This window comes from Anomalospiza imberbis, chromosome 21 (genome assembly GCF_031753505.1).
Source record: "Anomalospiza imberbis isolate Cuckoo-Finch-1a 21T00152 chromosome 21, ASM3175350v1, whole genome shotgun sequence".
Taxonomy (NCBI): domain Eukaryota; kingdom Metazoa; phylum Chordata; class Aves; order Passeriformes; family Viduidae; genus Anomalospiza; species Anomalospiza imberbis.
In genome coordinates this window covers 1-52,415 of record NC_089701.1, presented here as the reverse complement: position 1 = coordinate 52,415, position 52,415 = coordinate 1, and the positions used below count along the sequence as shown (strand labels likewise).

The following is a 52,415-nucleotide window of genomic DNA, read 5'->3' as shown; positions in this document are numbered from 1 at the left end:
TTAAGACCATAAAAAATTCACATTATAAACTGTTACATAAATAGAGCAAGCCTCACAGTCTCTTTTTAAGCATCAGGTAAATGTGTGCATGAGTTTTCTTTAGAAATATTTATCTTTTTCATGTAGGAACTTCAATTCTTCAAGTGACTCGTCTTACAGTATTGGTGCAGTACATGATGTTTCTAGCCTAAAAAAATCCCAGTGAAAATGGGTACTTTAAAGAATGGAAAAAACAAAATCAACTATCCAATTGGGACAGAAATTGAACAGTGTTTCAGTTATGAAGCACTTCTGTAGCCATAAACTTAGAGCACTCTCCAACCCCAAAGTCCCCAACAGTGACAGTATTTGTATTTACCTGCTTCAGTGTCATGACCTAGAAGCACTGATTCTTTGCACTACCATTGTTGTAGAGCTATCATTTAAAATTAAATGCTAAGGTGAGCACGGAAAAATTAGCTTCCAAAGAGTTTCATGTTCTGAACACAGCCTCTAAAGCGGGAAATGTGGGGAAGAACTAAATCCTTCTATTGTTTGTAAACTTCAGGAAATTACTCAAGCTTTTTGTTTCCCAATGTACCAAAACAATATATGCACGATATATGGCACATACCTTGATTTCATACTTATCTGCACTTAGGAGAATATAATCCCCAGGACTGTGCATAAGAGATTTGACTTTGCATTTCTGCAAAACGACCTGTAATTGAAGGACAATAATGATTTATGTTGATGCTGTTAAATAAACAAATTTTCATTTACATTTTTCATTTCACTGACCACCTGCATAGTGTACCCCATGAATAAAGGCAGTACAAATACTTTTTAGCAACTAAAGGAAAACTACAGTTTACACTCCTCTTGTTCCTACTAGTGACAATTTACTGTTCTAATAAGCAAAAATACATATTTCACCTGTACAGTTACACCCCTCATCTTTGAATTTCTGAAATAACCAGAGGAAAAATATTGCTTCATGATCAGATTTTTGTTATCAAGATCATTAGATTTTTTACATAACTTTTAAAGCCATCTTCTTTCAGAACCAGGTTTTATTCAGTCTTTGAATCAAAACACTGCTTCCTAGTATTAGCCCAGCTGCTTTGGAATTGAAATATCTTCAGTGGTCTGAAAGGTTTAATTACAGCTTAAATATTTTTTCTGTTGAAATGTTATTCTGTAGTATTTTCCGATGTTCTTCAGATTCTAAACCTACCTGCAGGATTAGGATTATGAAATAAAAACTCAGAACATGCTACAAATTTAGTGCAGATAAGTGTGTGAGATTAATTAAAAATCAATATTCCCACCTTAGTGACCCATTCTGTATGTCCAGTAAGGGTATTCAGGCACGTTCCTGTTGATAAGGCCCACACTTTCACAGTGAAGTCTGCAGAGCCACTGACCAGAATATCAAGTTCATCATTGTAATCCACACTAAAAACTTCAAGCAAAGACGGAACTAAATAAGGAATACCAGTCTCTATGCATGCATTTTTCTGTGAGGCACTAGCAGCATCTATATGAATTTAGCAGCTTCTAAATTCATATGCTACTACATCTTTAATTGTTCTTGAACTGTATAAATGAATTGTTGCTCTGGATGCCTACATTTACACTGCGAAATTACTGGGGTTTTTTGCCCAAATTAAGAGCATTAATATCAGTGGGTCCTTTATAGCTGGATTGTGGCAAAGTGTAACTTAAGCTAGGTCCTATTTCCAGAGTTTTAGTAAGAATTCCACAGGATTAGTATACTTCATAAATACAAGGGAAAACAACTAATAGCTGAGCTGAGGGCATTTCTAAGTACTCGACAAAGAACTTAATTACGAGGGCAATGCAAATATGTATTCCCAGGTCCTATTTTTCTCTTTGCCTTAAACTCATGTCCAACGTGGGAACAGAAAGAATGGCCATGGCCACATATGCTCTGCTACCTAAGATTTGCACCCCTTGGAGACTTGAAGCCACTGAATAACCATGACATTTATTGTTACTTCCATGCAATTGCAAAATGTTACATGGCTAAGCTTTGGCATATTCAAGGACAAGTGTGTATCTGTTCTGGTCACTTTCCCTGTCGAGGGGAACTGAGAGGACTCAGGTGACAGAGAACAAAAGCTGAACAAACCAAAAAAGCTAGTGTGCAAATGCTAACTTAAAGTTTATTTTGTTTGATGATGATGTATGTTACTTCACTGGTGAAATTACAGTTTTAGAACTTAAACATACCTGCACCAGTATGTCCTCTGAAATGTTGTGTCTTTGCCCCAGAGCTCCATTCCCAACAGGCTACTGTGTTATCAAAAGATCCTGTTACAAGCTTTTGTTCATCAAACTTCACTGCAGCACAAGTGTGTGTCTGGATACCATATATGCACTGACCTGTGCTTACATCCCACAGTTTTGCAGACAAGTCATCTGATCCTAGAATATAAAACAGGATACATGCAAGATTGGTAGATTCTGGCACTACCTCTGACTGATAGTGTCTACTGAAACAGATGCATGGAAGTTTCACGTGACACATCACTCAGGTTTGCAGAGCCACTGACTATACTGCAAGCTTTAGTTTCTTTCAGGAAGGAAAGGGTTCCACTAAACCTTGAAATATAGATGAATATCAGGCCTCATATCCTGCCACTTTCTTTTCTCTACCTGAAGCTCCTCTTCTTTCAACTGCTAGCTTTGGAGAGCAATATAAATCCCTGGAGTCTTTACATCTGCTTCTTCTCCCGGGGGTTTCAGTACAAAAGTTGTCGTAAAGTTTTGACAATGTTGTTTTCTGTGTATAACATTCACTGCTGAGTAGGTAAGTGAAACACTGGCTAGCATCTAGTTGTTGGCTTCTGGTAAGCATCCTCATGTACCAACAAATGACCAACTGAAGTCAGTATTCCCAACTTCATTAAAAAAAAAAAAGTGTGTAACATTGTCATTCCAAATTACTGGAAAATCCTTGGAATATGCTCTGACAGCGATTCATTGTAATTCTGTTATTATTCTTTCATACTAAAGCTTCATATACATTCTGTCTGTATTGTAAGGTCAAACTGAAATATTGAAGTCTCTACTCTTCAGGGAGGAAGCTGAAATTATGTGCAAGTCAGACTAGTAGCAAGGTTAAATCCAGTTTTAGAGCACTTCATAAAGCACTTATGTTAAGAACTGAAAGTGCTTACAGCCTTGTTTCAAAGAAGATACGACTTTTTCTTCCACGCTTTGGAAGACTGAAGTTCTCTCACAGCCCTAAGTCCTTTTAATTGAAAGCTATTGTCTAACAGGATAGCTAACGTATCTGTACTTCTCAAATGGGCTTATAGTAACAGTATGATCAAAATCATAGAGCAATCTGGATTGGAAGGGCCCTTAAAAATCATCTAGTTCCAACCACCGTGCCACTGGCAGGGACAATGATGCCTGCTGGTACTATTACTTTATCCAATAAAGACATCCGTCTCCTTGTGTTCTTAGTAAAGTGACTAATGAGTTTTATTAGTACACCAGGTGTTTCAAAAATTGAAAAAAGAAGTAAATTTGAATCATCATCTGTATTCACACTATGAAAATACTTTGGTAAAAGAAAAGCAAATTGTCATTAATCTTATGAGGGGGAAGAGAAAACAAAGAATTTTAAGACTCCCAAGTTGTCTGTCCTTCCTACCTGTACACAGAAGTCCATCTTTATAGTAAAGTGCATATACTCTGGCACTGTGTCCAATTAAAGAGGATGTCTCAAAGGCTTCGTGGTCCTTCAGTTGCTTCATCCTTAAAATAGCTTTTAGGTAAACCTTCTTCCAATGTAGAGGATCCTGAACAGAGTCATCTATCTGCCAACCCAAATTCTTACACGCAGTCTGCCACACCTCTGTACAGGCACTTATAACCTTGTTCCACTGCTTAGAGACGAGGCAACATGTGAGTAAGGTCTGTGGATCAAGCCATTTTAACAGATAAAAACTAAGTTCCAATGGAAGAAGTTTGAGGAAGTCCCTCTTGAGTAGAATCTCTAGATTATTGGAGAGGTGCCTGAGCTGGACTGCTCCACTCAAGCTAATCAGGTGATCCAGAGTTTCATTTTTCTGCAAGTCCGTCAGAGAAAGAAATGCAATAGAAATGTTATCAAGCCATGCTTCAAAGTCCTTTTTCTCCATAAGGTTATGGAAAAATTTACCTGTGATACATCAAAATACTGTATTAGTTCCGTTCAGAAAACAAGGTATGAATCATATCTTTATTACTGGTACATAAGTATTCCAAATGGCATGTTAACACATAGATTAAAGTGACCAAATGCATTTTAAAATATTCTTTAGATTAGGACTAAGCATTTGCATGCACCCTGAACTATCATTTGTCCCACAGCAGACTTACAAGTAAATTGTATGTAGCTAGTGAATGTTATCATTCATTATGAATGTTAACATATTTCTTTTTTTAGATTAACACTTTCAAATTCTGAGTCCAATCAGGTAGGGGTTAGTTTAAGTTTTACACCTATTACAGAAATAAACACTGTCTTAGAGTTTACTCATGGATTATTCTGATAAAAGGAAAAAAACAAAACACATAAGCAGCGTGATAAGCTAGTTACTAACATAATTTACTCATACCTTCATCCTGAACTATTTTAAATACAAAGCAGGTAACTAGTTAGTATTTTAAAAAGTATACAGAGATGTCTGACAAACTGTGTTGGAGGATACGTTAGTCTTTCTAATCTTTCTGTTTGGCCCATGTAAAGATCTGAGCTTGTGCTGGTCTAGCATAAGTTTTGACATGCCTGCACCACTTTGACCTAGACGCATTTTAAAAATCCTGTTGTTGGTTTTTTTTTTTTCCTTTTCTATTTTCTCAGTTTATTTCCACTGAGACTTAACTGTGAAATTGAATACCACCCCCGAACGCACTTATACTATCCTGTGACATCTCAAGTTGCTTCAGTGACCTGGGACCATTGATTAAGAAGATAAACATCAAGTAAACAGTTAAAAAATAACATACATTTATTTTCTCTGGAAGGTCTAATTCATTATTTAACTGTCTGAATTTCACAGCACTCCCAAACTGAAAGGACTGAGGTATCTGAGTAGGACTCAACAGCATGTTTATTTCTATACAGACATTTTACCATTATAGAATAAGATCTTAGAAAACACCTCTTAACAGGGCAAAGGAGAACAGAAAAGTACAGTCGTTACTGTAAAAGGCTGCACATGGCATGCAGTTGTTGGTAAAACACACAAGAAGGTTCTGGATGTCAAATGCACAGAAGCAGCTGCTCCTGTTAAATCACAAGTTCATTACAGTAATTTTACTGCAAACAGCACTTACCAGCTTTCCTCAGCACATATGGCAGTGAATACAGTTGCTGTTGAAACAGGCATGTGTTCTCTTTAAACCAAGTAAAATTTTCTAATAGGCCGGCTACGAATAAAAACTGCGTGAGCCCCGAAGTTTTGCTGTAGTCAATACTGAAGCTATTACTGAACTTAAGGGCTGCTGTGAGGCCGCTGAACCCGGTGCTCGAGCCTCTCTTCCAGGTGTTACGCAGCCAGCCCCATGCGCTCCCCCCGCCCGCTCCCAATATACCTGCACACGCAAAAAGCACGGCGAGGACCGCAGAGTCAGCGCCGCTGCTGCCGATAGCTCCGCGTCGCTCACCTCAGGTAGCAGCCCGGTGCGGGCTGTCCGTCGGCGGGCAGTCGCCACGGCTTGCGCGGACTCCCGGAGCCCAGCACGGCCGGGTGCTTCCCTGCGGCCATCGCTCCCACAGCAGGACCGGCTCTCAGCACTTCCGCAGCCCGCGCCACAATCTGCAGGCACCCACGAGAGGGGTCACCCTCAAGAGGAGACCCAGGGCCTCACGACCGCCCGGCGCTGAAGGGAGGGGAGGGCTGGGCCAAGCTCGCGCTGGGCGAACCGCCGGCACCGGAGAGAAGGCGCTCCCCGACCCGTCGCTCCCACGACCAGGCGGCTTCCGGCGCATCCCGACGTCATCGCTCCCCGCCGCCGCGCTCAGCGCTTCCGCCCGGCTCGCTGCCGCTGTCCGGCGCTGCTCCTGGCGGCGGCCGTCGGGAGGCGACCGGGCCGGGCGCGTCCTCGCTTCCCCACAGGCGAGACGTGGCTGCTGAGGAATCTCGCTGCCTGCTGGGTTCCGCCGCTTCCGACTCCTACCCGAAGTTTTGGCAAGTTCTGTTTCTTAAGAATATTCCTGTAATTATTATGACGAAAAATGCACTAGTGTTTATCCTACTGACTTAAAATCACGTATTCTCTCTCCTTCTGGCAGAGGTGCGGTGTTGGTGGAACCATGCACAAATATAATGTGAAAACTGTATCCCACCTTACTTGATCAATTTGGACATAATTTACTTTCTCCTACTTAACTTGCATTTATTATCTTCACTTTGTAATAGCAGGTTTTGCCTTTCCCTGGGTCCAGCTCCACGGCTGCTGATATCTGAAATCCTCCTACTTAAAGCGAGAGGCATAGCGAGTGCTGATTGTGTGTTAACGAACTGGGTTACGGCCTTCTTAGGAACCCAGAGAATTTCGGGATTTTACAGTAAGCATCGTTAATTACTCTTATTTCTTCAGTTCCTGTGTTCTTTTAACCTGTTGTACTGACTGTAATGGCCATGTGAGAATATTAATTGCATTTGAGCCAGTATCTTTTTTTTAATAAGATGTAAAATAAAATCTAATTTCATACATAAATAAAATTTCCTTGCTTAACTCTACCTTTTCCTTACGGTGCATGTTACAGTGGAGAAGCGCACAACGCAGTCTGAGTAACATTAGTTTCAGACTGCAGTACTTGATGTTTGTGTGGCTGTTATTTCTGTTAATTCTGACCACAGAATTAAGTCTTAAGCCCAAATGGAGATGAATTTTTGGCTTTCATGGGTTTAAGGTTTTTTTCCTATTGTTGTCAAGGTGGCTAGGAATGCATTTAAATCACAAAAAGGGTTGCAGCTCTTAAGAGAATGTCTTTGATACGTCAGAAAAGGTGATTGCTTTTTCAAAAGGAATTGCAAGGTCTTGGACACAGTAAGAATACACACTTAGCCAAAAAGGGAGAAAAACTATTTTGTAGTGTTAGGTTACAGAGTAAAGATCCCCAACTGAAGCAGGTCTCCAAAAGTCTAAAGATGCCTGGAAACATAAACCAAAGCTAGATTATGGCTTTTGTGAAAGATGGGTAAAGCTTAAGACACAAACAGCAATCTCATAGGTATGGTACAGCACCTTAGAAAACTCAAATGGAAAAAGCAGTGCTCTGTGTTACAGCCTGTCTTTTTGGCTTCTTGTCTTTTTACTTTGCAAATTTGGAAGTCATTAGTTCTGTGTGTGTGAAACAGGTGAGAAAAAACAGCTGGGGGTCAAATTTATAGTTTATTACAGATGAAGAAATAAATCATGTTTCTTCTTCACAAAGGTGATAAATAGCACTTAAAACAGTTTCAGATGTGATAGGACTGTTTCTATTTGGATGTCGTATCTAAAATACAAATAATACATGCTATCATATGACATTAAAAACAATGGTAATACATCAGCATTTAAAACCAATGTTAAAGAGTCTTTGATCACAAACGTAGCAACAGTCTTAACAATATACCATTATTAAATTACAAAGCAGTCTGCTACCATTCAAAGACAATTAAACTGACATTCTAGATTGATAACACTCTGCATAAATCTTTACATAATATTTTCCATTTGACCAGGTAAATATTCTGAAAATTATCTCAATTTTCTCTTCAAGTCAGACGCTAGTACCACAATTTCCAGTAGCAAAGAGGAGTCAGTCAGTTACAGGTCAGCAACAAAGTGAAGCAACTAAGCAGTATACAGGCTGGTGAAGTTGCTGTGCTCAAGTAATAAGAGTAAAAATACTTTCTAACCTGCATGCAAGTACAGTTTTTTGCTGCATAATCTCTTGAGCCTTCCCATATTTTTAATATTAGGTTCCCAGGGCATAATATAGTCCTTCACAAAAACAGATTAAGCCTGTCTGAGAAAACAGTGCTTTAACAGAATAAGCAAGCACTGTGCATATGAACCAACACATCGAATTGTTAAGAATGAAAACAGCGTGATACCCATTTTCATACACAGAAGACAACAGAAATTATTCTGAAATACCTTATCACTTGCTGATGGGATTTTCCCTTCCCCTGCCTTTTATGATCCCATTACTTTAAATTCCTATATATATATGTCGGGATTTTTAATCCTTGAAAATTTACAGTAGAAATTACAAATATATATACCTATATATGTATATATATTGAAAAACAAATCCAAATGAAAAGGGTTATCTATTTTAAATGCAGACTAAGCCAACAGCTCTGGAAAAGCCACTGCATCTACAAGGCTGAGTTATAGACCCACACCTTTAGAAAAACATGTTCGAGCTAGCCATTACTGGTCAAATATACTTAGAACAGTAGAAAATATATGTCAGGAGTAGCAACCTTAACCATATATAACTAGTTAGGCAATAATGTTACCCATTCCCTACCCTCTTAAGTACTGTTTAAATATTTATTCAGTTGACTGTCAAGTACTAAAAAAATTCAATTTGAATCTATCAGTTACAAATATGTACACATTTATAGAAATAATCACATGAAGGCAGAGAACAAACCTGCTGTTCATTCCAGGTGCATACTTGCATGTATGTTATGCATTGGAAAACAACAGCAGACCAACAAAAACCAAAAACAACCCAGCCAACCGAACCCCCCCCTCCAAAACATGAAAAAAAAAAATCCCAACCAACAAAAAACCTGCCCACACCACCAGCCTCCAGAAACCACACAAACCAAAACAAACAAGAACCCCCACCACACCCCCAAACTAGTAAAGGACTGTAACTAGAACAGGGCTTGCTTCTTTGCAAACCCGGAAATTGAATGTATGAATTCACTGAACCTAGAGAGCAGTTCTCTTGCTACCGTGAATAGCCACAGCCCTTTCAAATTTCATGTGGGTCTTTGTTTCTCATTAGAAGGAAGCGTTTTGTTACTTTCAAACACATACAAAATATTTATGTGTACTGCATTGACACTAGAATAAGGAACTGGACAAAAATGACTATTTTTACTGGTTTCTAAAGCCCAAACTGGGCTTTAGGGACCTTGCAAGTGGCTCATCAAAGCCTAAAGGGATCCAAAATCTGTGTGGGTGAATTAACTTAGCTCTTGTGTCTGGGGGTTCTTAAGTCTTAGTCACACTTCAAAGTTGTGGTGATGGTTTATATGCATGCTGTAATTCAAAAGCAGGACAAAATGCTGCATATCCATTTTGAACAGATTTTTGAATGGTGGTGCCCAGGTGTGTGTACTGAACTAGATGATAACACAGTGGTCCTTTCTACCCTCAACTATTTTATGATTCCATGCATCATTAACCATGCTGGTGAGAACACACAAGTACATTCTAAATTAACTACCTGTACAATCTAATGCTTGCACCAATGTAAATGACATTCCTACAATTTAGTCAGACTAGGGCACAGGGATGAAATGGTGACCAACACCATTTAGCCAGAAGGAGTTAAGAGCCCTGCTGCTGCCTACAAATCCAGCACATTGGGATCGAAAGTATGTCTTGCCAAAACTTAGCCAAGAGTCCAGAATGGGCCTTCAGTAAACTTAGCCTGACAGCAAGTGATCAAGTGAACAAGTGAATTCTTCCTTCACAGAAACAATTCCTTCCTTCCATCCATCTGTAGCAACATTTTTCAGTTTTCCTGTCAGAACAACACCCATCTTACATAGTTGTAGATTCAAAGGTTATCTTTTCTCCTAACCGTGAGATTGTCAGCCAGCATCAAGAATGCAGCCTACAGGCACCCAATGTGAAAGGAGAAAGGGTTGTGCTTACAGTGGACATGGCTGCAATTTGTGCCTAAGACTACTTTTTAAGTTTTAGAGAGTATATGCATGCACATGCTGGAAAAACAGAGGGCAAACAACATTATAGCCATCCCAGCAGCCTTCCAACAAGCCTTGTGCCAGTCTTAAGAAGGAGAGGTTCTGCAGGTGTGTAAGAGCTTTGCCCTTTATAAATGATGCACAAGAGCTTCTGTATCAATACCGCCAACTGCCTCTAGATTTTAATTAGCAGTCTGAATAGTAAGGATGATGTTTTGAGAGAAACAATGGCTAGAAGCTAGTTCTCCTCACATGAGGAGACAGAAATCATGGTTGTCTGTTCAGACTACTAAAAACTCAAAGAAGCCACATCCTTGTGCAAGGTTGTGTACACCAGCAATTTCACATAATTGTGTTGGTATTTGGTTTTTTTTTTTTTTTTTTGATACAATAAATGTAATAAAGATCTTCACAAAATTTGGTTCCTGTGGCTTGAGTCAAATAAAATTGAAATATTATTTCCATGTTCTTTGCCTTCTACCTACATTCTGGGCTGCTCTCATACACTAACTAGGTAGTAAACTTCATATACATGACTCTAAAGCCTCAGCTACCAACTCTAGGTGTCATATAACCCAAACAAAATGTTGTATCGCTCTCTACTTCTTTTGCCACATTAGGTATTATCCCTCTACGACACTCTAAATACAGAAGCAAAAAACTTAGCAAGGCACTTACTGGATACATTAAGAATGAAGACAATTTTTTTTCCAGGATTCAGCTCCTTCCTGTCCTATATGAGCAATGGTCTGTTAAGATCTAGTAGTTCCTACTGTGACTTGCTTAGCAGCTTGTACCAGACCCATTAAGTCAAGCTATAGCATAAAAGCAGGTGGGAGGCAGGGATGCAGTTGCTGGGCTTCCCTCTTCAAATGATACCAATTTCCTGTTCCAGGTATGTACCATGAAGCCAGTATGATCTGGTTTTGTGCTTCAGTAATCCAGTATCTGTACTCCTTATAGTTCATTTGCTAGATGTCATCAATGCTGTAATTACAGGCAAACCTTCAAAGGGTCTTTCCCTCACACACACAAACACACACACATTCCCAGCCCCCAACACTCTCTTAATTAATGGTAATACTTTACAGCCACTGCTGCACTTCTGGTTCAAGAAAATAACTCTTGCTTTATAGCCCTTTCTTCTATAATCATGTTTAGGATATAATGCAAATGCTGTATCTGTATGCATTCTGATTACCATCACAGCCAGTCATCAAGCTTTCTGTCAAGTTCTTCTCATTCTTCTTGTTCTCCCTAGTGCTCCATCTCTAAGGCAAGTCTTTCAGGATACCCAAGTATGCGTTTGCTCAGGTTCTTCAAAACAAGTTTAAACATCTCCATATATTGTTTCAACTGCTATCACACAATGGTTAATAATTTTAAATTATGCTGTGATAGCACAGGTGAACATCTGCAGTATATTTAAAATCCAGTATCCTAACAGGGTAAAGCAAAATTTCCAGTTAAAATTTTAACTAAAGCCCCAATTTTGGAACACACTGGTACAGTCTTCAAAAACAGCCACAAACCAGAAATCAAATAATACACTGAGAGAGCTGTTCATGGAAAAAGCTGGTTCTTTTCCTTTTTAAAAATATGTAAGTGACAGCAATGACTCCACAAGTGTATTCAGTGGATTCAGAAGTGTTTACAACTTCCAGGAAAATAAGTACCGTGTGGTACTTTCAGATTGATTTTCTTCAAACCTTAACTGTCCAAATAAGTAAGGATAGGGTAAAGTAACAATCTCTGGAAACAACATTCTCAAAAAATAATTACAAGTTTTTGCAAATATTTCAATCTGGTACTTCCTTTTAGATGCTTATGAAGCTTCACCCCACACATCTATGAGTGCAAAATCCACTAAAGTATTAATAAGCCTTCTATTCCTAGGCTAATTACTATTGAAAATATTGCTTATTTTGTTGATTAGCCACCCCAGTTGAGAGTAAGAAATTATGCTTCCAGATAAGACCTTGCATATTTTCTTAAGTGAAGCAATTCAGCCATATTATATAATAAACTGAAAAAAAAAAATCACTTTGCAAAACCAGTTTTACATTCAGACAGATAGCAGCAAAAGGCACGGATCTCCAGATGATCATGCTTGAACAAAAGTGAAATCATGACATACGGGTGGTATTATGAAATAAAATCATGGATACAGACTTATTTCTACATCTAGAACAAGAAACACTTGCTAATAAAGCTAAAAATATCATATATAGAAAGGCTTGCCGGAAAAAAAAAAAACAAAACCAAACAATCCTTGCAAAGGTGTTCTAGAGGAAAGAGTTAAAAAAAAAAAAATCAAACTTTAAATATAAACCCGTCCTTTAACACAGTAAGAGACAAGATCACTGTTTCGTCACAGAAGACTACCTTATTAGCGCTGAAATTTCTATCTGCATCCAGTCAGAAAAATACAACTATCTGAAATAATTACTTATACTGTTGGTGCAAGCACAGACAACAGCTAATGATGATGTCTGCATAAGAAACTTTTTGTAGTCAAAGATAATTTGGGTTGGCTCTTCTGTCTGTAATGGAAAAATCTGCAGATGCACTACAATAGGAGTTTTCCAGTAGACAGACTGGAGTTTTTGTTTTGGCATTTCTTGTTTGTGCGTGGGTTTTTTAGGTTTTTTTAGTTTCCAACTTTCGGGAAATATTCTGAAAGTTTGTGTGTCCTATAGAAAGGTTCTCTGCTCAGGGATTCTTTATGCCTAAAGAGTTTTCAAGTTTCTCTAAACAAGGAGCCAAGGAAACACCATCTTCATATCTCACCTGATTCTTCAAGGAACACACTACAGATGCATGAATTTAGGGACTGACTCCCAGTGTTTGAAATGACCTTGCCTGCAAGCCTTGTTGTTGTTGTTTTGTTTTTTAAAGACCGAAAAACCAAAGGTAGTGATCTGTGTTATAAAATTCCTCTTCCAACCTGACATACATTGTTGTAAAACAACTCTTGATAGTAATTACAGCAATTAACTTTGCTGCATGTCATTTAGGTAAGTCAAATTATAAGAAGCTTAGAACAAGTAATACTTTTGTTTACTTCAGTTTCAGCCTAAATCTCCCATTGATTACCTACTGTTAGAATGCCATGAAAAGTAATGCTTCATTAACTGAGAAAACATACCTATGTCAAAGATATAAGCATTGCCAAATCAGGCTGTGCTAACCAGAACATGGGTTCCATAAGGATTTATCACCAGAACTTCCAGCCACATTTTACTACCAGAAGCAGTGTTTGTGACATTGCCATAGAGCTTACAGAGCTGTAAGAAAATGTGACGTAAGGAAGAAAGGTTTTAAAAGTATCTTCATTTTAAGTCAATGATGTCTTCATCATATAAAGAAATCCACTGAAATGGATAGCTAGATGGTGAACTCTCCTCCCTGTTCGCTGAAGTATCAGGATCTGAACTAGTGGAAAGATGACATTTTTCAGAACAGCCTTCAAACGAGCTTGAGATTATCCTGCAAAGAGGAAGACAAAAGTTACTAAAAAAAAAAATGCACAAGTCAGGGCAGGAAGGAACAATGGCTACTTCTAGATTTCAAGTTAACCTTAAGACAGACAGAGACCATTACAACTAAGTTTCCTCCTGTTTTACTCTACTAAAAATAATCAAAAGGCAGTATATTAACGAAGTCCCTCACCCAAATAATTTCCGAGTAGGGAAATATATCAAACATAGTTTTACACTGCAAGAGATTTTTTTATTTTGTTACTCTCAGTCTCCTGTATCTTGCCAGTGTTCTGTATTCTGCCAGTACTCTACGCAAGCATAGGTTATGGAAACAGTGAAAACAAGAGAATGGCACTGGGGTGTTCTGGTTCAGGGCAAATCTGGGAGAGTGCTAAACAGACAAATGCTAAAGTATTTTTTCCACAAAATTTATTCTGAAAATAGCAACGCAGGAGCGTACAAAGAAAACAAGAGAGTCTGCACAGTGTAACTGCAGTAGTCCAAATCTTTATAACAGGTTCAGCTGCAGCAGCTCCCCACAAAATGCCCTTTAGTCTTGTATTGCTCATTAACATGTCTTTAGCAAAAAGTGTAACTGCTTCAGTACTTAAGGTATTCAGATACTCTAACAAACACATTAGCATGAAATGCACATGGATATACAAAGGTTTCAGTCAGCCTCATGCCAACTGAGATAAGCTTGAGCAATCAATTCTGAAAACATTTACAGTCTAACTTAGTCTCTTTTCTAAGGTATATTTACCTGTCACTACTAGATGATCTTATAGCTCCCTGCTTAGGGTCTGACTGTCTTCGAGAAACCTTTTGCATCTTCTGTGCACTTTCTGTCTTGGGTATAGGCTCATCCAAAAGACCTCAATAAAGGAATAAAAAGCTTAATATTTTCAACAGAAAGCAAAGTATTAATGAAAAAGTATCTGTTGCTGTTTTCCATTATTAACCATTTCTACCTAGCTTAGAATATAGCCATCTCATACATGATCAGACAATAGCTATACTATTTGCAAATAATGCTTCCTCACTGTTTCCTTTTTTTATTTTAATATTTTATGAATACTAGCTGCATTTTATAAACCTACCTGGGATGGTGCAAAGATTAGAAAGTATATGTTTGGCAATTGATATGTAACACTGAGGAATGAGGAGAGTTTACCCAGCAATTCTTTACGTGTTCTGCTTGCAATTTCTTTAATTTCCATACGAGATAAAGGTAGTGAGTGCATAACTGGAAGAGAGGTAATGCCACTCGATGTTGTAGTAGTGATGACCTTGGGAGCCAAAGGTGACTTCAGAGGTCGCTCAATGCTTCGCCCAACCAGGTTGCTGAGAGGTATTTTGTACAGATTTTTGCATGGAGCTTCACCTGAAACACAGAAAGAAAAAAGAATATTACACTTGTGTAATAGAATCGGTTCTTAACAATTCCAAATGAAAAGTTGTAAAGACAAGCTATACTTGTTGAGCTGGGCACTTTTTAACTGAAATGACAAAGACCTTTCTTGCTTTAGAGATCTTTCAATACAAGTAAGCTAGGAGAAGGAAGAAATACAAGCAATTTGACTTAGAGAGAAAAATAAGATTGACTCTTGGCAACACGAATCAGGAGCGGAACCAGGAAGTGAATTTATATGACCTGCAGCTGGTACTCTGCATTCTGTGCAGTATTTCCCGTGTGTTTTAAAATACTGCAAACATAATTGGAGCCTGGATCTCAAGTGGTTTAAATCATTACTCCTCCTCTTAGGTAACACAAAATACCATGTTTTCCTAATTCCTAGAAGAAAAACAAACCAAAGTCCCAAACTCACCATCAAATAAGAAATTTGTGATTACCTTCTCCTTTTCCTATCTGCTAACAGTAAAGCAGCAGATTTAGGGAAGAAAGGTGTACATACATCTTGCATTATTTAGTTGATGTTCCCTTGTTTCTCCTCTATTGTTACACTATAGATTGACTGTTCATAGATCATGTTACACTAAATTGTCTGTGCAAAGCTTTTCAAGGCATCTTACTTTTATTTTGCAAATGAGTTTCAGCCATTCAGTGGTTATTCAGCTTTTCTTTAATGAAAGGAATAGCGTATGTGAAATGTCAAGCTTTCTGAAATGTCAAGCTTTCTCACAATTTTATGGTCCTTTTTGCATTATGACTCGTGGTCACATTGCGAAAGAGTCATCAAGATATTGTGGTTTAATTCCTCCCTTCCTACAGAATTTATTTCTTCAGAACAGTGCTACCATGTATTCAGAAAAGACACTACAGTGCAAAAGCTCAGCCAAGTGTGGAAAATAGAAAATCTCTTATCCTCTACACTTTCAGGTAGGAACTCACATTTTTTACCATCTTTACTTAAGATCAGCCGCACCGAGATGTGACAGCTGCTGGAACAATTAGAGATCACATTACCTTCTAGAGAAGGAAGAGGTAATTCTGCCTTTTCATAAGCTGTTGGTGTTTGAGGAGAACTCTTTGAACTCATTTCCTTAGAGCTGCTGTCAGACGATCCACTTACTGCAGCAGTAGCTTTAAAATAAATATCTGACTGAAATGACAAATAACTCATCATTAGTACAGTGACACTTTCTTAACCATCTTCTGATTCTCTTTGTCCTTGATACAAACTAGGAGCAGACAGATGAACAATTATTGCAGATAAAGTAAGCATGTAATTCAGTTTTGTTTGTTACATTTTTAGTGGCAGCAACTTTTTATGTTAATTAGATCCCAACATATCACAGAAATAGTCAAACACGATTTTTCTGTCTTACCCTTGATGCTACAAGTTGAAGCTCAGGCACAACTGCTGTGTGGACTAGGTTCCCATTCACCACTAATCGGATCTCAATGGAATCAGTAGTGAAGGCAAGAACATAAGGGAAAGCACAGACTGCAACAAAATAGAAGTTATTTGGCAAGGAAAAATGGTTAAAGCAAAAGTTTCTTGGATGCTCCACAAAAATTGTTCTTGACCTCTTCTGGCATGTTCCCTTCCTATGAAAAGTTTTGTCTAACATACTGATGTACACCGAACTACATCGAGCCTGAAGAAAATTTCACTCTTCATGCCTGGCCGAATATAGAGGGAATGGAAAATGAGAAACACAAAGAGAAACGTTCAACAAAGGATGAACTTGCTACCAAGGCTCCACTTTTCAAAATAATCATATTCAGAAACTTAAGTCAAGTGGCATCATGCATGTAACATGCTTATTCCCAGAATACTGTAATCCCACCAGAGCCAAGTGCAGGTGAAAATAGTAGTGAAAAAACCATCTACTAAAAAGAGGTATTTTCTTACCAACAGCATAAGGAACTTGATTCCAGCTGAAGTGGAAGTCATAAGCTGATGGCTGGACCAGTGGAGAACCTCCACTGAAAGGATATACCTTTCTGTATTGACAAACATCTGCAGCAAAACAGGAAAAGAAGCACTTTACACTGTAAGCGACCACCACCCATTTTATAGGGAGATTTTGCAGAAGGGTGGACATTATCACACACAATCAAACATTCATGTAAAAGTCCCTCTATAGCCAAACAGCTAAGCAAAATTTGCTTTCTCTGAGAACACACTGGAAAGACCAAAATAAAAGACCTAAGTTTTAATAAGCTGTCGTATTTTCTAAAGTAAGTATTACTGTTTCAACAGTTACCAGGTCCCTAACTTGTCTATAGATAAAGAAAGAAGCAAGGAAAATTCAGAAAGTAGTGTCTGCAGAATTGTACCTCTCTGCCCTTCAAGTAGCCATATGTTCATGTAATTTACATTCTTTGAGGACTGTTATACACATGGTTTATTACAGACACCAAGATTTCAAGAATCATATAACCTGCACATCTATAAAACAGCTAGTATGACTAAAATACTTGCATTTCTAATTTCTCCAATATGCATTTAAGTTCCAAAGAATGTATTTTGACAAACTTTCCATGAAACACTGAAATTTATTTTCAGGTACAGACCTAGACTCCAATGAAAGAAGGTCTACATATGCAGATTGAACTATTGCCATATCTGGCCTTCCCTAAACACTTACAGTTATAACACAACAGTAGACCAGCTTCACCGTCTTCATATACATCAATAGCTGCAACAAAATTAACCTGCAATGATAATGGAAAAGATTAAGAAATAGGCAGAGGATACTGTGGTTATTACAACTGGGTTGTGACTAACAAGCAATACAATCAGTTGGGGAAGTGCACAACCACAGGTAAAAGGCAAAAGAAAAAGAGAGAAATAAATAAATACATTTATAAAAATAGCTTCTTTTGCTATCAAGATGAAAATTAATTTCCTTTGTATTTGGTTCTGTACAGTACTGAACATTCATAACCATACCACAGCGTAAAGCAATAAGAACATATAACTTGTTTAGCAATACAAATTTTGGGAAACGAGGATGATTTCAGAAAGCTGTGAATCAACATGGTACGGTAAAGATAACAAGTCTTTTCAAAAAGTGATCTTCAACTGCACATCATGACTGGCAAAAAGGTCAGATACAACAATTACTGGTTCAAAACCACTAACATTCACAGAGGTCAACAGGTACGTACCTAAGGATTACTGAACAGTCTGAATTTACAAATTGAGAAGCAATGCTGGTTAAACCACAGTATTTTTTACATAGATTAGGCTACATAAATTCTCTTAATTCAACTTTGCTTTTGTCTTTTACATTTAGATTTAAAACAAACCAAAACAGCCATAAAAATTAGGATATCTGTTCAGGAAATGAGATCTCATTAGTGAAATGCATAAGGTTACTTGGACAGGGAGAAGGCTGAGATACTGATTCCATGAACAGCAGTTCTTTGATTTTCCTTCATTTAAGATTACTGTGCAGGTCAAGAACCGTTAAGAAAACCTGAAAGTTTACGCATCCATAGCAAATGCATTTTGACCCATCTTCTGTAGTGACTGAAAGCCATTGCTGCTATGTTGTCCAGAGAAATAAGCAGGCAACCCATTTCAACATCATAGAAATCACTATCTCAGCTCATATTAATTGCCTGCTTTATTTGTCTTCCAAAAGGAAATAAGGATTCCAGTGTGGAAAAGAAAAGGGACTGGTGGATGGCGATGGTGATGTACTTCTCCATCCCCATTCTTTACTTCTAGCTCCTCCTCATCCAGATTAAGATTGATTCCCAGTGCTGTGGAGAAGTTTACCACTTGATCAACCATGCCAGGAGCATTTCTTCATCACCAGATCCAAATAAAAATAGAGACGATTTAAAAAGAAAATAACTTATCAAGAACCATCAAATGAAAAAAGTAGACCTTTATCTCATTAACAACAACAATAACAGATTACCTGTGCAAAATCTTCCTTTTTTCCTACCCCTATGTCCTATACAGATAGGTATTCAGTTATTAGTTGACTGCACAGCATTTTCTTAAATAGAACGATAAACTATATGTAAATATTTTAGCTACATGCAAATAGGCAAATCTGAATAAGATACTGGTGGTCAACCACTGAAGTTATTTTGAAGCAATTTTTTAAACAACAAAATACTGATACCACAAAAAAAAAAAAAGCAAAAAGCTAACTACTGGCTAAGAAAGAAGAAAAAGAAATTTTTGACAACAACAACATTCCAGACCCTGAAACACAGGCTTTTTCCCCAATGTCCTATCTTAAAACTACCTCTCTCAGAAGTTATAATCATGTATCCCCAAAGGAATAAATATCTCAGAATGTCCTAAAGCAGTGGTTATAGAAGTAAAAAGTAGCACACACCAGCATCTCCATAAATTACACTCCTAGGAGGTCAGCACAGCATGCACTGAGACTGCAACAAATTATGCTCAGTGGAGGTCTGCAAAAAAAGTTTCAATGATGAAAACTTACCCTGTTTGTTTCAACATGATGCAATCTATAGGACTCCCCCGTGCTCTCATTGACTAAATCAAACTGATGCCGATATGCTACACAGATCATATTGTCACTGTCTCCAGTTGGTCCATCCACCAGCGTCATAACCACTGGAGGGTCAGAAAGGCATATTTCCTATAACGTAAATAATAGAATTACACTCTTTTTCAAGTTCCAACTGTGGGTGCTGCAGGTACTCCATAATTTTAAAGGAATGTTTTCTAAGCACAGAAACATAAAGAACAAGCAGAAAAAATCCTTAAAAAAATCTGAAAGTTTTATTTAGCATATATACAATTGAACTCCACCATATGGCTTCTCACTTTAATTTGTCTGTAGGTTCAGGAAGATGATAATGCATACTCTGCCTTCCCCACATCCCCCACACTAGCTGAGTGCTGCTCAGCGTGTTAAGATAATTAGTAACTAGAGTACACATACCCGGATGTACTGGAACTCCTCTACTGGAGACTCAGGAGACGATAGCAGAGAAGTCCTAGTTGAAGTGTTGTCTGAATTATATTTCTTTGTGACGAGAAGTAGCTTATTCCGAATAGCTGCAACAATCCTCAGTTCGCTTCCATGGTGAGTATTAATGGCATACAAATGGCAGCCTGAGGAAATAATGTTCTAGACTCTAAGTGGCTGGGAGAGGGTCTGATTTTTTTTGTTCTGTATTTGTATGATGAGTAGTACAACAGGGCTCTGATGGATGACTTAGCAACATAGAATTAAGAACTTATTAAAAACTCCTCAATAGGTTTATATCAAGTTCTAGAAAAAGACAAAAGCCTACGACCCTTTTGAAATCTACTTTTACCTTTAATACAAAGTACACGGATTGTCACTATTCCACAACTTTCAGCTTTTCAAAGCAACTTGCTTCTGAAGACCAGGAAACATTTATTTCTACAAAAATAATGGGCAACACCCAGATTAATCTAAGCACTACTGTTAGGGTAGTGATAGGGGATCTGCCAATGTGCCAGTCCAACTTAAAGCGTGCTTTATTTCAGTCTAACATCCCCACAAAATTCTTCTCCTATCTTCCACCCCTGAAATCCTATTTTTCTCTTAAAGCTTTTCATCAGCAGCAATTTCCAAGTAACATGGTTTTTTTACAACATTCAAAAATGTCATGCTGGACATACTAAAGTAATTTTCAAATATAAGCTTAACAAAGTTTGAGTTGAATTGTCCAGAGAAAAAACTAAAAGTGAACACCTACACCTGCCTAAAGAGAGCTAATAAGCCCCTGGCAACTACCAGCATTGAAGCACAGTGGATGTTTTTAACACAGGATAATAATATCACCTTTTGTTCTCTCCAGTTTATTTTCTCTGCAGTCATATTTGCTTCTTGTAATTTTTTTAGTCTCTATATCTTTTTGGACAGCACTGAGTCTGAAGACGAGGATACGAGAGTCTTTCCCTGACATATGGAGAGAACCAGGAAAAAAGAAAAAAAAAGACCAAGGTAGTTTGAAATTAATACTTGTGACGAGAAGCAGCACCTAACAAACAGAGCAAAAGTAAACAAAGCATAATGCCTCTCTGGGGACAGAAGACTTATGAACTCTGTAGGATTTACAATTCTAGTAACCAACCCCTTCAGTACAGTAGCCAAGTTTCCCTCCCATTAGGTGGTGCTGCACCAAAGAATGATCTGAGCAAACAGTGAAATGCACAGTATTTTGAAAATACATAAAATCTTGCAAAATAACAAAAATACATTAGATATAAACTACAGGGCAAGAGTAAAAGGGTTAACTTTAAGAGCTGGAACCATCCAGGTGAGCAACTGATAACTGGATCCTCAGCAGAGTTTTAACCCTTCAGGATACAGAAAGATTTTCTCTAGAAATTTCACAAACTAAGTTTTGATATAACTACACTTCCCAGATCCTCAGAAATGCCACCCATTATCCAGGCTGCAAATCCAGGATGCCACACCAGCTGTCTTGAGAGAACTGCAAATGGCTCTCACACAGTTTGAGCTAGTTCTGTTAAGATCTCAGGGTGCATTTCACCAGATGCAACCAAATTGGGCAACTCCCAGTGATACAGAAGGAACCATGTTTCACCCAAAGCTTGGGTAAGCAGAACTTCAGCAAATACTGAGGAAACAGACATAACAGGGTAAAAAAATAATAAACCAACCATATCTGTAATGCTTTCCTAGGCTATACATAAAGATCTTGATCTTGCTTTGTGTATGTTCCCTTCATGAAACTCGGTCACAGACTACTCTTTTATTGGGTAAAAACTACCTTACAAAAAAAGTGCACACTTTATGCACATTTAATCCTTCTAAATGAGACGAAGTTGTCATGAGACATACATACCCAGCAATACCTGGAGTCATGCAAGAATCCAAGAACAGGGACCTCTCCTACCTTTGTCTGTTCGGGCAATCAAAAGATCCAGAGCTTCCAACACATTCATCTGCTTTATTTGGAGAGTTTTATCAAATACTTGCACTGACTGTTGACCATCTAAAAAAGAAACACACATGTATTCACGACCCTACTAAAACTTGCTAGATGCTGGTTTTGAACCATATCTTTCTTCTAATTAAAGCCTTGGGTTTTTTTTCTTACAAAAAAGAAGATAAAAAAACCCAAAAAGAACAGCACAAAGCTCCTACATGTGCCACAGCATCACAGTCAATACTTCACCACAGGAGACTTCTATTGTCATGAATCAGATTAAGCAACTGAAATGTAAAAGTGCCATTCCTTTGGCAAGTTTGAGAATTATGACCAAGCACTAACTTCATTCCCTCAGTCCCGCTGGCTTACGTAGCACACAGAGGATTATAAGGGGTCAGAGTAGCAATATCATTGCTAAGGGAAGAAGTAGGATTTCATTGTCACATAAGCCCTTGGCTTCATGCCCACTATTATCAGGGGCTAAGAAAACCAGACAAGCCATTTAGACACCTCTTGAACCTGGATGCGACCTCCTACAGCTTTTCAGATGGTCAAGAAAACAACATCTGAAACAAGAACACATTCAGAAATCTGCATTAACACTAGCTCTCCAATATGGCTTGATTCTACTGCAGAATGAATTTTCACAACTAGGTTACATAAATGTAATAGATTTACTTGGATTATTAACTATCCCCCTACATAAATTCTTACTAACACCTGAACAGAGTTTATGAACACACATTTTCAAGAAAATGGTCAGATACATAAAAATTAACACAAAAACACTAGATCATTTACTAACCATCTATTAACAAGATGCCAGCATCTGTAGAAACCAGCAAGGACTGGCCCCAAGAATCTGCACAGACAACCTCATGAGGAAAATTACTGCAGAAAGACTGAGATTCCCAAGGCTATGAAGTAACATAAGGGATACATATTAAGTACACTAAAAAATACAGATCATACAGACACAGAAAGTGATGGAAAATGGCAATAACATGTAAATGCTTTTGGCAGGATACATTTCCAAACAGCATATTGTTGGAATTTGAAATATCAAAACTGAAATAATTTTCTTGCAGAGGACTTTCTGCATCAATTCTGGTTTGGAGACTAGTAAGTGTAAGACACATACCTGAAATGCTAGAATTAAAACACATGCAGCTGAAACTCAGTGCAGCCATCACACAATAATTCTTTTCATTTAAAAATCCCGAACCTATATACTTAAAATATATGTACCAATATGCATATGCAGTTTGCTTACATTTTATGGTTCAGTTTGTGATGTTTAGTGACTAGCACATGGTACAGTTAAAACTGCCTTTCTGCCAAATTGTTCTTCCATCCTGTATTCTCTGTACTTACCTCCCAGAGCCTGCCCCTCCTCTCCCAATTTATATATTAGTTGGAATCTCTGAAATTCTAGAAGCACTTCTGAAGCTTCTGTATATAAAACACATGCAGAAGAGTGCAGCTGGCATATTTCACTCCCTAATGACTTCAAACAAAATTTAAATGAAATTAAAGGAAATGAAAACACAACTGAATCTTGTTTCAAACGTGCTGAAATTAAAATAAAAGATGATTGCATATGGAAAATGTCACCTTCATTGAATTTTCTCAGGTATAAATATGTCCACATTTGCTTTAACTTAAGAAGTGCTTCTGCCCCCATGCTCATCCTTTATTAATCCAATAGTGGCTGCAGAATCACTTTGACACTGTACCTTTCATCATTTCTGCTGCAGCATCTAATTACAGAAGTAAATAAATATATACCATACTAGATAATGTTTAATGTTCCATAACTTCTCTGACAGTTTCACTCACCTCCTTTTTACAAAAGCTTGTGGTTGACAAGTTAGCTGTGGTATCCCCTTTCACAGTGGTTTTCAATTTCAGTGCCTAATACAAACAGATGTTTTATTTAAACTGAGTTTTTGTCAGCAATACCCAAACTAAAGACTATATTAAAAGGACAATTTTAGGACTGGAAAGTAATTCCAGTTTGGAATTCCTATGCCATTTTAAGTAATGAAAAAAGAAGCAGAATTCTGTATCCTCAACAATGTCCGATGGTTATTAGGTATCTTCTCAGCCAAAACGTATGTTGGCTGTTTCTTGTTGGTTTTTTTTTGTTTGTTTGTTTACTTGCTTTCTAAATGGCAACTCAGAAAAGAAGAGTCAAACATAGTAACAGAGAAAAACCTTCACCTCAAACTACAGAATCTAACCATCTACACAGTTTACTTTATTATCTAGCCAGATAGAGGATCCTCTTGTCAATAACACAAACTGACCTTTGATTTGCAAAACTTCCTAACCAACACTAAGGCAAACTGTATATATGTCTGTCTACATATATTGCCAGGCATCCCAAGGACAGTTGGCCACCGGATCACAAATACTTCAGCTAGAAGTAACTGGAAGAAGCAAGGTGATTTTGAAAGGGGCAAAACCTCCACAGAAGTACAGTATATGCATAGTTTCATTGACTTACACAGTAAGGCTGTTACTGTAGCCTATATTCCTTCATTGCTAACTTTCACAGCATACCTTAATGCAAAGTTTAGAACTAACCTAAACCAAATTTACTGCCCTAGAGTTTGCCTACCATCAAGCATGGTTCTCTGTGAAGTGGTAGTAAATACCTGCCTGAATCACTTGCACATTTGCATTAAGCATGGCTGCCAGCTTACAGAGATGCACAAAATACTTCATTGTATGAACATTTTAATTCCATCTCACCAGTCAGAAGAGATCACCTTGACAATAAATAAATTATTTAAATATACAGCTGAATCACTTATCAGTGAATTTTGTCCACAATCCAAAAAGTCGACTGGCTATACATTCCTAGTTTGACAAGAATGATTGAGTTACTTGGAAGGTATCTTGAAATATGGTCAAGCCTACAGTTTGCAACTCAGAGGAAAGATCTTTTAGGGAAGGGAATAATTAAATTTTAAAAGAACTGCCAAGAAAAACACTAACAGGTATTGACGAATTTATAACCTACATAATAGGTTTCGTTTTGATGAAGACCATATTGAGGATGGAAGTCTTGTTTAACAAATGGGTCTCAACTAGATTTGTTAGCTCTCATCTGCCTAGCACCATTCTCTACCTTTAACCACATCTAGAACTTAGACTCTTCTAATCCTTAACTTACTAAGACAAAAAAAAGGGAGAGAAGAGAATTGAGGTTTGTTGGTAGTGTGGGTTTTTGGGGTTTTTTTTGGTTTACTGCATTTGGTTCAGTGGTTGGGGTCGGTTTTGTTTTGTGGAGGGTTTTTTTTTGGTTGGTTGAGTTTAGGCTTTTAGTTTGTTTGGGATTTTTTGTTGCGTTTTTTGTTTTGCCTTTGTTTTTGCTCTGTTAGCTCCTGCTGAGTTAAATCACCTCAGAAAAAAAGTATTCTTAAAATAAGCTGCAGATCCATGAGACCAGTCTGGATCAAGAAGAAACAAGTGAGAAAGGACAGGGGAACTGATGAGCATAGGCACTGTTGGCTTTTTTTTGCTGCAATGAATTGTCAGATCAAAGCAGACTAATCTAAATCATTGGGAGGTTGTACTTTTCACAGAATCAAAAAGTTAGTAATCCCATAGAAGATTGCAGTCAGCAATCTCAAAGATGTGTGGCAAACTCTGATTCGACAGAAAGACTACCAAAATTTCTCCCTGACTAAAGAAGTCTAAGTATTTTCTAAGAAATTCAATCTTAAAAAAAACATACAGAGGAAATCCATGAACGATTATGTTTTTCCAAAGCACAGAAAAAGACACAGCACTCTTCTGCTTGGAGAAAGCATCTGCTGCATGAAGCAGGGAAAGACCTTTCAGGTTTGATCCTAAGGTATAATTTTTACAACCTTCATTTAATTCATGTATGATATAAATATTTGTACACGTATACCTCAGGTGTTACATATAAATACTTCTATTCATCTTTTATTTTAATGTAACTCACAATAATGCAATACTACAAAACTATTTCTGGTCACGGAAAACTGCATTAGATCCCGACATAACTGCAAGGTAATCAAAGTCTAACAAAAGGAGTGACACAGCCTTTGTAAACATAGCTGCATTACCTTCTAAATTGATCCTACCTGACCAAGCCGAACAAACTCTGCTTGTCGAGCTTCCTCTTTTTTCCGTGTTGCTTTTGGGGACTCTGGTAACACATCACTGAAGGATCTTCTATTAAGCATGTTCTGAAACATAAAATGGTTCTTTCTAGCTACACAGCTTCTCAGAGAAGAGAAACTGCATGTTCTGAAACATAAAATGGTTCTTTCTAGCTACACAGCTTCTCAGAGAAGAGAAACTGCAACTCTTCCAATCCTTCTGTGCTTTACCTTACAACTTGTCAAAGTTTACCACTGTCATGTTCTGTACAATCATGCTACATGAATATGTGACAAGAATATATGAAAAAGAGAAGTTTAAGCATATCTATATCGATAAAAGAAATAAACATTGGTCAAAAAAATAGCACCTTGCTAGCTTTTGAAGTACAGAGCTTATTTTTAGTTAAGAAGCACCTCAAGAGTAAGTCTTCATCATCCAAAATAAAGTTACCTCATAGCTAACCAGGGTTAAGAATAATCCAAATTTGCACATAACAGAACAAATGCAGATTTTATGGTGATGAGACTAATGCCTGTATTTATACTATCTAAATTCCCCATTCCCTTGCCGCAGGTAAGCTTACACAAAGTATGACATTTTTATGCTTCTCCTCACACCTGGTGAAGAGTCCTGTCCAGAAAGGACTGACAGTTTTCATACAACTGTAAAGTAAGTTATACAATAATTGGTATTTAGCTTAGTCATATGCAATTCAGTGCTCATTAGGATTACAGTCCTTTAGAGTGACAGAACATTCAAGCTACTAGTTAGAACAGGACAGCATTTGTGAGGGATGCAGAAATTTCTGACTTACATTTCCCTTGTGTAGGTCAGGCATCATGTCTTGGTATAAAGAGCGGATCAGCATGTCTAGAGTGCGTTGACGTTTCTGAGAAAATGTTGGTGTTTCCAAGGTGGCTTTTTCACCATTTATTACTAAAAGATTATGGAAAAAAGATACATTATGTAAATGAATTTCAAGAATCTCCACTAAATCTAGTTTGCCTCTGTACCAAAACACCTGCTCTGCCCCTATTAATTTAGAATTGCCTCCTTTTTGCCTTTTTAAAGTGAATAACTCTCCCTTAAGTTAAAGGAGAAAAATTAGTAATAGAAGAATTCCACAAGGCATCAGAATAAATACCTAACTAATAGAAAAACTAAAGACAAACTGCCAGTCAATTTAAGTACTAAGCAATTTAAATACACAAAATGAGCCTGTCAGGTCTAATTGTAATCCACATGGTCAATTTTCAAAGATTCCTTTCTTGCTGATTTAGAAGGGCAAATACAGGTCAATGAAAACTGGAGCTGAATCATTACAGAATTAAAATGTGCTGCATAGGCGTCCTTCAGCACCTTTAAGAATACATTCAGAAAAGATGCTATTTTCAGGTTTTCAGAGCTACTAAATTAGCACCTTCTATTACTAAATAGTGAACAGCATTATAAATCCTTTCAGATCTCCCAAGCCCTTTACAAAAAATGCAAAGCTAAATATGGCTGCACGTTCTGCACACACAAAAGCCAGCCCCTGTCTAGTAGCCTGAGAAGAAATTATTTTTTTTGTTAATCTGACCGTAACAGTTTGATGGAACTGACATCCCAACTATGCTACAGATGCAAAAAAAATAACTGCATACAGATCAGCAGAATACACAAGAAAATGCATACACGTTTTAAGCATCATGAATTTTAATTTGTTAGCACAATTATTACAAGTGTGTTTCTAGCAAAAGAAAAACTGACTTACATTTCACCAGCACAAAATCCCTGAATTCCTGGTGATTTGTAAACACAGGTGGGGATGGAAGGGGAGGCCCAAAGAGAGGAACACTTTCTTCTGAAAATATTTTCAGCCTATGGGAAGTACAAATCTTTACTTACAGTGAAAGTCACATTCAAACCCTACCTTTTTTATAGACACTATTCAGAACCGGAGAAAAAAAAATGGAAACTTATCTTGGCATCTTACATCAGAATTTCAAAGGGCATAACAAAAAAAGATTCACTTGGTATTACTCAGCAGAGCAAAGTTATGTTTCTTTTACACAAACTAACATTGGGACATAGAATTAGAACAGAACTTCGCAGTTCTACTCATGCAGCAATAGTTTTAGTGGCACTAGCAAAATATGGTCCTGTTCAAAAACTCTGTAAAAGAACAGGTCTTCACCTACAAAATACATTCTCCTTACAGATTTCCACTTTCCCTATGCATTCACCACACACATGAAATATATGATGCTTTCAAAGTAACAATGGCTTATGACATATGAATCTATAGCTTGGGAACAGCAAAATCATTTTCACTGAGGAAGACAGAGTCAGAATAACTTCCATCACAGCTGGACCTGCTGAGTTATTTTGATCCATAACGAATCCAGCATAGCAATATTGAATGGCAGATACAAAACCCATGCTTATTTGTTCATCAGGGCATAGCTTCTTTAAGATAAGTAATCATTCTTGGCTATTTCAAGTAACAGTTTGCCGACAAGTCTTCTAAGTGGCATGTGCAGATGACAAAGGTCACAGCAAGTTAAGTGGCAAAATTATAGATTCAACCCATATCTGCTATTTTAGAAACCAGACAGAATTTGCTTTCTCCAAAAACCAGCAGTGACTGGCTGATACTGAGTCTAATGGATCACAATGCTTTCATACGGTCTTTTTTCTTGAAAGCTTAGGAACTGCATACAGTATGAAATGCAGTACTACATTTGCATGACTATTGATCATCCTAATATTTGCTTCACATACTTGAGACACAGTTTCACAGATGCCCTATGTCTATTTAATTATGTCCAGGTAAAAAACGCAATCGTTTATAACTACAAAAGGTGTGAAATGTTCCTTGACTAGATCAGAATGAATTATGACAGGGAAAGACATAACAAAACCGACTAAAAAAATAGACTTCTTGAGTGACATAAAATATAAAGGCATTCTAAGCAGAAATTTAGTGTCAGACCTCATAGGGGTATTGCATTTGAAACAAGGAAAATTTGCCTCAAAAGCCTACAGCATCCCCTGTCCCTTTTGACTGAAATTTTGGCCACTTGGAAGACTATTTTCACACACGCACAAAAGTAAGAGAAGGAACAAGTTCTATTCAGGCCTACAATGAAAGGACAGAAGGAAATGTAACTGGGGCAAGCTGAAATATAATGTTCTAAGGTTGTCATATAAGAAAAAAATACTATGTGATATATGTACTATGGCAAGATGTGTCAAGACTGGCAGAATGAAGCAACTAAGATGGACTGATCTAGTAAAACCTGCCAGTTACTTAATGCAAAGAAGACTAATTTATCTTATGTACTGCAACTCATTTCCTTCCCCACATAAAGAGCAATATAAAAAGCATTTTACCATGGCTAACCCATCTACAGACTATCAGTTCACAATCAGGACAACAATTATTTCTTAAAGGGTAATGAAGGACATATGCCCAGGTTTCTGTCTCAAAGCAAGAAAAAAAAGAAAGAAGTGACTGTATTTTCACTGCACATTGGAATAATGAACATGTTTTGTGTTTCTCACAAACCTAGGAATACTGAAAAGCAGAAGCTATGAGGACAATCAATTTAAACAAATTTGCAAGAGGAAGCTGACAAGATCTTGAAGCAAAATAAAACTATTCTTTTGCTTAACTGCATTACAGACATGATCCAAAAGAAACCTTAGCTGTGAATAGGAGGCAGAGGAAAAAAACCCACATACACAAACTGAAGTATCATTCTTCTCTGGAGTTAGATTTAATGGAATGCTGGAGAAACATAGTAATATGTAAAATTCTGGTAGGTTTTCAGTACTTGACCTTCAGCTATACAAGTACTCTATGAAAATCCCTAAAAATCAACTAGTTTGCTCAACTACAGCCAAACTGCGATTTGTAAGGACTTGTAGTCCGTGGCTATCACAACATCACGTGCATTAACTTTCATCATCCACGTAGTTTACTATGTCATTGATCTCACTGGGTCTGAAAGTTCCAAGCATATCTTTCCTCATTTTTTATATTTCATCTAAAAACCAGTTTTGGGTTTCCGCCTAGTTTATGCCTGTTCCAGAATTTTAATTTTTCTGATGGTTAGAAACCTGCTACTTATAGCCAGTTTAGTGACACCTGCATGCAGGTCCATATTGCTCTTCAGTTTCTAAAGCTCATATGGCTTCCTGACATACAGACAGGTGGACCTGTCTATATGCCAGAAAGTTGTCCCATTCCCAAAATGTTTTCCCATTTTCTCTAAACCATCAGTAATTCATTGTGAAATTATTTGCTACAATCAGGACCTACCTGTAACTATCATTCTGCTTATTATATCTCACTAAAGCAAAAATATCTGCCATATAGTTAAGGAAGTTAATCCAGTTCTAATAAAGCTCACATGTATTTTAATAAACTTTTCTTTTCCTGGAGTACATTATAGGTAAAATATATTAATCAAGTCAATGTAAATATATAAACAATTCTAAACTATGCAGATTTTACTGTTTATAAAAAGGGTCCTACACAAAAATGTTATTGCTTGATCAACAGTTTTAAAAATCAAGCCACTAACACAGACAGAGGGTAAGGCATACTAAAGAAGTTTGTCTTTTTATTTGATATATTTGTGATTAAAAATTCTTTTAGTTGATAAAGCAGTACTGATTACTGAACTTTGCTTATACCAAAGCTTCCACTGAAGAAAAGATTCCAATGAAACAATTTAGCCAACAGAATTATAGGAAAAATGAGAGAATCATTTCAAGTGCATGTTATACTAAGGCTGATGCTCTATTGTAGAGTTACATTGATGTGGTAAACAACTCTTCTTAGTATTTAGGTTCCTTTGATATGTAAATATTTTTATTATTTTTTCAATCTTTATTCATTTTCATTCACCCCTAGCAAGAGGGTTCTAGGAACATTTAGTCTGCCTGAGAACTAGATGTGGAAGTCTTAAGCTTTGTGATAACTTTTTAAAACTCAGCATCAGAGTATGGACAGAAATTAGACTTTTCTTATTTTCATTCATTTTTCCTCATTCCATTCCATCTAGTTTACCACATGCCAGGTTGGGGTTTACAGATTGCTACTATTGTGACCCCATGGTAATTCCAAGAAATTGCCCGCTGGTTTTTGCGATCATATAGTCTTCAAAATGTTTTCAACCAGAAGTCTGAAAAACACAGGCTGTCAAAAAACTGGAGAATGTATGGTAAATGGTCTGAAAAATTTGACAAATACTGAATTGATCTAAGATACATAAATATTTAAAATAAACAGCATCTAAACAGTGAAAGGCATTATTGAGTAAAATGCCAAATTTTAATGCCAAAATAATCTACAAAACTAAGAGAAATATATTTATGAATTTGTATCTTTTGAAAATGTATAAAATTAGATTTGTGAAATGATAGAAACGAATGCTTTCAATAAAATTATTTAAAACTCGCATTCTTGCTTTTACCTTATCTTCTAAGGGATTTAACAAACACTGTTTGATGTTGCAGACTTGGAAACTCCTAGTCAAGAAGCTGGAGGTGAAGAATGTAAGAATGCAATTGTCTTTGTAAAATAATTTTCACTTCCATAAACAGCATATAGGGAGGAATTAGGGCAGAATTAAAAGTAATATTGATCTTTAAAAAAAAAAAGCATTAGAAAATGTCAGGAAAAAGATACGTGTAAAATGAGAGCGAATCATGGATGGCTTGAATGCTGGAGAAGACTCTTCACCTTCCTGAAATATTATAGTGACAATGTCATTTCCAATATGTCGCTTCCTTTCTACCTGGAAAAAAAAGGAAAACAAAAAAGGAAAAAAAGAAAGACGAGGCAAAAAAAAAAAAAAAAAAAAAAAAAAAGAGATAGATACAGTGACTTACAAGACTTACAAGAGACTTACAACATAAATGAGTATCTTAGCAATTCTGTGACAGAATAGTAAAACAATATTCCTAAATTCCAAACAGAAAAATTACAGTCAGTATGACTAAGGGCAATATAAAATCATTACTAAACTATAAGCAAGTAAACCTAGCAATGACATGATGCACACAACAAGGCAAGTTCTAGAAGAATAGATATTACATATGTTTAGAAAAGCACTCATAGTTTCCATAATTAATATTCACAATTCAGGCAGGGAAACTCTAGCATTCCAAAAAAAACCCCAAATCTACCACTTGAAATAAAAGGACAAAAAACTGGTGCTGAATTAATCTTTAAAAAAAAGTATCCTGATTGGCCTCCGTTTTCTTCTGTGATGTTGTCGTCAGTCCAAGCAAAAAGCATGAGAAAACTGACACAGAAACAGAAAAAGTAAGTTTTAATTATATAGTCTAATCATATTACTGTAAGAATGCATAATAAATAATAAATCAAGTAATTTGTAAGTAAATGAGGTAATTTTTTATGGATGTATGATGTATAGTAAACACACGTGCCTAAAATTATTTTTTTCATCATAAATACAAAGAAAGGTCTGAGCAATGAATGACAGCACATTTGAACAAGAACCCACCTAGTTAATCCATGGCAGTGTGACAGCACTTCTTTACGGTTACCAACATTAACATGCTCACAAGGGGAATTTCAAGCTACACTAATTGCTACTCAAGCAGGAGTTATGCATTAAACGTGTGAATATTCCTACAATTCACACACAAGGCTAACTTCCAGTTTTCCTAAAGTCTTTGAGGTAATAACTACAGCAGTGAAGCTCGTCAAGTCATCTGAACACCACACTTAATCACTTGTCAGTGAAGCAATTTAGATCTTCATAAGTATCTTTTGTACCTTAATAGAGACGATAGGATGCATTATTTCTAATAAACATCATGAAATTTTCAGCATCAGGTAGAATATAGAGAAAAAAAAGTGCAAAAGACTCAAGGCTTACATTTCTCAAACATTAACAGACAAGAAATCCTTTATTTCTTATAAAGCTTTGGAGTTTGTGATTTAACAAATAGGGAAATAAAAAAGAGAGAACCATGTACCTGCTGCTTGTTTTCTCTAGAATACGGTAGCATGGTTGAAACATGGAACATGATTTCATGCCCTTGAAAAACTGTATAGATGGAACAGGTTCCTGTTGTATCATCTGCAAGGGAAGGCAACATTTTAAGGAGGAGTATCTCCTGCAAGTTTTCTGAAGATGGAAAGATACTTCAAGTCTTTCTACTGAATCTTCTTCAATTATCCCTTTTTGTCTGATCCATTTTAGAAAATGCCCACACCGCATGTTTTGTGTGAGTCTAAACCCAAGTTTGCAACTAATCTACATATTCACATTTAAAACCTACGACACCTTTCACCTACCCTCCTGAAATCACACAGGTCTTTAAGCCACAATGTCCTTCTATCATGAAGCAAGTAACATGTCAGGTTATTGTTCACCTCATTCCAACTTAAAATGAAACAGTTTGCCTTGATACCTGTCATAACTGCCTTCCATACCAGTGACTTAAGCTGACCTGGCTCTTTCCTGGTGAAGTAGAGCATTTAGTACACATACGAGGAAGCCCATTTTGGGATTGTTTCATAATCGTGATATATACAATAGGCGCAATACGCAATAAGAAGAAACATTGAGAATGCAGCTCCACCCCCCTTTCATTGCTTCAGATGAGTTCTTACTTTTATTGTCCAGTCCTCCTCTGTAGCCTGACCAGCCTTTCAAAGTAATTGTGTCACCCAAGAGATGCAAAAATCGTTGAAAGCTTTCACTTCCAGTTTCTACATGTGGGAGGGAGAAATGTTACCAAAAAAGAGCACCCGTAGTAATAGAACATATCTTAAAAATGACCAAAATAAGGAAATGGGTCCTGCATCCAGGACACAAGTTTCAGCTGAGTTAGCTTCCTTTCCTGTCTTCCAAGCCTACTGCCTTTCCAGAAACAGCCCCCCAACCGTGCAGAATAGGCATCATCACATGACATTAAACAGTGACCTCTTTTGTTAGCATCAATGCTGTTCAAGTTCGTAGGAGAATGTAATCGTGCTGTAAAAGAGTGAAAGAACTACAAGCAGTAAGTTAATGAGTCGCCTCCTTCAAATGCTCCTTTTTTCTAAGCATTTATGTCACACGGCCTATTTCTAGAAGAGAGATTTCACTCTTTCACGCCGTAACAGTAGGCTTCCTACTGCAACTTCTTTCAGACATAAAAGGCCCTATGATACAATTTTTCACCCAACACATGAAACCAAACTAAAAGACTGTTCATATAACCATTACCTCCCACCCTGCTTCCAGCTGTAGGCACTATCTTGCTTTTTTTTATTCAGATGAACAAAACAATTAAGGAGAAGGTGAAAAACTCACCATTACTGAACATTTCATCATCTGTAAGCTGACCATCCTTAGCATAAAGGACTCCAAATTTAAAATTCACCGATCCCTGAGAAATAAAACCAAATATTATATGATAAACAGACATTCAAACAGAAGACCTAAAAATTTGTTTTCCCTGAGGACTTTCCTGTATGTATCTTTGTATACATTCTACACATTAGAACCTACACTTTATACCACCTCCTATATACTATCTCCTAATACATAATTTATCTTTAATCTTCTATAGTACAGCATAAAATTATTAATTGGTGATCTGTTATTATTAAGTTGGTGCTTAAAGTTATCTTTGCTGTCATGTTCAAAAAACAATTTTTTTTACTGTAATCAGCAATTGATTTCAAAGTCATCATAAGCACATCAAAATACAAAGCCGTATTCCCTGGACAGGTCTGTGAGCTAGAAGTAGTTAGGTTTATATTTACCTCTTGCTCTTCAAGAACCAATAAATCCTGTAAACAAAAACAGTATCTTTAGCACACTCGTATTAAAGAGTCTACAAGGATGATGGCTTTATTTGTGTTTATAAGTTTTGATTTTAAATGGCCAGTTCAATGGATAAAGACAGTTTAAGTAGTATTATGTACAATCATCATTATTAACTGCTACTGCAAGAAACAAACTAGTAGTATTTATGCTTAATTACTTATATTTCCAGAAAATAATAAAGAAAAAGAACCAAACAAAAAAAAGTTACTTTCTACCTTTTGTATCTCAGGATGAAAAATTTCTCTTGGGCTCTTCTCAAATTTATCAAGACTCATAGCACTGAAATGCAAACGAAATAGTGCTTTACAGAAGTGCAAGTACACATTTCAACGCCGAACCACCAACAGACTGCAGTTACAACAGTTACAAAATGAGTTGTTCAAAGAGTCTCTGTTAAATGGAATGTTTTGTGGAACTGCCATTTCTTTCCCAAAATAGTAACTTCCAACACTCCCTAAACTTCTTTTGTACTTTAAAAACAGAAATTAGTAAGACCTTGTATGGAGATCAGGTTTAAATTTATTTCCTTATAAAGCACAGAGCTCTATTACATCACCCTTCACTTCTGCTCTAAACATAATCACCGTGACCATTTTAGGAGGGCTCAATAACCAATTCTATTTTTTAGGTTGTCTCTCTTTTTAAATAATTCAACACAAGTCAAATGAAAAATGAGAAGTTCAGCATCAAATTCACACAGCAATGATTCACAGGCAGAACAGAAAAGATATTCACATAAAAAGCAAGATCAACTGCCTCAATAAACAGAAATATCTAATTCATAGCTTTTTTTTTTTAACTCATACCTTTGCAACTACTATTGTTTTTATGCCCCTTTTCTCCTCCCCAAGCATTATAGAGCTGTGCAGCATGTCATGGAGCTCTGAATGCAATCTGCCTGGGGCACAATGAACTAACATAGAGGTGAAGTCTTTCCACCGTTGCTTATGCTAGATTGCAGTGCAGAGATGATTTTCTTTAGTTCCTTTTGAAAGATACTAAAGCATTCCAAAGAATTTAGAGAAAGGAAATTTATTAATGCAACCAAAATTCTTTGAGACAGTCTGTACCGAGATTTACATCAGGTGTGAACAGGTTGAAATGTCAAAGGACTATCAATCAAGTCTGAGGGATGGCTCAAGGACTGTAAAAGCAAAAAAAAAAAAAAAAGTCAGGGAAGAGTTTTCAGTCCAAGCTGAAGCAGGCAAAAGGAGATGACAGTCATGCAATTGACTGCATGTGGCACAGACCCTGGGAGAAACAAAGTTTGAAACAAGCCTACCATTTTCCTCTGTAGAATACTGGAGCATCACAGGTTGGAACAAGTCAGGGTGTTTTAGCCACGGAGTTACAACCCTAGCTAGCAGATGACAGTTTATCCAGCCTGGGATGCCTGACGAAATACCCGCTTTGTGGGTGAAGTGGAGAGAGAGGCTAGGTTGGAAAGGGATGTTAGGAAGAGTGACTCCAGTGACTGGTGGACAGACATGGAAAGTCAGGTACTTATGCAAGTCAAGAATGCAGTACAGACAACTAGGAACACTGTTTGAGCCAAAATAGCAGGAGTTTGCAGAGGGCACCTAGCTGAACTTGATGAAGAAGATGAAAGGTATCTCAAGTGTTTTCAACTCACCATCCTGACACTCCCAAAACAGAGCCTCAGCCCGGGAAATCAGATTTAAGAAGCGAGGCTCAAAGGCCTGATAGCCTCTCTGGCAAATTCAGTAGTCTGGGACCTCTCATAAATCTTATGCAGTAGCAGGAACATCCAGATCTGTTGGCACTGACTTCACACCAAAACACATGGTTTGCTTCCAGAATTCTCCTTTCACATAGGCACTGGCAGTGTCAACCAGAGGCCCAGCTTCAATCAAATAAGAGACATTTGTTCCTACTCTATACAGATTACAGGTTTTAAAAACCTGCAAACCACTCTGTTGTCTGGTACACACTATTTGTTTAGTGAAAGATATTCTTAACAGGTTCCTAGAGAAGCTAAAACCCTTACAAGAAGAGCCATTCAATGACATTGTCTGTGAAGGAATTGAGAAAACACACCATGTGATGAGATTGTAAAAACTGCAGATTAGATTTCAATGAAGGCTTTGAAAACCAGCGCTCTGACATTTCAGCTGATGAAATTGTTCAAAGAAATGGAAATAGCATTGGGTTTGCTCACTTCATATTCTCTTCTACTACAAAAGAGGCAGGGCGGAGTACAAGCACGTTCATACAAACTCCAGCTGAAGCTAGGAATTCTCTTGGCTTCACTGTGCGTAATACACCCATAGTGAGACCCAGATGAAGACAATCAGCTGAAGAAATAATTCTCAGCATCTTGACTGTTTGCTTCCCTCTACTAGGGCCAAGTAATAACCACCAGTGAAAATCTGCTATTCCTCAGTTCTTTTTATTGTCTAATTTTTAAAGATATTTCTTCTCCGTCACTGCAGTTCCATTTAGTACCTGTTCTCCAATGAACTTGAAAATTGTCCCTCTGCTGAAGAGAAAGTGCAAAGAATTTCTCTCCATTATAAGTTTTCACCTTGTCTGGTCAAGAACAGGCTTTAAAAACACTTTTTGCTGCCTTCAATGATTAAGACTTGCAAAACCATTTTTACGGTTTGTAATCGATTTATCACGAAAATCACAGAACGCAAGCTCTGAATTACATGAAAAGGTATACAGGCAAATATCTAAACTGATAAGTTATTTGTAAATACATACCTTAATATAGATTTCACTGATAATGTTTTTGTGGGACTGTAAGGGAGACATATTTTCTGAGTACCCTGTAAACAAGAAAAGCTAGGATATATTACAGGACATACCAACTTTTTCTGCATATTCAAATACGAATATTAATAAAAACAATTAAGTCAAAAAAGAAGGAAGAAAACCAAGGTAATTTTACTTAGCTATACTTACTGATTTAGAGAAAAAAAAGTCATGGGTGCTGCAAAGAAAAAAAAAGCAAACCATACATGCCTACAGTAGAGTTTTAAAACAATTGCTTGGATAAAAGACTCTCATGGAACACTAAGTGAAAAAAAAAAGTGAAACCAGTATCAGACCTGCCTATTTTCTTACCATTGTACAAGAAAATCCTAAAAGCAGTATAAAGCCATTGGCTAATCTAACCATAGGATGTAACCAAGAACAATTTAGGCATCATATCTAAAAAAAAGCAGTTGTTAAAACAATTAAAAAATATCTGACATTACAGATTTCTGTCAAAAAGTTTAGTATAATGTTATCTACTAATTTAGTTTAGTGTTATCTACTATGGTAGAATTATATGTTATTATATGAAATTAAAATATGTAATAAATACTGGAATTCTGGAGAAAGAGGAAAAAGCATACGATAAACATATCCAAAACAAACAAACAAAAGTCAGAACAGCAGTTAAGTATTTGTTTCTTACAGTTTTTCTCCAAAGTATGGAATGGTATTGAGGAATGCGCTGATTATTTTGGTCAGACAGTACAACAGACAGAAAGAAAGGGTTCTTCTCTGCATCCGTGCCTACATAATTCTGATGAACTGTTGGAAGAAAAACAAGCAGCACCACCAATCATAAGGAAGACACACCCACCCACTCGTGTGCAGAATCAGAGAGACACCTGTAAACATACACATTCATATGAAAAAGAATATAGTTGTCTGCATAAATAACTATGTACTTATATACAGATGTGTAAAAAAAACCATCCAAAGAGATTGGTACAGCCTCAAAGCCAAGAAGGATTTCAAAACATCTCTTTTTGGTAGCAGGAGTTTCACTCCTTACAGACACCCATCCTCTGTTTTCAGGTTAAAAATGCATGAAGCAAGGACTCGTTTCATGTACAGGACAGAAAATGTTTTAATACTAAATTAACACTATACCTTTTTCCATATTGATATAGTAACAATTCAAAACTATATTAACAGCAGCAGCAAATTTCAATCCATCTGCAAAAAAATATTTACCTTTCCCTAAAAAATACTTGAAGTACCATCTTGTATGATACTCTGGGTTTTCCAAATGCACATCCGTTCTGTGCCATGTACCCGGAGCATAGTCTGTATTCTGAAATAGAATTGAGAGACTGTTACATTAAATGCCAAGTGAAAAAAAAGAGGACAAAATATAGGCAAAAGCAAATAAAGACTGAAATTTTAGCTGTACACTGCTTCTTAAAAAACATGGATTTTTGTGAAGTCAGTTGGCGTGTAGCTGAAATAAAAATTTCTCCCTGTCATTTACCCTTTTTTCTAATTTCTCTCTAAGTAGGTAAGTCTTTTCCTACTGTACCACTCTTATGGGTAATGTCTTAGAATATCAGTGAAAAGAAGGTCTTTCAATGTGGAATTTAAAAACATTTTTAAAACTTAAATAAATTAATGCCTTCAGCTTTCATTTTCACAGTTCTTCCCAAATTAATCCCCAATTGTCACTGGAGTAGCTGCAGGATCACACCGCGAGTTTGGCAGCAAGAAAGATGAAGGGAATTACTTTCCAAGGCTCCACTCAATCTCTTTCTCTCTTATTTAAAGATGAGCACAGCTGCCAAAAGACAGCTAAGGGTCAAAAAAATGAAGCTAAAGCTCATCACGGCAAGGAGCAAACTTTAAAGCACAGAGGTCAGCTTGAACATCAGAGTACCAACAGGACAGGATATATATAGAGAGTTATGAACTAGAGACTGGGAAGCATCATTCAGAGATATTTTTCTCCTAACAGGATCAAGTGAGCAAAAATGTTACCAAAATGAAAAAATGCCAGAATTTTCAAAGTCCTCTTCCTTAGCAAACAACTGCAAATGCATCCTTCGTAGGTGAAAAATAACTGAAGCTGAATCATTTTCTTCAGTGTAAGTATTTTTGGGCACTTACCTCACCAGAGGAGCCATTTTCCACACGGAACCGTCCAGCTCTTTGAATGGCTCCATCAGCATCACTGGATATAAGCTATAAGAGAGTTTAACATAGAGGTTCTATTTCCAAAAATAGCCATACAATCAGCAATCAAAGCTTACTACCATTTCTTTTTGTTGCAGGCATCATGACTCCCCACAGAGAAGGGACTAGTCTAGCTATTACCAATTTGACTAAAGATTTTGAATGACCCAGTAAGAACTCTGAGACATGAATGAGATGCTACTGTGGAAAACATGAAGCAAGAAAAGTTAAGTATGAAACATTTAGAAATTTGAAAGGGCAACAAGAACCTTTAAACATCGGTACTCCAAAAATGACACACTTTCATAAAATGCTAGCAAATTTTTAATAAAAACAACCAAGAAATGAGACCATTTGTGTGAACTGACTGTGAATTAATACTTATAAATAACTTTTTATTTTCCAGCAAAAGACTTTAAGTACTAGGAATGAAAGAGCCTCTTACCAGAAAACAGTTTACTTGCATTTTTGGATTAAAACACCACATCTTTTATGTGGAATGTATGGAAAGAAAAGATACCTGGTGTTCCCGCAATGCAACTTCCAGCAACTAGGCCACCATTTTACACCCAGTTTACATACACTGCAGTAAATATACTACCCAAGAACTTAAAATTATAACTATAGCTCATATAAAACTTGTGATTTCATTCCACAGTAACAGAGCTGGAGTTCATTTTCTTAACTCCTCCCCACTTCTGTTATCCTACAGTAAATTTATGTAATTTTATTATGACCTTGTAATCAGAATGACACTGTTTTAATTGCTGATATATTTTCACAGTGCAGAAGAAACTGATATACGAGAAAAACAAGGTGCCAACTTAATCTCTGAATTTCAAGAAAATGCAGAATAACTGACAGATTCTAGGGAACCATTTTCAAAATCCTAATTCTGACTAGTTTGTTTAGTTTTAAGCCCTCTTCCACTACTATGAGTCATGTACATATAAAACTACATACACATGTATACAGTTTATAGCTTACATAATTCCTAGTACTTCATTAAATACTACCCTGATATTTTGCCATCTTCAGTTTCTAAGAGGAAAAAAGGCTCAATTTCCATCTGGCAGTAAACACAGTATTTATATAATGTTTCCTTTCCTGTTACAATGAAATATTAATTAATAAGGTAGTAAAAAGATCTCCTATCACGGGTCTGATATACATCTATTCAGAAGCCACTTTATATTAGCTTATAACTTTCAAGTCTAGCTGAGAACGCACATTTTCCAAACTAGATCCAATTCTTTTATTTGGAATTGAAAAGGATTAGAGCTCTGCATTATAAGCTGATAAACTGAAGGACAGGCTATGTATACTTACAAGCTCCACAGATCCATAATGCTTTCTGCTAAACTCTCCACGTCTGCAACCCAGATCTTCAGAGACGGAGCTGGAATAGAAACGCTTCATCAGTGTACACAAGCCTACTAGCCTTACATTTCCTGCAATGCTATACCCTGCCATTAGAAAAAACATCATTTCTGCTGAACAGGGTTCACAGCACATAAACTCATTGCTGCAGGGAACACTTCTTACAGCATGCACAATCTCTAGCAGCCATTGCACTCTGGCTTTCACATTACTCCCAAAGCAAATGTCCATATCCTAACTGAAAGCAAAAGCTACGATTAAATTAAATACTTAGGCATGACACAATCAGAATTCCAAAGCAGGTGGTGGCTCATAACCACGTTCAAAATGTAAACTTAATGCCTCAAAAAGGACAACTGCCCTATACAACTCAGTAAGACCACATTTAGTAGGTTGCTACTGATTTTTTCAGTCTTTTTTCAGCCTACACACAATGAAAAATTAAACCAGTACTTTAAGAGCACAAGAAAACAACAGCATTTCAGAGGTTTCCCTCTACCACCTTAACAACGATAGCAAACAAAAGTAATTCTAGACCGCAAAGTTCAAAATTCACCTGCATTACCAACCTCATACCATCATATCACATTACTCACCACCTCTTCACAAACTACATTCCAGTAATTTGAAGACAGACTGCCTTGCCAAAAACCACACCTTTCATATCAAAAGCATTCTTCTGACAACACTCTCAATAATCCAAAAAACAGGAGTATATCTGAGCTAATGATTAAAACAAGACTGCTTTAATATCAATATTCTCATTCATGTCCCAATTCAAACTACCTAAAATATACCTAAACTGCAAACACACTAGCAGTCCTTTTAATAAATCAGAATTATACCCAAGAGCAAATCTCTGCTTCTTCTCAGCCTAACTACTTTATAGCACATGTCACCTGCTTCGTATCTTGTAATTAAAGCAGAATCTCACACCAACCTCGTCAAAATTAGGCCTCTGAGCTTCAATTTAGGCACAGGTAAGATTCATGTTATCATGCTATTTGCATAAGTGCATTTACTCCCTAATGAATTCTTGCACCTGCACTCTTTGGCTCTCCATTCTCGGTTACCACCAAGATTTGTACTCGTCTGACATATCACACCTGCTAATTTAAAAATTACACTGTGATTAAAATCAACTGTTCGTATTGATTTTCTGCATTGAATTACATCCTTCCTCAGTCCTGATCTATATAACAAAAACGGTTGCTCTAGTTATAACACTTTTAGAGTAGTTTTCATCTTATTAAGATGAACTGCCAGCACTGAGGAGGTTAGTTCATCAGTGCTTCAGATTAGTTGGGCTTAATAATTTAAGATTTACTTACACTGCAAAGTATTTAAATACAGATGCATCTTTATTCATATGTATAACATGAATATAACTAACCAGCTTACGTGCATTTGTACAGCATCTACACAGTATACTCCACCTCTCCTTCCCATTTGTCTGGAAACACAGGTGCAGTTGTATAAATGAACAGAAATGATGAAGAGGAGAGAGGACTAGCTTCCTCCCGTTTCAACAGAAGCTTCTACAAAACAGTCCTGAAAGTTGAACAACGAAGCACAATTAAATGCATTTGCTATTCTAAATGCAGACGGTTTCTGAACCCTAGTGTCAAATCACAAGTTTTGTCTTTCAGAAGCTCGACACTGGAAAGCATTTTACTTGGGGGTCGGGAAGGTGGTGAGTTTGCAGATTGCACCTGTGTGATTAGAAGGATATAGCCTGCACGCCCCTCGGGCTTGCCATTCTCCTTGCCATCTACATGTTTACTACTCAGTACCGGTCCATCTGTTTTCATTTAAGAGTCACAAGCATCAACGCAGCCAGCAATCGTGCAATTCCAGCGATATCCCAGTGCTATCTGCTTGCAACGCTGAATACGCTGCGAAACCGACTCTGGAGACGCTCGTCCGACTCCGCCCACACCACCTGCAGCAGCCCGAAGGAGACGGCTGCAGCTCGGGGGCTCCTGCTGCTCCGCTACCACGAGGGCCTGCCGCCCCACACCGCGGGAGCCTCCAGCCCGCTCGCCCGGGAGGCCCCTGCAGCTCCCGATCCGCGGAAGCAAAGCACCGCCTTCCTCTCCGCCACCGGCAGCGCGCCACGCCCCGCCCCACCCGAGCTTAGCCCCCGGTACCGCTGAGTGAGGCCGAGGAACCGGGTGGACGCCCCTTCCGCGCTACTCAGCTCCATGCAGACGGCCAGACGGAGGCTTCACCCCTCCAGCGTCGCTCCCGCGGCTCCGTCCCGCGCGGGAGAGGCGCCGGGAGCTCCCCGCGCACATCCCGCTATCCCGGCGCACGGCCCCGCGCGTCCGCCCCGGCCCGCCAACCACTCATACGCCGCGTCCGCCGCTGCGTCAGCCGCTGCGCCGCCAGCGGCGCCTGCCGGGAGTTGTAGTCTCGGGCTGAGAGCCACCGGTCCGCCCTCCGCCGACGGGAGCTGCAGTCCCCCGACGGGATCGAACGGGTCCTTCGCCCCTGTGCGGGGAGGGACCTTTGTCAGCACCGCCCCTCCCGAATGCCGGCTTTATAAACGTCAAGGTAAAACATCGCTGTAGACATCTGCTGAGAGTTTCCCACGGAAAGTACACCTATTCGATATGCCTGCAAGTAGCAGAAACTAGTCAGTTCCAAGACGGCCAAGCGGATAGGTCAGATTTGCTGCGGAATGCTGCTCTCAAGTCCAGGTGTCACACCTCAATGACTTCCATTTACACTTCTTGACCGAAAGTGAGCTTACATGGTGACTTGCCTGCCAAATGAAAAGCAAAGACACATCCATACAGCGTTGTACTTAATACTGAGAAAAGGCAATCATCAGTTTGTCACAGATCTATTACTATAATGAAAAATTTACTTTAAGTATGAAATTAGAAGTGCCACAATAGCATTGTCTGAAGTGCAGTCAGCATCACATTTCATACCACTTGGACATGATGCAGTGGAGAATTTACATGCTTGACTTTCAGCTGTATTGATCAAGCGAGTGAGCCCTGCAGCAGCAGGGGAACGGCTGGTGGTGTTGCAGTGAGTGTAGATTCCAGTTGTGGCACAGCCACAGCCTCCAGCTTCACGGTGATCTCTATGCAGCAGAGTCATAGGGTGTCCTGGTTTAGGGCAAATTTGGGAGAAAACCTCCAAAAAGGGCCCCCTCAGAAAGCAAACCTACACAGCCCCTACCCCCAATCGATTTGGGAAGATTTAAAGTGAGAAAACACCTTTTCTCCCAATATTTTAGGGGATTAAATTAAGCGGTATATCTGCCATTTTATCAATTTTAGTGGAGGTAACTGCCCCATTTCCTCATTTTAAGGGGTTCACTTGAAGGAAGCTCTCCCTTTTTCAGCATTTAAAGGGTTTAAAACTACCTTTCAGGGCACTTTTTTCTATGCCCTAGGACTAAATATCTCAGAGAAGGGCCAGCCTAGCATGTACTTAGCCTTTATACTGCCTAGGAGGCTATTGTTTTTCTTATTTTTACTTATAATGTAGATAGTCCTAATTAGTAGTCCCAAGGAGACTGAGACTGTTCATATAATTAGTATTCTTCTCTACCCTACTTCGTCACATGTGGGGTACTACTTAGTAGTCACTGAAGAATAAATACGTAAGTTAACAGCAAATTACCCAACTTATCTAGCTATGCTGCCTAAACACAAAGTCTTATTTCTTACCAGTTTTTCTCCCTTTTGTTCCAAGTAGTTGTAGCAAAAAAGAAAGTGCTGCCATTTCCCTGAAGAATCTTCTCCTCTATCAAGCCCCTTACACCCCTTGAATTCAAGTCAGAGGAGCCAAATAGCTGCAGCTGCTCTGAGGGCTTTTATACCTGGTGGGATTTGCCCCCTCCCTTTTCCTGGGTGTCAAGGGAATGAGAGGCGGGGCCCAACCAGGGGTATATTAACCCCAGCCTTTGCCAAGGGGCTTTGGGTAAGAGTTTTCCTCTCATTTTTGTGAAGAGGCTCTTTCAGCTTATCTTGGGGTTTCTTCAGCAGGTGCTTTTGAGCATCTAAACCAACAGAGGACTTGAAGTTACTGTGCAAAAAAACCAGTGTGGACTACAGGGACTATTTAAATTAATGATTTGTATTTGTTCATTCAGGGGTGGTAAGCTGGTTTTGTAATCTTTGATTTTGTTCTTGGTTGTTTTTGTTTTGCTTGTTTGGTTTTTTTTTTTTTTTTTTGGAGTGCAACTTTCATGTGTCATTTCATGTGGAGTGCATTCATGTGTCATACAGCACACAATTTCACCCACTGCACTCACAGAAATGCTGTGTAACTTTGCCTCTCTCTGACCCAGGTGCCACTGATAATAACAGCCATAGCCTTGGGCTCAGGATGAAGCTGCAGACTTGAGGACCCAGGCACACTCAGGAGAGGATAAGTAGCTGACTTGCTGGGATTTGCCCCACATAACACTAAATTCATCCATTGATTTTCCTGTTTTATTATGGCAGCTAAGAGGCTAACAGGTGATCACAGGGCCCTCTGAGGCAGACTCATTTCAGGTCCAACTTGGATTCACATCACTGGTCATCCAAAAGATAAGTTGGGGCCATGGCCTCGAGATGGGAGTAGTGGGTTGGAAATTCCTGGGATAGATTTGAAAGCTAGCAGAGGCTAAGGGGATGTCCTCTAAGGAGCCTCTTAGGACAGCTAAAGGGAGAGGCTCTACTTTTGATTGCAGCTATAGGGTGTGCAGTGCAGAACAGTTCCGGTCTGTGTTGTGTTGTCCGGTGTACTGTGTTATCTGGTGTGTCTTTGGGGTCCCTTGGATCAGATATCCCTGCCTTTTCCCCTCAAGGGCCTTAATACAAGCATCAGCCATCATCTCTAGGTTCTTGAACACTCACACTTCTTGGCACGATGCCGATATAATTTGTTCTTTTACCGGCAGGCTTGGCAGTGTCTCTCATTTGCATCTCTGAAGCATCGAGTCAGATGTCTTGTGAGGCCTTGGTCCCGGCTGTATCACCATCCATCCTTTCCAGCCATGAGTTGTAACATCCTGGGGCTTACAAGATTGTATGGATGTGGAAAGCATTCTAAACATAGCATTGTCTCACAGCCATCCTGATCATTGTGACCAACAGTTCTTTTAACAGGTCACTCTGTTCCATTCTTTTCCAGGAGCTCTTCTGCTCCTTAGAGCCTCCTTCATCCACTGCCGCCAAAGCATCAGTCATCTCTTTTGGCATCCTCTCAGTCCTTGCCATTATTCTTCTTGCCAGGAACTTTATCATCCTTGTGTCATGCTGTTTGTATCATAATGTGTTGTTTGTGTTTAGTGTCCCCTCGTTTGTCCTGTCCTGTGTCATGGGTGTCTGCATGTATTTGTCCCAGGGGTGTTCTGCCCTGCTGCATAGCCTGGTGTAACAGGATAAGTCCTGGGGACTTGAAATTTGCAATGCAGGGTGTAGTTGGATTCTAGATGGTATTCCTAGATTGACATAAGGTGTTTGCAGCTGTTAAATTATCCTGCAACCATTTGACTTTTGTCCTAATTCTCTTCCAGATGCAGGTGGATTAAATCTGTGGCAGAGCCCCTCAGTCCCTGGAGAGGGGGTTCCCCTGAGCAGGTCAGTCACTGTTTGTCTCTGCAGTGGAAATGTAAATGGTACTCTGTGTTACAGTACTGTTTTCTATCTTTATTTTCAGGCATTAAATCTGGATATCTGCAGTCAAGGTGAGCAGTGACCAGTTGCAGAAGCAGTTGTTCTCACTCAAGTCTCAATTTCTGATGCAACTCTAAGCCTCCATTCTTGTTTGTGTGCTTTAGGCAATCCATTCGGGGTATGCCAAGCCCCCGTCACCAACCGGCTAATGGACCGGGTTTCCTGTGCTTGTGAGTCCTCTGGAAGTATTTCAGGACTCTTTGATGAAGCATTTATCTTTTCTATTTCAAGGTGCCATGCAGGTAGCCTTTGGCAATGGCCAAGGAGTTGCGGTGAGTTGCTGTGGTAGGGAGGGGGGAGCAAGGGTCCATTTAGGTTTCAGCATTGCCAAGTCATTTTGTCTCTTCTTAACCCAGGCAAACCTTGTGATGATGGTGTCAGCCTCTGAGCATGGCCAAAGTGTGCAGCCCAAGGAGCCAGCCATTCTTAGGAGAATGGTGAGTAGCAGAATTGCTGGGTGTTGTCCATTGTGTAGATAAGATCATGCAGTGATGTTTGGTGTTCTTGATTGTAGCTGAGCAAGGGACCACAGCCCAGTGACTGTAGGAAATTGCCAACAGGCGAGGCAGCTTCCATTTGCAAGCGTCGTGGATTCTCATCCCCAGACATCCAAAAGATAAGTCGAGGGCTACAACCCTGAGAGGGGAGCAAAGCGAGGCACTGGGAGGGCTTTTTGAATCAGCTTTGGTGGCAGGGATGTGCAAGAAGCATCCACTTAGGCCACCTAAAGGGAAAGTGTTTCTTTTGATCACAGTGCTGATGTGCTCAGGGCAGAGCAGTCCTGGTGTGTGTTGTGCCACTTGTCTATTGTGCATTCTGTGTGTTTGGATATTTTGTGTCATGTGTCTTTTTTTACCTTAGCCCTTTGAGGGGCCTATCAGTAACCCTGGCCTTGTTTTTGGCATCTGTGATCTCTGCATTCCTTGGACAGGCACCAGTGCAATAGGACTCTTGATTCTGGAGGACAGACAGGCATCTGAATTGCATCTCTCTTTAGAAGCATCCAGTCAGATGTCTTTTAAGGTCTTGTTCTGAGCCGTGTCAACAGCTGCGCACTGCAATGATCCATTATAGTGGATTAGGACTTGTAAGAATGCGAAGCTAGCTAGAACCTTCTGACCGTAAGATTCTTGGGCATTCATCTTTGCGGTTCTCTGAAGAAATCATTCTGTTAGCATCTTGTTCCTGCAGGGTTCTCTAAGCCTCAGCGGCTCTAAACTGTCAGTCTCACCTAGGTTATCTTGTTCCAGATTCTCTTGGTGCTCGCCGGCATTCTTCTCACTGAGAGCTCTCTCTCTCCCGGTTGCGTCCCCTCATTTGTCATGTCCTGTCCTGTGTCACGGGTGTCTGCACGTATTTGTCCCGGAGCTGCTCTGCCCTGCTGCATAGCCTGTAATAGGACAAGTCACGGGCACTTGAAATTTGTAATGCAGGGTGTAGTTGGGCTCTAGATTGTATTCATAGATTGACATAAGATGTTTGGTGTTGTTAAGTTATCCTGCAGTCATTTGACATTAGTCCTAACTTTCTTTCAGATGCAGACAGTTAAAATCTGTGGTAGAGCCCCCCAATCCTGGGGGAGGGTGTTCCCAGGAAAAGGTCAGTCATTGTTGTATTTGTAGGGGAAGCATAAATGATGACTATGTTACAGTACTGTTCTTAGCCTTTATTTTTAGGAAGTCAAGACAGATAGCAGCAGACAAGGCCAAGTGTGCAAGGTGAGCAGTGGACATAAGCAGTTGTTCTTGCTCAGGTCTCAGTTTTTGGTGCAACTCTAAGCATCCATTCTTGTTTGTGCGCTTTAGGCAGTCCTTTCAGAGTATGCGTAGCCCCTGTCAGAAACTGGCTGATGGACCAGGTTTCCTGCGCCTTTGAGCCCTCTGGAAGTAGTACAGGACTCTGTGATGAAGGCTTCAAGTTTTGTATTTCAAGGTTCCATCTGGGTAGCCCTCTGGAATGCCTGAGGGGTTGCGGTGAATCGGGGAGGTAGGGAGGGGGGAACGGGGGTCCGCTCAAGTTTCAGCAATGCCACGTCACCTTGTCTCCACTTAACCTAGGTGTACCTTAAGACAATGGCGTCAGCCTCTGAGCGCGGCCGAAGCATGCAGCCCAAGCACCAGGGCGTTCTTAGGAGACACAGTGAGTAGCAGAATTGTCAGGTTTTGGCCGATGTGCTGTTAAGATTGCACAGTGATGTTTGGTTTTCTTTCTCTTGGCAGACTAAGAGACGACAGCTGGAACTTCCTAGTCTGGGACGCGGCTTTCTTTTGCACCCAACGGGGGTTTGCATCACCAGTTGCATGCAAGATAAGTTGAGGGCAGTGCCCCACAGAGGGGATGAGTGGGCCGCTGGGTCGGGACTCCCCAGGAGGGGTTTTTGAGTCAGTTTTGGAGACAGGGATGTCCAAGAAGTGTCTCCTTAGGCTGCCTAAAAGGAAAGTGTCTCTGTCGATCACTGTGTTGACGTGCACCGGGCAGAGCAGTTCCGTGGTATATCGTGTCACTTGTCTGTTGTGCATTCTGTGTTATGGGTCTCTCATGTCCTATATCTTTTTTTACCTTAGCCCTCTGAGGGGCCTATCGGTGACCCTGGTCTCATTCTTGACGTCTGTCATCTCTGTGTTCCTTGGCCTGGCACCAATGCCATAGGACTTTTGACTCGGGGGCCCGGACAGGCATTGGAATCACATCTCCTTTTAGAAGCATCCAGTCAGATGTCTTTAAAGGTCTTGTTTGAGCAATGATCCATTATAACGCATTAGGACTTGTGAGACTGCCAAGCTAGATAGATCATTCTTACAGTAGGCTTCTTGGGCATCCGCTAGAGCAGTTCTTGGAAAACATCGTTCTCTTAGCGTCTCCTTCCTCCAGAGCTACCTGAGCCTCATCTGCTTGCCCTCGGCCTCACCTAGGTCATCTTGTTCCACAATCTCTCAGTTCTCGCGGGCATTCTTTTTGCCAAGAGATTTCTCTCCCTGTTGTGTCCCCTCGTTTGTCGTGTCCTGTTTTGTGTCATGTCCTGTGTCACGGGTGTTGTCTGTGTTTGGCACAGATCTGCTCTGCCCTGCTGCATAGATCGGTGTAGGCATAATCAGACAGGTCCTGGTGCCTAGAGATTTGTAATACAGTGTGTAGTTTGTCTCTAGATTGTATTTGTAGATTGACATAAGATGTCTAGAGCTGTTAAGTTATCCTTCAGCTGTTCAACATTAGTCCTAACTGTCATTTAGATGCAGATGATTTCAATTTGTGGCAAACTGCTCCATCCCATTTCAGCAGGTTGTCCTGGGAAGGTCAGTCGCAGTTTATTTTTGCAGGGGAAGCAAACACAAGTGTTACAGCACTGTTCTTTGTCCTTATAAGCAGATGGTTTTGCTCAGGTATCAGTTTCTGGTGAAACTCTAAGCATCCACTATTGTGTTGGTTTTTTTCTTGGTGTTTTTTTTTTTTGTTTGTTTTTTTGGGTTTTTTTTGGGCAGTCCTGTTGTGGTGTTTTCACAGTATCTCAGTGTGGGTTTTTTTTGCTTTGCTTCTTTGCAGGTGCTGTTGTTGCCCTAGGCGCGTAAAGGAACAGAGGTGAGTGGGTGAGTCAGCGTTTAGGTAGGGTAACTCATAGGTGACTGTTATGCAGCAGCATGCTAAGCGTGTACCTGCTCATTTTGTAGCTATCCTCCAGGCAGCCTGTGGAGTTGAATCAAGATTTCAGGTGAGCTGGGGCAGTGGTGTGTCGGAGTTCTGGGGATTCCTCTTTTGGAGGGCGCTAGTTGCATTTTCTGTTTTGTCCTAGGTATTGTGAGGAGGTGCGTAGCTAAAGCTTGGAAACGGTAGCACCAAAGCAGATGTGGAGAACGTCTTGCTATCTACATCCAAGTGATGATGGATTTTGTCCGGTCGTCTTGCAAAAGCTAAGTGCTGGGGCCAGTAGGTGGGAGAAGGGGAAAAACCTTTACAGGAGGCAATTTGGTGTTAGCTTAGAGGAGAGGTCCATAGTAGGATGGCTCCCTCAGAAGCAAAGGGAGAGGGTTTCTCCTCAGCCTCTCCAGAGTCTTTGCTGGGCAGGGCAGTTCCGATCCATCTCCGCATTCTTGCGAAGTTTGTGTCAGTGGCCTTCTTTGACTCTTGACGTTGTCATGGATCTTTTCAGCCGAGAAGCCCACCTTCAGGTCTGGAGCTATACCCACGGTCACCCCGTAGTCATTGCTTTCTTCTCTAGGCCTGCTGAACTTCTTACACTTCGTCTTAAGTGCTTTGGCACTAACATCTTGAAAGGAGTTACATTTCATCATCATGTGCTATTGCCCTCGGGCTTTCTTTCCTTTGGCATCATCGGCCTATGGCTCATCTTTGGCTAGGAATCTTGGGTCCATAAGGTAGAACTGCCAGGCAGTTTCCACTTGTGTCTGTGTCCATTGGTGTCTGTGTCCATTGGTGTCTGTGTCCATTGGTGTCAGTGTCCTAGGCCTCCGTTACATCTTGAGGCTTTATCGGCATCAATCTGTGCCGTATCAGCCATATTTTTCTCAGGTACCTTCCTGGATATCGCTTATTCTGGCATCTTACCATTTTTACTTTTTGAGACAGGAAGAGGTACGTGACATGTTCTCATCCATCTTCCTTCTCACCTTTGGTAGCATCTTCTCTTCCCGTGCCATTCTCTTGGACTTCTATAGGGAGCATATTAGACCCTCATCACGTGACCGCAGTAGTTCCATAGCTTCCGCCTTCTCAAAGGGTATAGGGCTCAACAATTAATCTTCCAGAGAGTTATGTCAAGTCCTCACTTAAATTGTACCTATGTTGGCTTATATTGAGTGTACTTATGTTGTATGTACCTATGTTGGCTTATACTGTATGTGCTTACGTTGTACCTATGTATGTTGGCTTACAGTGAATGTACTTATGTTGTTTGTACCTCTGTCAGTTTATATTGTATGTACTTATAGTCTATGTACCTATGTTGGCTTATATTGTGTGTACTCATATTGTATGTACCTATCTTGGTTTCTGTTGTATGTGTGTCTATTGTGCCACTTATGATTGGAGCTGCCCTGCCCAGGCATGTAGTCAAGGTCAGGTAGAGCAGTTATAAAACTTTACAATTCATCTGTCTTCTATGGGGTTTTGGGTACAAAATTTATGGGCCAGGAGTGGGAGTAGCTCCTAGCTGTCAAGATAGTCACTCGTTGACCGCCTCCCATTGTCTCACAGGTTCCCGGGTCCCTACATATTTCCCTAGAATCTACCGCTTGACATCGGGGAGCTGCAGTCAGAAGATGTGTTGAAGCATATTCCTCAGAGTAGTGTTTCAAGTAAGGGTTACAGTCAGCGTGTAAGTGGAAAAGTGTGTGATAGAGGGTGATTGTCTCTCTCTGTCTGTGAGAGTTTGTGTCTGCAGGTGTGAGTGTGTGCTGACTGGGTCTAACCCTGTGTGTATGGCCTTTACCTTTCAGGTTTTTCAACTCATTTTTAAATTTAGAATAAAAAATCCCCAGCCGGGTTGTTTTTTTTTTAACCCCTGGCTGGGTTATTTTTTTTCCTCGGTCTGGGCCGGTCTGCAAGGCGACTTTCATTGCCAAAGTTAGGGCGCGGACCGTCCCGGGACCGGGGTTTTCGTCAGGTAGGAGGATTTTCTTGGAGGCTCCTGG

General features: G+C 39.0%; 2 protein-coding genes across 8 annotated transcripts in view; both read right to left on the bottom strand.

Moving 5' to 3' along the window:
* Positions 1-5,982, bottom strand: part of FBXW2 (F-box and WD repeat domain containing 2) — an 8,219-nt gene extending 2,237 nt beyond the window's left edge. For 2 of the 4 annotated variants that reach the window (XM_068210847.1, XM_068210849.1), the window contains exons 1-5: positions 5,668-5,982; positions 3,668-4,177; positions 2,236-2,430; positions 1,311-1,444; positions 614-700 (exon numbers count right to left, since the gene is read on the bottom strand). In XM_068210847.1, the coding sequence (XP_068066948.1) occupies positions 614-700; positions 1,311-1,444; positions 2,236-2,430; positions 3,668-4,157 (906 nt within the window). In that variant the 5' untranslated portion in view covers positions 4,158-4,177; positions 5,668-5,982. Of the gene's footprint in view, positions 1-613; positions 701-1,310; positions 1,445-2,235; positions 2,431-3,667; positions 4,178-5,595 lie in introns of all 4 variants that reach the window. The other 2 variants (XM_068210848.1, XM_068210850.1) reach the window with 2 other exon arrangements.
* Positions 5,983-12,582: 6,600 nt separating this feature from the next.
* Positions 12,583-43,556, bottom strand: GARNL3 (GTPase activating Rap/RanGAP domain like 3). 4 transcript variants are annotated; one of them, XM_068210836.1, is made up of 29 exons: positions 43,234-43,554; positions 41,033-41,102; positions 39,638-39,712; positions 38,732-38,831; positions 38,184-38,302; positions 37,484-37,548; positions 34,972-35,035; positions 34,693-34,719; positions 34,238-34,313; positions 33,553-33,651; positions 32,913-33,016; positions 31,594-31,702; positions 30,220-30,265; positions 27,667-27,773; positions 26,728-26,849; positions 25,892-25,996; positions 23,610-23,684; positions 22,576-22,687; positions 21,735-21,833; positions 20,654-20,770; positions 19,781-19,953; positions 19,316-19,474; positions 17,492-17,558; positions 16,753-16,860; positions 16,223-16,341; positions 15,861-15,996; positions 14,607-14,816; positions 14,196-14,307; positions 12,583-13,439 (listed from the first exon to the last, which is right to left on the bottom strand). In XM_068210836.1, the coding sequence occupies exons 1-29, from the start codon at positions 43,287-43,289 to the stop codon at positions 13,283-13,285; spliced, it is 2,988 nt and encodes a 995-aa protein (XP_068066937.1). In that variant the 5' UTR covers positions 43,290-43,554; the 3' UTR covers positions 12,583-13,282. The 4 variants fall into 4 exon arrangements, with proteins under 4 accessions (XP_068066937.1, XP_068066938.1, XP_068066939.1 ...); XM_068210837.1 differs by lacking the exon at positions 43,234-43,554 and adding an exon at positions 41,249-41,482; XM_068210838.1 differs by lacking the exon at positions 20,654-20,770 and having other exon boundaries at positions 43,234-43,556.
* Positions 43,557-52,415: the final 8,859 nt, after the last annotated feature.

Excerpts from the sequence above, each read along its gene's own strand:
- GARNL3 (XM_068210836.1), bottom strand. The coding sequence starts at position 43,289 with ATGGAGCTGAGTAGCGCGGAAGGGGCGTCCACCCGGTTCCTCGGCCTC. Across the intron at positions 35,036-37,483 it reads TCAGTGAAATCTATATTAAG|TGCTATGAGTCTTGATAAAT; the intron begins GTATGTATTTAC and ends TTTGCATTTCAG. Across the intron at positions 26,850-27,666 it reads GGATTTTGTGCTGGTGAAAT|TAATAAATGGTGAAAAAGCC; the intron begins GTAAGTCAGTTT and ends ATAATCTTTTAG.